Source organism: Gordionus sp. m RMFG-2023, chromosome 2, assembly GCF_954871325.1.
Source record: "Gordionus sp. m RMFG-2023 chromosome 2, tfGorSpeb1-WG-v2, whole genome shotgun sequence".
NCBI lineage: Eukaryota > Metazoa > Nematomorpha > Gordioida > Chordodea > Parachordodidae > Gordionus > Gordionus sp. m RMFG-2023.
Genome location: NC_088776.1, coordinates 24,431,816 through 24,503,904, shown reverse-complemented (window position 1 = coordinate 24,503,904; position 72,089 = coordinate 24,431,816). Strand labels below are relative to the sequence as shown.

General features: G+C 26.7%; 2 protein-coding genes across 4 annotated transcripts in view; both read left to right on the top strand.

Moving 5' to 3' along the window:
- Positions 1–30,368: 30,368 nt before the first annotated feature.
- LOC135924857 (uncharacterized) lies at positions 30,369–37,462 on the top strand. The gene is made up of 5 exons (XM_065459982.1): positions 30,369–30,399; positions 33,081–33,288; positions 35,815–36,018; positions 36,186–36,700; positions 36,871–37,462. Exons 2-5 carry the CDS (start codon positions 33,096–33,098, stop codon positions 37,444–37,446), a joined length of 1,488 nt encoding a protein of 495 aa, XP_065316054.1. The 5' UTR covers positions 30,369–30,399; positions 33,081–33,095; the 3' UTR covers positions 37,447–37,462.
- Positions 37,463–55,961: 18,499 nt separating this feature from the next.
- Positions 55,962–72,089, top strand: part of LOC135923556 (choline transporter-like protein 2) — a 23,379-nt gene continuing 7,251 nt past the window's right edge. Inside the window, exons 1-16 of one of the 3 annotated variants that reach the window (XM_065458366.1) lie at positions 55,962–56,032; positions 56,095–56,152; positions 56,984–57,010; positions 60,576–60,624; positions 60,677–60,750; positions 64,054–64,132; positions 64,280–64,364; positions 64,634–64,741; positions 64,800–64,863; positions 65,453–65,561; positions 65,730–65,813; positions 66,792–66,904; positions 68,038–68,190; positions 68,700–68,799; positions 68,879–69,128; positions 72,033–72,089. The exon at positions 72,033–72,089 is cut by the window's right edge and continues 29 nt beyond it. In XM_065458366.1, the coding sequence (XP_065314438.1) occupies positions 56,101–56,152; positions 56,984–57,010; positions 60,576–60,624; positions 60,677–60,750; positions 64,054–64,132; positions 64,280–64,364; positions 64,634–64,741; positions 64,800–64,863; positions 65,453–65,561; positions 65,730–65,813; positions 66,792–66,904; positions 68,038–68,190; positions 68,700–68,799; positions 68,879–69,128; positions 72,033–72,089 (1,404 nt within the window). In that variant the 5' untranslated portion in view covers positions 55,962–56,032; positions 56,095–56,100. Of the gene's footprint in view, positions 56,033–56,094; positions 56,153–56,405; positions 56,526–56,983; positions 57,011–60,575; positions 60,625–60,676; positions 60,751–64,053; positions 64,133–64,279; positions 64,365–64,633; positions 64,742–64,799; positions 64,864–65,452; positions 65,562–65,729; positions 65,814–66,791; positions 66,905–68,037; positions 68,191–68,699; positions 68,800–68,878; positions 69,129–72,032 lie in introns of those variants that run through there. The other 2 variants (XM_065458365.1, XM_065458367.1) reach the window with 2 other exon arrangements.

Genomic DNA, 72,089 nt, shown 5'->3' with positions numbered 1-72,089 from the left:
AGTCAGTGAAAAAATATGGACAGACCTTTCATCCAGATTAATAGACACTGCAAAATCGACGCTAGGCTTGACAAGAGGAGGCAACAAATCACACAAAGAACTATGGTGGTGGAATCAAGAGGTACAAACCACTATACAGGAGAAAAAAGCCCTTTATAAAATATGGTACAAATCCAAAAATGCAGATGACAAGTCAAGATACAAAAAATCCAAGAGATTAGCTACAAAGGCGGTGGCTAGGGCCAAATCTATGGCATACGATGACATGTACGAAGATCTACATACCAAAGAAGGGCAAAATAAAATATACAGATTAGCCAAACAGCGAGAAAAGAACTCTAGGGATATAAACGGAGCTCCGAAAGTAATCAAAAATAAAGATGGGAAATTGATAATAAAGGAAAAAGAAATAATGAATAGATGGAAAGAATATTTTCAGGAGCTTCTCAACTTTAATTCCCACATATTGCATCTCGACGAACACTCCCCTTGTCAAAACCTTGTACAACCTATAACAGAACAAGAAATAATCACATGCCTCAAGCATATGAAAAACAACAAAGCTAGGGGCCCAGACGATATTCCAATAGAAAGCCTTAAAGCACTAGGAGATGATGGAATACATCTCCTCACAAATCTGTACAATAAAATACTTGGAAATGAAGAGGTTCCCCAAAAATGGAGGCAGAGCTATCTAGTTCCTATCTTCAAAAATAAAGGGGATCCACACAATTGTCAAAATTACAGGGGCATAAAACTAATGCCACACTGTCTAAAACTATACGAAAAAATAATAGAAAAAAGATTAAGAGATATAATCGAAATAGGAGAGACACAGTTTGGCTTTATGCCTGGAAGATCAACAACCGATGCTATCCATGCAATTAGGCAAATGAGTGAAAAATACAGAGAAAAGAACAAAAAGCTACACATGGTCTTTCTCGATCTAGAAAAGGCCTTCGATAGAATCCCAAGAAAACTTATCTGGTGGGCGCTACGCCACAAAAAAGTTCCCGAAAAATATATAAGAATAATAGAGGATATGTATATGGGACATACAACAATGGTCCGTAGCACAACAGGTACTTCAGCAGGCTTCACAATAGCCGAAGGAGTTCATCAAGGGTCGGCTCTCAGCCCACTTCTCTTCATTACAGTAATAGATGTATTAGCACAGTCTATACCTCAAACAGTCCCGTGGAATATGATATTTGCAGATGATATTGTGATACTTGCCGAATCCAAGGATGAAATGAAAGAAAGGTTAGTGAATTGGATAAATATCCTAGAAACGCACGGATTAAAAGTAAATAGAGAAAAGACGGAGTATATGGTGATAGGAGGAGATGAAACGGAGAGTATTGATATAAATGATTGGCAGATATCCCCAATTGAAAGCTGCAAATATTTGGGCTCCACTATACAAACAAACGGCACAATAGAAAAAGAGATAAAGAATAAGATTAATCAAGGGTGGTTAAAGTGGAGATCTTTATCTGGAGTGCTATTTGACAAAAGAATCCCACACAAATTAAAGGGAAAAATTTACAGTTCCATAGTACAACCAACTATTCTATATAGTTCGGAAACATGGCCAACCAAAGAATCAGACGAGAGAAGTCTACAAACTATGGAGATGAGAATGCTGAGGATGATTGCTGGGGTAACAAGAAAGGATAAGGTGCGCAGTACAAGAATACTAAATAGTTTAAAGGTAGTGCCCATTAAGACTAAGTTAATGGTAAACAGACTTAGGTGGTATGGGCACACAATGAGAAGGCCTATGAACTACATAGGAAATAAAGTTGAAAGATTGGAAGTGATGGGCAAACGTAAAAGAGGAAGGCCAAAACTTCAATGGGGCCATAAAGTTAGAGCCAATATAAAGAAGTATAAAATAGATAAAAGAGATTGTACGAATAACATAAAGTGGAGAGAGATGTTGAAGGAGCTTACCACCAGAAAAGGTGAAAGCTAAAGAGAAAAAAAAAAAAAAAATTTTAAAGGAATAGAAACCTATTTACAAATCAATATCTGATAGCTCCGTACTTATATATTTTGCCTTAAAGAAAATATTCGAAATAAGCTTGATCAACAATTACAGGAAGGCAATACTTTATTATATATAATATAATATTTTATTATCACTCGATATTAGGGCGTTACCTTATCCAAGTTTAAAATCTTAAGATTATATCAAAGTATTGTAATATGAATTCTATGCAACCATTAAAATTTTTAATTTATTTTTTACAAATTCAGTAAAGTTTAAAATATTAGACATCTAAATCTTATCCACATTTATAAAAATACAGAAAGGGAGATTGTCGTCAATTTAAGTGGCGTCTAACTCGACGCGACAACAACCTTAGATGAAAAAGAGAAAAATCATAGCCGCCGATTTACATTTCGGCGTACATATCTATATCTACTTAAATATAATAAATAATATTTTTTTTTTAAATTTCTAGCATTCTATTTTCGTCACTATTATCATGATATGCGAAGTTACTTTAATTATAATATTCGTGGCCAATAAATTAAAGGTAAAAAAAACTTACATTATTTGCAATTTTTTATAAAAGAAACATTTGATATTTATACCTCGTACTAGTTCGATTAAATTAGTTACGAATGTAGAACAAACTTTATCATTAATTTTATCAAATGTATATGTTCGAGATACCATATTAAAGTTAATAACCATTTTAATTAACTAAATTTCGGAATAATATGTTATTAAAACATATGGGGGATAAAGATTGTTTCAAATTTTTTAAAATATAATTTTAAAAAAAATTAAAACAATAGGGGGATTAAAACGAGATTCGAATTTTTAAAAAAAATTCTTCTACTTGCATAGTTTCAACATTGAATTTTCAGATTAGTGTGGCATACTTGGACAAACCAACACTAAACTCGTAATTTATTTAGTCGAGCTGGGACGAGGTATTAATTTATCTATTTTTTTTCTCACTTTCATATTTTCTTATTCCTTCTACCTTTTCTTTTGAACCTTCTACAATACGGGATCATCACAACCACGAGATTTAAAGATATCCCTTTAAGAATTCAATTATTTAAAAGGTAAGAAAGAATAGAGGATAAACACGTTTTACCCGTATAATTGGGAACTTATTTTAAAAGGGCTCTCGCGTTTCCCTTTATTTATTTTTAATTTTATTATTTATTTATTTTCAAAGTTATTTTTTCTTGGCCTTATGCTAATTAAAAAAAATATATATTCGATGGGAGGTGAACCATTCCCTCTTATTGGTTTAGTCTAATCTAAGCTTTATGGGGTCAGGATATTTTTATCAACAAAAAATATTGATATGAATATCAAGAAAGCTAATTGAAATATTTTTTGACTGAAATAGTAGTATTTATTCACTCTTAGTCTCAAGAGTAGGATTTAGTGCGAGGGGAGGTATTTATGGGGGGGGGGGAGCGGGGCAATTACATTTGTTTTTTATATGTTGTGTTTTACTATAATGTTATTTATCACTTTTGGGTGGATTCGAATTTTTTTAATAACCAAAAAATTGAATTTAGGTATTAAATAAAAGCTAATTAAAATATCTATTAGGTAAAATGAGAGTAATAATTTTGGTTTTGTTGGATAGGGCTTAGTCTAGGGAGGTGGTGATTAATAAATCAAATTTGTTTTATTAAGTTTTCATTCGATGCCCCAATCAAATAATTTATCATGCCTCTGGAAAAAAATAATCAGCCTAGAACCATCTACTTAAAGTAATTGTTATCAAAATATATTTAATTGGCTCTTAATTGATGCCCTTGTAATTTTCTTATTTTATAAAAGTTTTAAAAAATTAATGACCTCCCTCCTCCCAAAGATAGACCTGCCAACTTAGAGTGATAATTAACATAGTAATCAAATGATATTTTAATTACCTTTTATCTGTTACCCATATCATATTTTTATGTTTTAATCTCCCCCCCCCCAATCTTTATCCCAGAACGTCTCACTCATTAAGACTAAGAGTGTTTATATTAACTGGGTCAAACAAATAGCTCTCACTTAATATCTCTATTCAATTTTTATGTTATAAACTTTTTTTTTAATCTGACCATCCAAGACCTACACCCGCCCATTTAGAGTAATAAATAACATAATGATCAAAATATTTTTTATTTATCTTTAACTTGATATCCATGTTGAATATTAATTTCATAAAAAAAATTTAAATTCCTTACCACTCAAGACTTAGTAGTGGTAATTATTATTTCAGTCATAAGTTATTTTAATTAGCCAACCTATATTTCATACCTGTATCGATATTTTGTATTGATAAAAGTATTCCTAACTTTCTAAGGCCTAAACTCACCCATTTAGAGGAAGTGGTTGATCTCCAATTGTATAATTCTTTTGATTAGTTATCGATTGATACCTATATTAGCCGAGAAATAACAACTTTGAAAATAAATAATAATAAAATTAAAAATAAATGAGGTGAAACGCGCTTAAAACGCTTTTTAAAATAAGGTTCCCCATTATCAGGTTGAAAACGTATAACATTCTATTATCATTTCTTAGATAAGAATTCTAATGTTTAATGTACCTTTTTAAACTTCGGGATAGTTATGATTCCTTTAAAAATTACGACATACTATATCTAAATATATATTTAGGATACTATTTTAGATTATTTTTCATTGCAAGGTTGGCTCATCATTATATTATATTTCTATTTTTTATAAAAATTATGTTAAAAGTTAACAAAAATGTTTCAAACATACACCAGTGATACCCATTGCTTAGAAGTAAATATTATTTTAAAATTTCAAAAACATTCGTTAGCAAAATATTTTTATGCTACATTTAATTTATATTATGAATTTCATTTCAAATCAAATAAAATTCAATCCGTCTCCCTCAGACTTATTTTTATATAATGCTTGAATAATTAAATAAGAAAAAATAATATTTTATTTTCCAACTTTAAATATTCCGGAGATATGGGCTTTTAAAACTCCAAATTGAAAAAATTTTATAACTCTGGATATATAGGCTAAAGAAATTATTTGAATTTTATTATATATGGCTTAATAAAATTCCTTTATTTATCATGACATGAATATAGTAAAAATTAGTTTAGATAACCAATTAATTTTCCTTTTTTAAGTATGACTTGGGGTCGAATTTCATGCGACACGAATAATAAATATGAAAATATTTAAGATCGAATTTGTTTTAGCTTATTAAGATCTTAAATTACCAGGATTTATCCTGAATATTCATATACCATATTATTAAGGTGAGTAGATTGGGTTTATTTAAATCGATATTCATCGCTTGACCGATTAAACTCAACGATGATATTTTAGAAGTTTAGACCGAAGAATTTACCATCAGACAGACAGATTTAAATATAAAATATAGATAAAATCATTAAAAAATCAAACGAGTTATTTAAAAAAAACCAACTTAATTTTATGCAGATTTGATAAAATAAACATAATATTATCCAATTCTAAATGAATTGCATATTGGACTGGAGCAGAGTTGTTATATTTCAATTTGTATTATGAACCTAAATCACCTATTACTAACTTAAAATGTCATCTCACCTATGGATATCCAAATCGTTGAAAGTGATTCCGACAATGATATTAATGAAATGAAAAATACCAGGGAGGAAAATGTTCTTAATAGCTATAACACAAATTTCCCATTCCCTAGATTTGAAAATTTTTTTAAAATAAATATAAAAACTAAAACTGGCTCAAATTTATTTGTTTAAAATGTAAAAAAATATTTCCTCAAATCAATCCAGTTATAACCTCAAGAAACACCTAAAGGTAAATTGTCATTTTTACATTCTAATAGTATTTATTTTATAAGACTGTTCATGCCAATAGTTTTAAGGAAATGGAGAAACATCTTAATAATTTTGGTATAGGCAACTCTACATCCAAAAAGACTAATTCATTTCAAACCAAATTAATTAATAATACAAATGCAAATATTTCTCAGAAATTGGCTGATAAAGTTATTGTTGATTTTATAATTGAAACAGTTCAGCCAATGTCCTTGGTTGATAATCCATTCTTTACCATGATGATTAAAACTATCCCCTGGTACAACAATTTTATGTCGCCAGACACTAATGAATAAAATAGCAGATAACTTTAAAGTATGAAAGATGCTCTTATAGTAGAGTTATCAGAGATATCATATATATGTACCACGGCAGATAGTTGGACACATAACACAAGGTAAAAACTTATAAAATGCAACAAATTACCATTTTTATTACATAAATTCTTTTATAATCAAAACTAACTTTATTTTAATATTTTTAAATGTTTTTTTTTAAAATAATATATTTTTATTCGATATAGTTTTCTCACATCAAATATAAAATAAAATAAAATAAAACAATATTATATAAAAACGGAGGTGGGACTACAAGTTCCCAAAAAACATGCGTAATTATATTTTAAAATTGTGATTTGAAGGTTTTGTTTTAAAAAATAAAATTCTTTAGGTTCTGATATAAGGGCTCTTGTCTTATCCCCTATATTTTTTAAAAACTTTAAAGTTCCGCTTGGCATATGTCCAAGGGAAGAGATAACAATCGGTGTAAAAATATAATTTGTGAATTTGGAATATTTCATTGTTTTTTTTTCTCGGCTATATCAACCGGATTAGAATTTAAATTTTTTGGGAAAGAAGATACGTATGTGAAGTCCTAAATTAAGGATTTCCTTAAAGACCAAGGCATGGAAGTTAAGCCATCTGGTCTTAACCATCATCTAACGATAAATTTGTAGGCTCCACGATGTTTGGTATTCGAGCCCTGGTAAGAGAACGGCTAATAGCTAAATTAATTGCTGCATGCCTTGACTATATATACAATTTAGACCATGTCTCCCTTTGGAGTCAACTAATATTTTACATTTGATGCATGTATGTGGTTGAACAATGTTACATCCAAGTCGATGGCCTATGGCAACTCTTAATTGTTCATCTGATAAGAGGTTACCTAGGTTACGACTTGGTAATGCTTCCAAGTCAGCATTCTGTAATAGTTGAATATACTCCAAAGGGGGGTTTGATGAGATTATTTTAAAAATTTTTTTAATTAAAGGTTCGAAAATAGATTGGTGTGTTAAGATCGTGGGTAAGACAGCTTCAGGTGGAGCTAAAGATACCCAGGCTGTCAAGGCTGAGTTTAAAAGGTTATCTTTAGGAGAGATAAAAGAAGATATCATGGCGTTATTCATCAAACGCGATGCCAAAAATGAGGAAAGAGATATAAGATTTAAAGGATATAAATCTAATCCACCCATTTTCGAGGGTAATTGTGAGAAACCCCAATTAAAATTTTCCAATTTAATATTTAAAATATTTTCTAATAAACTTCTTAAAAATTCATGAACACGATTAATAATTTCATTATTTAAAAAAAAGGAAGAAGATCTAAAAATATGTACAATCTTTGGTAAAAATAAATATTTTTTTAAAAGAAAAAAGCTCTGGTGTGAAGGAATTTCGTTTAAAATAGTTTCAAGTCCTGATTTAAATGTTGATTTTTATATATTTACTATAATAACATTATAAGCAAAAAATAAAACAAATTTGTTTTCAAATTTTTTTTATAAAAAGTAGCTTAAAAAGTTGCTAAAGCTACTTTTAAAAATAGTAGCTAATAGCGCGCTAATTTTTTTGACAAATAGCGATAGCGGTAGCGCGTTACTTTTAAACTTTTAAAAGTAGCGATTAACAACTCTGGACTGGAGGGACATATAATTAAATAGAGCGATTGGATATTCGTTATCGTTCTAGACGGGGCTGACACAACAGATATTTTATTGCCCATGTATAATATCCCACTAAAAGATAAATAAAGAACGAATAACGATAGCTTTCTATTTAAGAATTACAAAATATTCTTTAAATTTAATCTTATAATTGTATAAAGAAAAGTAAATAAGAGCTTGTAGAACAAATTATGCCTAAGGATATCATGATCTTTATATGATTATCATTTACTTATGATATGCATATTCTTAGTCTGATCTTTAAGGCAATATTAAGGCAATATTAAGGCAAAAAAATAATTCCATTTAGGATATTTTTTAAAATTTACCAAGAGTATGATTCTAAATTAAATAATACAATGACTATTAAATATGTAACCCAATTTAGTATTGAAAATATATTTTGACAAATAGCGAAAATTTTAGGCCCGGTCCGGATATTTAAAAAAATAATTTTTTTGGGCTCGGCCCGGATTTTTTTAAAAAATATTTTAGGCCAGGCTCGGAATTTTATAAAATTATATTCGACCATATACAAAAAATTTACCTATTTGGTATTTTATCATATTTTTAGGCGAGTATTATCATTTAATAAGCAAGCATATTAGCTAATGTTGTTAAACGGCTCGTTTTGAGCCGATTTTTAAAAACGGCTCGAAATTTAGATACTATATGTTTAGACCTTTGCTCCTTCTATGAGCCAAATTTTCAGGCTTGCATAATATTCTGGATAAAAAACTGAGTTAGCAGTTTTTAAAAATTGGCTCAAAACGAGCCGTTTAAAAACAAAAATATTTTATTTATTTTTATTCTAAACAGATATTTAGTATACTACAAATTGATACAATAAAAAATTTGTGTAAATAATATTTTGAGAATATACTATATTAATTGTGTTTATAAAATAAATAAAACTGGTATTTTAATTAATAAAAAATATAACATATATTATATAATAATGTATTTAATCCTTTGCGTATTTATTCCATGGCAGGAAAACTATAATTATATTATGTAATAGATACTATGAGTGTTAGCTAGTGTTAACTTTCACCAAACATTATATTAATCATAACTATGTATAATCATTATAACCATATCTAATTGACGAATATAATAATTAATGTTGTATAAATTTTTTTTAAAAATACGGCCCAGCTTGGGGTATTTTTTTAAAAAAATTTTCAAGCCCGGCCCGGATATATTTTAAAAATTTAAAATACGGCCCGGCCCTGGTACTCGGGCCGGGCTTAGGACCGGGCCTGCAGGTCTCTGGATATGTGAGAATATAAATTTCAACATTTATAACTTTAAAACTAGATGAAGCTAAATATTTAAATTAATAGCACTTATTAAATTTGATCATAAAATTAATTGGATTAAATACTATTCTTTTACAATTAGCATGTATAAAAATAAAGTAAAATGTGGTATCGTTTTTTTTACCTCAATTCTCAGTCTGTATGTTATAAGTCTATGATAACAATAAAGAATTAATAACTCGTAATTAAATCAAATAAGATTTTTTTTTATAATATACATAAAATTAAAAATATTTTACTATTTGTCATTTTTATATGAATATTTTATATAAGATACAATCTATTTATTATTCTATATCAATTAAACAAACATTTTGTGCCTTAAAATAAAGAAATAAATAGATTAATCTCTCATAGGAGACTTAATACATCACTTGATTTATCTAATCCCAAAGAAAAATTTAATATACTCTGGGTTGGGGTTTATTAATTTTAAAGCTCACTTTTACTAAAACAGATTTTTAATAATATATATTTAAAAAATTTGTCAATCTATAATTATAGGTAACATTTATATTGGTGTTTGGTGAATTGATACATTCATTTTATAACCTACAAAGATTTAAACAAAAAGTATAATGACTAGCCCCAGGCTTCTTTATACTGTTTATATTAAAAATATGGTATATATAAAATACGACCAGAAAATTACTTAATTTACGGAATTGTGTAACCATCATAAATTTTTTAATTAATTTGCCGATCTCTAAATATGCCCTATGCTTAATTATCTGGTAGTATTAAATTTAAAATTGAACTTAACACATACTATATATATTTAGTTCAATGCATTTACTAGTAAATATAATTTTGAGACACTACATAAAATTGACTTTTTTTAGGACTGCACAAGATTTAATGGTTCATCGATATCTGTTTTCTTTTCTTATACTATGCCGATTATAAGCATCATCTCAGTAGTCATCTTAGCGCAAGTTACAAAAATTTACTTTACTTATATTATTAAAAACAGTTTTATGGTTTGGTGGCTTGAACGATTGGAGTGCTCTATTTGACGTTTAAAAAAATTAGCTATGGATTGTATGCAATCGGTGTTAATTGTTATGTTTTGAGTATCTTATTTAATAAATAATTAATATAAAATTTAACACAATAACATAATTTAAGGTTTCCTTATTCATAATTATTAATTATACAGTAAAAACATTATAAAATTAAAAATAACAAATAATAAAAGAAAACGAAAACTAAAAAAATTAAAAAGTAAAAATTAAAAGTAACGTCCTTTCTTTCTATATAAAATCCCATTATATAGTATAAAACTGGGATTTTGGATGATATTTCTTCCATTTTAGCGATTTTTTTAAAATTTTCAATTTAAATACAAGTATTTAATCCCCTAGTATCTATTAATATTAATTTCAAATTTACTTTAAAAATTTTCTAGGAGATATAAGCCATGTTCCCAATTTTTAGCGATTTTTGTTTTAGCGATTTAGAACCTATCCCTATATAATAACACTCGTCGGATTATTAACCATTATATAATACATAATAATACTCCTTATTCAAATTTAAATGAATTCTAAATATTCAACTTTATATAAAAAAAAACTATTTTCAAATACATGTATATAAAAAAAATATACTACAGACTAAATATTTATAAATTAATTATTCAAATTTATCATCACAATCACAACAATCGGCAATGTGCATAATCAATATGTAGAAAATCTTATAAAATAGTCTAATAATGGTAAGTATTTTACACATGTTGGAATATATTTCTGGCAAAACTCAGATTTATTAATTTAAAAAAGGCGCTAAATAAATGTTTTAACTATGGAAATGGTAAAATAATTTGCTGAGCGCGTTTAATTTGAAGATCTGATTTAGCCAAAATTGTGTTCCAATATGTGTAAAATATTTATCTTATAAATTTCAGGAAATTTGGTCAGTAATGGCTGATTACGCATATTGCCAGTAATGTGTTATTTTGATTTTTAAATAATTTACTTCGTTTTATTAATTTTTTTTTTATTGAATAATATAATTCTTAAATGGTAATATACAAATTTTAGATTAAAATAGTGATTGTATATTGACATAATTAAAACGATTTTAATTTTGCTTTATCTTCATAAAATTCATATATTTTTAAAATTTTATAGTTAATTTTTTATTAAAAACTTAAGTAGAACACCTCAATAATCAGGTGGCAATAATATATTTCTTATACATTGTTAATATCTAGAATAGAACTCTCAATATAAGCCCTAAACTATTTCTATCTTAAAATAAATATTTGAGAATATTGTCTTTTAATTAAATTATTTAAAAAATCAATTCAAATCAACATCTAGAGATTTTAAAAAAATGTTTTAATATATTATTTCTAATAATAACCATATATAACACTTATGTATAAAAAAATATTTAGTTATTTCAATTGATATGCGCGATAAAATTAGGCCAGTTTATACGGATACCCAAGACCATGATAGATTTAAATAATATGACCAAAATATCTAATCATAACAATTTAAACAATAATACTACACATTCAACCAGTTATGTAAATAATGATAATTACAATAACGTCTACAATGCTACCAACAGAGGAGAAAGCATCAACTTATCGAGGCAATTAGAAATGAGTCAAATCAGTAGTCAAAACGAAAAATAACATTGCTCAATATCGAATTTTAGATTATATTTTTTAAATTTATTTATATAAATAAGAATATAAATATTTTAAGTATATTTATAATATTATATTGAAAACTAATTGAAACAAGGAATATACAAAAATAATAATTTTGACTAGTGCCGTGCTGAAAATTTTAGCGGACCAGAGCAAAAATTAATTCTGCAGACCTTTTAAAAACAATAATTTAGTTTAGCTTATTTGATAATTTTTTCGCAATCTGACAAAAAGTAAAAGTATATAATATGATGAAATTTATTGAATTTTTCACAATATGATTTACACATATTATAAAAATTAATGTCATGCATGTGCTATGTTTATAATCACAAGCTAATTATAATAATATTAAAAACTAAAATATAGTAATATACATATTTATTTTCATCTTATTTATAAAAGAGAAGATTATATCAGTAAAAATCATTTAGGTGGTCTTGCTATAGAAATTTAAACAAGTATTAATTAGCTTAACTTTGGGGAGACTGGGGTTAGGTAAACCCCGGGGCTTGGCAAACCACTTAATCTCATTTTAAAATTAAATACATCAGAAGGTTAAAATTTTATCCTAATATATTTTTTATTTTATTTCAATAGACAAAAAATCTTTTGAAATATTTAATCATTAAAAATTTTATTTGATGAAATTTTCAAAAGATTTTTACATGACAGAATTTTAATTTTTATTAAAATATATAATCATTTATATGTAAATGAAATTTTATAGCAAAGTTTAAACACTCATCTATAATTTGGGAAAGTTTTATAAATATTTATTATATCTAGATATTATTTCAATCATAATTTATCAATTTAGAGCTAGTGGGGCTTGCCAAATCATACACGTCAATTATGGCAGTTAATGAAAAAAATTTCAAAATCTTGAAAAGGCAATTTCATGGCTGTTTTATGATTGGTATTTAGGATTTATGCTAAGAAATCATAATCTATCCTTAAGATCCTTATTTTTTTATGTCCAAAATGTTTATTAAATTAACCAAAATTAAGTTTCAATTTTCATATAAAATTAGCTTCAATTTATAAGTATTATGATATTTTGAACAATAAAATTATTCCTTACGTATCATTATTAATAAATAAATATGCTTTCAATTTATTATGACCTAAAAAACCAATGGTTTTGGAAGCCCCTTGAAGTGATTTGCCTAACACCGCTATTGGGCTTGTTGGACAAAATTTTTACTTTTACAAAAAGTAAAATATAATATAAATAATTATATTCGTTTTAGTTCAAAATCCTTTATTTTCAATTTTCAAATAATAAATAATATAAAGTATTAAAAAAAACGAAAATATATTTTATGTTTTAATATATTTAAAAATGTTTGAAAAACGGAGATGGTGTGACGCAGGGAAACAAAAATGAAAAAGGGACGTAAGTGTTGTCTAGGATATCTTTGGCTAGAAGACTACCATTGAAACTGATATAATTAGCTTTGATCGCTATGGATAATCGTTGACGAAGAAAAAAACCCTCTCGAGGTTCCTGAGAGTTTGCTGATTTGTGATCCTAAGTTTTTGAAAAATGCTAAGGCGAGTTTGCCGAAGGTGCCAAGAGTGGTTGATATGATTGGGATGAAGCAATGATCGTTCGATTGGGATGAAGCAATGATCGTTCATTATTTCTGTGTATTTAGAAGTTTTAAGTTGTTCCTTCTGGTCAAGGATGTTGATGGCGTGATTGGATGGGGCCAAGGGGTCAATACAGGAATAGTCCCATACCAAAAGTTGGCCTCTCCTCCATGGGATTTGAGAGATCCCGTCAGGACGTTTACCATCAGATCTAAAAAGACCCTGTGGTTCTAGAGTGGAAGGAATTTGGGCGGATTTTAGTGCATGTTGGATGATTGTATTACATTGCTTGTGTCTGATGAATCGTCCATTGCAGGAGCGACAATGTAAACTATGTCTACCCTTCGAGTCAACTGGCGAGTCGCACCCTGAGTAGATGTGAGGGTGAGTGATGGAACAATTTAGAAGAATGCCGATGGCGTGGGTAAATTCATTGTTGGATAGTTGAAGCTGAAGATTGGTAGATGGGATGGCCTCAAGAAACTCATGTCCCGTACCATTGAGCAGGGAAGATAATAGGGTGCGGTCGGTAGATTTCATGCTAGATAAGAGAGTTTCAACGCAGCGAGCAACCACTGGTGCATCCCAGTCTTTCTGTCTGGGTTGTGGGGGGATGAGAATCAGCATTGATCCTTGTTTTCCAAATATCCATAGCCACGATTAAGGAAAGGTCTTCTTTAGAATTATGGGCGGTGGTTATTGGCTTTGTCAAGAGACTACTTGATATGAAAGTAGTTATTGCTAAGTCATGTGGAGATCTGATGCCGAGACCACCAAATTTGGTTGGAAGAGTTGCTTGGGCCCAAGCGGTTTCGTTGAATCTGATATTTACTATTTTTTCGGTTAAGTCCTTTATTCCTTTTTCGTAAGTTTGGAGAGGAATGGGATATTTAAAAATTGGTGTTGACCGAAGTGCGTAAAGAATCCTTGGTATAAAAAAGAAATTTTTTAGCAAAAAAAAGGACTTGTGTGATGGAAGAAGTGTAAAGATGTCCTCCAGTTTAAGGAGTATGTCAAGTGTGGAATGAAGAAAGGTGCTTATTGCCTCGTCCTCCTACAAGCGATCCTAGATGTGTTAATTCAACGCTTGATGGGAATTTGAAATCGTGAGTGTTGGGAGCATTAGAATTTAAATGTGAGAATTCAGATTTGCTCTGGTTACGAAAGTCCAATGGCTGTGCCCATTTCTTTAATTATGTTGACTGCTTTGGCAATTTCACTACAGGGACCACTCAAGATTCCATCATCAATATACCAAGCGTGGAGCGATAGAGTACATGAAGAGTTTATTGATTTTATCATGTCATTGATTCCAAGACCAAAGAGAAGGGATCCGAGAGGGTCACCCTGTTGGATACCCTCGACAGAAAGTATCTTTTCTTTGTTGAATTGTAAGATTGTTGGTGATTGGTAGCAAGAGAAAAGAAATTTGGTGTAAGCGGGTAAATGGAAGCAAGTTGAATGTAGGAACGTGTTGCGCGAAAGAGTGTTGTAGGCGTTAGAGAAGTCAATTTTTACTAGGGATTCGTTTTTTGGGTTATTTTCAAGGTGAATTCTTGTTAAGTGCACAGCAGCTTCACACCCACCAGGTATCCCTACACCAAGTTGGTAGGGGCTTAGAATGTGTGCGGCATCGTGTTTGATTCTAGATGCGATTAATTTAGCGACCAATCTACGGTAAGTTGAACCAATGGCGATGGGCCGAATGTCCTTGTTTGGTTTTTGGAGTGCGATGAGTCTGGCACCGAAGAGTAAGGGGGTAATAAAGCTGGGTACGTCTCCATTTAGGATTTTGTTGACTAAGTTTGTGATTTTAGTGAGAATTGAAACCTGTGTACAGATCACAGGAGAGGTAATGTCCTGTAAAAAAATTGGTCTAATCCCATCTAGACCATGAGCCGAATCCCGATAAAAAGATAGGATTGCTTTCCTTACTTCTTCCTGTGTGAAGTCTGCTGCACAATGGGAGTCGGGTTGGGGCAATATTGGCATAAATGTTGTTGTGGTGGGATGCTTTGATCGAAGCTTAATTAAGGTATCTAAATTGGATTCCGCCAGAGTGTCATTGGTTGAAATGAGTTTGAGGGACCCTTTGATATTAAGACTGTCAATTTTCTTCGAAATCAATGAGGCTTTTTGTTGAAGTGGGGTTATTTTTTTTGTTTTTGGGATGTCTGGAGATTTGGGATTCATGAAGATGAGTGTTGATGTTTAAACAGGCATCTTTTGTTTGTTGAGTTAAGGATTTTTGGAGTGATATGTCAGGTATTTTGAAAGTATTGTACTCGAAGTTTAGAAATTTTAACCATTCTTCTTCTTTGTTAAAATTTTGCAAAAGAGAAGATATGCAGTTGCTGAGAGATTTAGCTACTTGTATTCTCGCTCCTTTGGGTATTCTCGTTATGATACTTGGTTTTGTGGAGTTAAGAAAAATATCTGAGAATGAGGTACCAATTACTTCGTTTAGGGGGGGGGGATCTATGAGAGGGAGGGGAAGCGAGTAAGTGATCTGAGAAAGAGGCGGGTGTTTTGAATGCGGACACCTGTTAGAGATTGGTCCATGAACAAAAAATTCTCCATCATTTGTTAAATGTATTGGTTTCAGGCAGGATGGGCAGATTTTGCGTTCATGGGGGATGGCCATAGGTATAAAAAAAAATGCTCCCAATAATAAAGCAAAAGCGCCTGTGAGAGGTCTGTTGATTGATGAGCAAAAATAGCGAAGGAATGATGAATATGTATGTCAGAAAAATCGAGCAACGTGCGAGAAAGATGCTCAATATGAGAGGTTTCAAATAAAAAAAGGATTAATTATTAAAATAATATATTTAGAAAAACAATTAATTTTTTTTAAAGTTCAAAAAGTTGTAAGGAACCTTTACAGGTAACTAATCACATTATTTTTTATATTATCCAAAAAATCAGGAGCTATAGCCAATTTTGTAAAAATCGGTTCGACTAATGGCAGTCTCCCCTACTTTAAGAAGTTACATTTACCAATGCTATATTAAATAAAAATCCAAAATGATCCTTGAAAAGTTTTAATTGCTAAAAATCTTCCAACGAAATTATCGCTTGATCAATTAAAAATTCAATCCAATATTTTTTTGAGGATCGGTCATTGCCTTTTCAACTTTTCATCTTCGAATTGATGTTAAAGAAAAGAAGCATTGCTTTTCAAAACTCATTCCCAATTTCTTCACACGCATCTTTGATGATCTGAAAGCCATTTTCTTCTAAACTGTTGTAATTTCTTAGCCAATGAACTTTCTTCCATGCCGTATTTAGAATCACTAGTTTTTTCTGATACTTTTAAAGGTACATCATAAATTTAATCAAATTATGGCCTTACAATCCCATCTTGTTTAAGATGATGGTTTTTGTCGCAGATGTTAAATTAAAGATGGAGAAAAATGTTTATTTTTTTAAAAAAAATGTCAATCAATATTAATTTTATTTATGTGGATTTAATTTGTTAAAGATTCATTATGTGCATTTTTCTTCATTTTGTGAATTTTAATAATGCCTGAAATAATTGAGATTAAAATATTTTAAACAGATTTACATTAGTGTTTGGACAGATCTACGTTGGTTTTAATTAATAATTTACACGATCCTTCAAAATTTCCATCATTGTTACAAAATAAAATAATACTGAAACTAAAATTTTTTAAATTTAATTAGTGTTGTTAATGTAACTAGTTAGAGTTAGGAAATATCATCTTGCAAAAAGATCAATATAACTAGCTGCTTTTAATAAAATGTAATTAGTTGTATTTTTTGCAGTATAACGACAGTAATTCGCTATTTTTTAAGTTAAAATATATTAATATTTCATACATCTTTATATGATATCCCAAATTAAAATTATCCTTTATTGTATAATATCTCATTTATATCTATCATGTAAATTTATTTATAAAGAAATATTTTAAAGAAAATGAGCATACTGAACTTACGCTGATTTTGATTGGCTAAACGTAACCCGATTTTTATTGGCTAAGCGTAAGCCAATTTTATATACATAGGCTATGCGTATGCCTAAACCTTTTTTATTGGCTAAGCTTAAGCCGATTTTGATTAGCCCAAGTTAAGCCTAAGCCGATTTTGATTGGCTCAAGCTAAGCCTTAGCCGAATTTTATTCACTCAATATCAATTTATTAGGCATAAATATTTAATGAATGAATTATTGATGTTTTTTAAATTTATTTTTAAGAATGAAAGATTTCTCTCATTCTTATTTTTCTTTTGAAAGATGAGTAGATCATAATCATCATTTTAAAACCTTCCCAGTGTATATTGCAGAAAGGTAGAGGTGAATATTTTAAATCTGTTTTAGTATAAATTCAATAATAATGTAATTAAGAAGGGTGACATTGTCATTCGTCATTTTAAAAATTTTCCCAATGTTTATTAATAAAATGGGTAAATTGATATTCAGAATGTTTTACTTAGACAATGTCATGAATTCAGTTATATGGACTAATGCAGGATTTTTTCGATTTATAATAGATATTATTATATCTACCTTTGATTCAGTTCAAAGTTATTTTTAAAAAATCTTAGTTAACGTTTAATATCGGTTCGGTTTTAACGGTTAATACCGGTTTCAGTTAGGAATTGATTTGGATCACTAGTTTAAATACTTTCTATTTTTAAATTAGCATAAAATAAATTTGAATTAAAAATATAAATATACTATTTCTAAGAAAAAAATAAATAAAAGAATTTTTAACTTATTAATCATTTGGTTAATTATTGATTGCCAATGTTTTGTAATTTATCAATCATCTAATTTCCCATAATTGTTTATTGATCCAAATCTCTTCATTTTTGTTTCATATGCGTATATTTACGTGTATAACATTATCCTAAAAAAAAATTTAAAAATATTTTGATCTGACCACTTGCCGAGCTCAAAATCGACCACTTACTAATATTCGATTGACCTAATTTGGTAGTAATATCAATTGAAAAATATTCATTTTTGTTTTATATCATCTCTATAATGACATGTAAACATTATCCCAAAAAATATTTTAAAAATATTGTGATTTGACCGATTACCGAACTCAAAACCGATTACTTACTAAATATTTGACTGACAAAAATTACTAGTAGTATAATGAAAAATGTTCTTTTTTGTTTTATATTTCTATAATGACGTGAATATATAATTACAAAATAAATTTTTTAAATATTATTGTTTGACTGTTAATCGGTTGTTTATGATATTTTTTAGAATAATGCTTAACAAGTAAATATAGGTATAAAAAAATGAAGATTTTTCTATGGATAACGCCAGCAATGCAGTATTTAGTTATAGGTTCCAAATCACGATATTTTTAAAATATTTTTGGGGATAATGTTCTACACGTCATCATAGAGATATAAAACAAAAATGAACATTTTTCAATTGATATTGCTAGCAAATTAGATCAATCAAATATTTAATAAGTGGTCGGTTTTGAGCTATTGGTCAAATCATAATTCTAAAATCTTTTTTGGATAATGTTATACACATAAATGTACGCTTATAAAACAAATATGAAGAGATTTTGGTCAATAACGCCAGCGATATATGCCTTACAAGTTTTCTATTATTTTTAGATTCTAAACTTACTTATAAATTAAATGTCAATAATAAACATATTTTTTTTAATTTTTAGGTTTTCCACATATATTTACAACCAAATATAAAAAAAGCGCTAACTAATAATCATTCTGATTTTAAAAATAAAATTTGAGTTGTAATAAGCCAGTGAAGTTGCTAGGGGGGGGGGCGCAGGGGCTCGAGCCTCCTGAAAAATTTGAATATCCCCCTGAAGCAAATTTTTTTTTTTAATGGCTCCTTAATATCCCCTTGAACTAAAAATAAATTTTTATGATTGCCCACTGAATGATTTCTTTTATAATTCCATTAAGTAATATATAGATATAATTTTATTATTTAGAAATTAATAAGACTATTTAAATTTTTATTAAATGAATATTATTTTAATTAATTAGATTAATACATATAAATTATATTTTCACTATGTCAGCTAGCAATCAAATTCTGCATTAAAAATATATAATATCAATAACTCACTAAATATTAATTTAGCTTTAACAGTTGAAGTTTAATTGACTTTTATTATTAAATTATTATTTAACCCTAATTAAATAAATATAATCATATATTATTTGAAAATTAACCATTTAATATTATAATTAACCGAGTTCAAAATGACTAATCAACTGTATATTTATTTTGAAATTTTATTATCATATGTTAAAAATATTTTCAAGGTTCAAATAAGTATAAGAGATTTTTTTATAAAAAGTAAGTAGACATATAGTTTATAATCCTCTACTATATACAGTTGTTTATATTAGATATAATGCCACTTTTGTAGACGTATTTGACAGTTATATAATATATAACAGTTAATATTATAATAAATTTTACTAATAAATGGTTTTGATAATAAATATAATAACAAATTGCATTCAAGTATTTAACGCCATCTATTTAGTTATAAATAAATTTTAAAATTAAACATTTTATTATTCATCCTGCAATAGATATAAAAAATTTGATATCTTTTCTTCTCTTTTTTTACGTGTTTTTAGGAAAGCTATTTATTTCTTTTTCGAAAAACAGTATTGAGTTAAATTTAAAATACAAGTATATTTTTGATATTATTACAAACTACTATTATTTTAAGATATAATATACCAAGGTGGTGCGACAATATAAAAAATCTTAATTGTTTCATCATATCATTCTGCTCCTTATTTTTTAGTTGGAAAATATTTCAATTCTAATATGGCATTGCCGTGTAACCAGGTTTCAATATATCTGCATAATTATTTCTTCCAAAGATTTTTAGTGTTTTTATTTTATCAATTTATATAACATAATAAATTCTGATATTAGTTTACATCGTGAGTGTCATGGCTATTACTGCCAAATTAACCAGCATCTATTATTTGTGTTGCTGTAATTTAAGATTATTGCTATACCGGCGGAGAGCATATAATTGCATATTTTAGATAAACAATTGTTGAAGTTATTAAAAAAAAAGATATATTTTTTTTATGTTATGATTTGAATATTTAAATGATAGATGAATATTTAAGTTATCTGTAATGAACTTACATTTTTGTTAAATTTTGCATAAACAAATTTTTTTATTTGAACATAAAAACCCATGATTATTAACGAACGTCTATGTACGAATAATATTATAGATTATTGTTATTTTGCATAGAAAATGTTTTGTTTTTTGCATAGCAAATTTTTTATATATAAACTCGCAATTTTTTATAAAATACAATTAATCGGATATTGGAAAATAAACTACTTAAGGGTATTATTAAATTGATAGTGAATATAATCTTACTATTATTTATATCGAAAAATCAACAAATTCGACATTGGTCCGAAGAGTATAATTACTTAGGGACCTCAGATTTTTTCAGTCTAGAATATAGACTATACAATAAAATTTAGAAGAAGTAAATAGTGATTACAAGTCAATTCGTGTATATATCAGCGTAATTAAGGTAAAAAAAATTATATTCATGATATATTTATTTTACTTTTTAATTATAATATTAATAATTGTTTTATATTTAATTAATTTTGGTAGGATTTTTAAATTATTTTTAATTAGATTTTTATTAAGCACGTTATAATGTTTATTAATCAGATGAGTATTTGGAATTTAGTTTTAGAAAATATAATTTTAATAGTTTTTGTGATTATGATTTTTGTTTTTACTTTAGGTGTAATCATAGGGAGAAGTACAGCTTATATTAAGATAGAGATTATTGAATTAGAAAAGGTTAAGAATATATTGAGAGATGTAGAGAAGAAGATAAATATAGATAATTTAAGTCGGACAGATAATTATAGACAAATAATTTGTTTTAGTTGCGGTCAGCCGGGTCACATGTCGCGACAATGTGATTTAACGAAAGATTTAAAGTGCGCGAGATGTGGCAAGAATGGCCATGTAGCTATTAGATGCAGATTAGACAATGTGATATTAAGATGTAATACGTGTGGTCAAGATGGACACACACAAGAGAGATGTAAGAAATGACTAGTAGAAAGAAGGGTGAATTTTAATGATAATTTGAATGATAATTTTAAGGATAATTTGATTGATAATTTTAATTATAATTTTAATGATAATTTGAATGATAATTTTAAGGATAATTTTATTGATAATTTTAATTATAATTTGAATGATAATTTTAGGGATAATTTTAATTATAAGTTTAAGGATATTTTTAAGGATAATTTTATTGATAATTTTATTGATAATTTTATTGATAATTTTATTGATAATTTTATTGATAATTTTATTGATAATTTTATTGATAATTTTATTGATAATTTTATTGATAATTTTATTGATAATTTTATTGATAATTTTATTGATAATTTTATTGATAATTTTATTGATAATTCTAATGAAGATTTTAATGATAATTTATATGATAATTTTAGGGATGATTTTATTGATAATTTGAAGGATAATTTTAGTGATAATTTTGATGATAATTTGAATGATAATGTTAAGGATAATTTTATTGATGATGTTAATGAGAATTCGAATGATAATTTTAATGGTAATTTAGTTAATGATAAATCAAGTATTAATAGAAGTAGAAATAAAATGAGAGACATAACGATAGAAAGGAGAAATTTTGATATATATAAGTCGAAGGATGCAACGTTAGTAGACGTACGAAGAGTTGAATTAGAGGATTTTTGAATGAAAAATAGATGTCCGAGAATAAGAATAAAGATTGAGGAAGCTGAAATATGTTTTTTATTAGATACAGGAGCAGAAATTAGTTTGATGAGTATAAAGGATTTTAATAAATTTTGGCCAGGAAAAGAGTTTGTTATAAAAAAAATAAGAGCCAAACAATTAGATGGCAGCGTAGTGAAAATTTTAGGTTATTACAGAACAAGATTACCTGGAATTAATAGAGGTATAACTTTATGGATAACTACGTTGAATATTGAGCCAATTTTAGGTTGGGGAGATATAAAAATATTAGATCCGGTCTGTATTGAAAATATCTTGAGAATGAATGATGAAAATAAGGAAACGATAGAGAGTGATTTCGATAAACTTAAGTTGCCTAATATAGTAGATAAACAAGATGTAGTTCTCGATAAACTTAGAAATCGAACTCCAGAGTTTTTAATTGAATATAGAGACAAAGAGAATAAGAGTTCAAGAGATATAAAGTCTTTAGAGGTAACACCCGTCGAAATCAACAAACAGATAATTAATAAGACAGTAGAACAGGAAGATATTATCCAAAATAAATACAGCCATGAAATAAGTATGATTATAGATCAATACGTGGAGGTTTTTAAAGAAGAGTAAAGATGTTGAAGTAAATATTAAATTATTAGAGAATTACCAGCCTAAATTTTGTGGAGCAAGGAGATTGCCTTTTTCTTGGTTAAAGGAAGTCGATAAGGAATTGAATAAATGGTTAGAGGAAGGCATAATACGACCTATAGTGCATAGCGAGTGGGCGACACCGTTAGTCCCCATTAGAAAAGCAGATAATAGCTTAAGATTATGCATAGATTATAGAGTTTCGTTAAATCCATGGATTAGCACGGTTAGTTATCCATTACCGAGGATAGAACAATTATTAGCAAATCTAGAAGGAGCAACATTTTTTTCGAAGATTGATTTTTCTAACGCTTATTTACAAATTAAAGTAAACGAAAATACGAGTAAGATGTTGACAATTACGACGCATAGAGGATTATTTGCATTTTATCGCTTACCATTTGGTTTGAAAGTTTCGGCTGCGATATTTCAGAGAACTATGACTTCGTTATTTCAAGGGTTAAAAGGAATTATGTATTATTTAGATGATGTTTTAATATCAGGTAGAACCGAAGAAGAACATAATGCTAGATTAATTAAGGTGTTAGATATAATACTAGCGAATGGTTTAAAAGCTAATATGAAGAAAAGCGTTTTCGGAGTGAGAGAAATAAAGTACTTAGGACATTTTATAAAGGGAAACGTAATTACTCCTATGGCCAAAAATATAGACAAGATAGTAAACATGAGAGCGCCAAATAATAAGTCTGAATTACAGTCATTTTTACGAGCTACAAATTATTACCATCGGTTTATTCAAGATTTTGCGGAAATTGCTACACCATTATATAGCCTATTAAAGAAAAATAAAAGGTTCGAGTGGGGAACAGCACAGGAAGAAAGTTTTAAAAGATTGAAGATAAAGATGGTAGAGAAACCTATGTTGATGTGCTTTAATGAGGAGTTAGATATTGTTTTAGCAGTGGACGCATCTAATGAGGGTATAGGAGGAGCTTTATCATAGGTAGTTGATGATGTAGAAAGACCGATTTTATTTGTGTCTAGACAGTTTAATAAGGCTGAAAGAAATTATTCAACTATAGAAAGGGAAGCCTTAGCAGTCAGGTTTGGTTTGACCAAATGTAGAGAGTATTTGTTAGGCCGGAGATTTGTATTATATACAGACCACAAACCGCTGGTAGGGCTTTTTAAAAGAGTTAATAATGAGTTGATGATGTCTCCAAGGTTACAGAAATGGTTGATGTTGTTAGGGAATTTCGATTTCGAAATAAGATTCAGAGCAGGCAAACAAAATTGTTTACCAGATATATTATTGAAATTATGGGATAAGGACTTAGAGGAGGACAAGGAAATAGAGCCAATGATAAATATTTTAGAATATAAGGAAGAAGATGAACTAAATTGTAATGTGATAAGAGCTTTAAGGATAGACACAAGAGAAAGACCGATAACTTTAGAGCTTGTAGACAAGATTTCTCAGCAGGATGAAGAATTAATGAGAATTAGAGCCTGTTTGAAGGAAGATAAAGAATGGGAAGATAGAGACCAGGCCTTTAAGAACAGTTGAGGTGAATTGAATATAGAAGTCAATTGTTTAATGAGAGGATATCGTTTAGTGATACCAAGTAGGTTAAGGAAAGACATGTTAGCAGCCGTACATACAGGACATCAGGGCATAGAAAGAATGAAGAATAAAGCGAGGGAATACATTTGGTGGCCCAGAATGAATAATGAAATTGAAGAATTATCTAAGAGTTGTGAAACATGTAATAAGTGTGCGAATGTACCTGCAAAAGTTAGGGGAGATAAATGGCCAGAAACAGACGTACCCTGTGAAAGAATACACGTAGATTTTTTAGAATATGAAAGGAAGAAATATTTTATAATGGTAGATGCAGGTTCGAAATGGATAGATTGTCAGCCGGTATCGAGTCTGACGACGAAAGTAGCTTTGAACAAGGTAAGAGACTTCGTAAGTAAATATGGATTAATGAAGACCTTAGTATCAGATGATGGTCCAGCATTTATAAGCAGAGATTTTGACAAATTTTGTGATAGATGGAAGATTAAGCATTTATTAGCACCACCACATTACCCGAGAAGTAATGGACAAGCGGAGAGAATGGTAGCGCTAGTTAAGAGTTGGTTAAAAAAGGAAAAATATGGAGAAGGAAAATGGTGGTTATTACTATTAGCGTACAACAATACCAAGAGAAGCAAAGGATACTCACCAGCAGAGATATTTTTAGGTAGAAAAACGAGAACTGAATTAGATTTTCTGAAAGAAAGAATAGAACAGAAAGAAGTTATAATTAATGACAGATTTAAGATCGGAAGCCTAGTTTGGATACTACTTTTTGATGGCCCAGTTAAATGGGGGAAAGGTATAGTGAAGAAGAATATAGGGAGCAAGAAGGTAGAAGTAGAAATTGAAGGAAGAATAGGAGTAGTTTCGAGGCATATTAAGCAATTAAGACCTAGGTGTCTAGATTAGTGATAAATGGCGTTGTAAATCGATTAAATTACTGAAATGTTGAGAATGCTGATAGACATAATTGATTTGTTTTGAACAAGTCTGCGAGAATTATGAGAATCACAATGTAGAAAATGCTGATAGACATAATTGATTTGTTTTGAACAAGTCTGCGAGAATTATGAGAATCAGAATGTAGAGCATGCTGATAGACATAATCGATTTGTTTTGAACAAGTCTGCGAGAATTATGAGAATCAGAATGTAAAGCATGCTGATAGACATAATCGATTTGTTTTTAACAAGTCTGCGAGGATTATGAGAATCAGAATGTAGAGAATGCTGATAGGCATAATTGAATTGCTCCTTTAACAAGGCTGCGAGAATGACGATAATCAGAATGTGACATATCAAGTACACTAGGTATGAACAAGTTGATAAAAAAGAATGAGAGAGGCATAGGTAATACGAGAATGATTAAGAGTATTGAGAATTAGGAAGCGGTTGAATTATAAGAGATAAATACATGATAAATATAGTATATTTTCAGCTTTAGTCCGTGATAGATGGCGTCATACGTGCGAGTGGGAAACTATATTTTGAAGATCGAAATTAGAGTGGTTGACGGATCCGCTGAATCGAGAAGATGGATCGATGCCGCCAGAGAGGAGGCCCAGATCAGGTATGGAGAGATGACGGCAGATAGACCCACAAGCAGATCGTATAATCGTAGAAGGGAACGGGAGTGGGGAGCCCGAAGAAGAATGGCTTGCTGGTTTTGTGGAGGGGATCATATTTACGAAGATGTCCCACTATTAACACCAACAATCAAATGTTAGCGGTACAGGAGGACGAACCTGTGGTAGGACAAGGGAATAGTGTATGAGGGGTAGAATTAAGTAGAAGTGCGAAGGTGTTGAAGTTATTTAAAAAAAAGATATATTTTTTTTATGTTATGATTTGAATATTTAAATGATAGATGAATATTTAAGTTATTTGTAATGAACTTACATTTTTGTTAAATTTTGCATAAACAAATTTTTTTTATTTGAACATAAAAACCCATGATTATTAACGAACGTCTATGTACGAATAATATTATAGATTATTGTTATTTTGCATAGAAAATGTTTTGTTTTTTTGCATAGCAAATTTTTTATATATAAACTCGCAATTTTTTATAAAATACAATCAATCGGATACTGGAAAATAAACTACTTAAGGGTATTATTAAATTGATAGTGAATATAATCTTACTATTATTTATATCGAAAAATCAACAAATTCGACAGTCAACTGTGTAGTCGTTTATATATCATTTAAAATGGAAGATAATCTTTTAGAAATTTAATATCTCACAATTAATAATGTCATCTAAGAGGAAGCTCTAATCACCATATAGTTTTATGATTTAAATTGGTCGTTTATACTCTCTCTTACAAAAATTGTTGATTTGGTTTAGGCTTATAAATTTTTCCTTATTAGTCGATTCTATAAAAACATTGTCTAAAACCTTTACAGAGAATTATACTAGTTTGATAACCTTTTGTCAATGTAAGTTGCAAAGAATTATATTATTGCATTATGTGATTTTTTATATGCCAGTTTATTGTATGTATAATATAATAAATGACAAAATATGAAAATCAGAATAATTGGTCAGAGTTAACAAATTTTAAAAAAGTATAATATATTCATATAAAACCTGGCCGAAGGCTGGGCAAAAGCAGGCCGAAGGCCAGGCATAAACTTTTTTTTAGTTGAGCCCCCTGAGATTGTGAAGGCTAGCGACGCCCCTGTAATAAGCTAGTAAATATATTTTTTTTTCCATTAATATTAATTAAAAATATAATTATATATTATTTAATAATATTTAATCTCAATTTTTCATTGTTTATGAAAATTATTTATAAAAGATTTATATAATAAAATTTTGATTGATTTTGATTAATTATTTTTTGGCAATGCAGTTTAGCAATGCAGTATTTAGTTATAATACCCAAAAAAATTATAAAAATTAATCGAACTATAAATAACTGCAAAAAAATATGGCTTCGTTTCATCGACGCTATATCTAGGTTAAGGGTATAAAATAAAGATTACCGATCATTGTTGTAAATAAACGTTGCCTATATATATGATGATAATTATTATAATTTAGTAATAAAATCATTTGGTCAAAATTTCTGTAATCATTATTATTATATATAGTTTTGAAGCTTGTAAAAAATCCTTTCTGCTGATCAATATAAAAATAACTCATGGATGGTGTAAGTTCCTATTATTTAGGAGGGTTCAAATTGAGCATTACCATCTAAAACAAAATAATTTAACTAATTTATTTGTAATTGTATTTATAAAGAATATAATGGTTATGTATGAATGATTTATTCGTAAGATAGAATAATATAATGGTACATGTATGAATGATTTATTCATTCTTATTTCCTCATGTGAAATTATTCTCGGAATTAGGAACAATATTTCGATATCAAATGAATTATCTATAAATAAATTTGTATCGTTATGATATTAATAATTGTTAAAATAGCAGTAAAAAACGTCAATTTTTTGAAAAATATAATTAGTTATTGAATTTTTAATATTTATTCAGAAAATTGCTTTTCTCACCCCCTCCCCTTTTTTTAATATCCTTTTTGCATATAAATAATATTTAAATTTGGGCGACACTCAAAAGTTTATCTAAAATTGGGTTTATAAAAAAAGTATTAGCCTATCGAATATTATAGTTTATGCTCATTTTTTCCCACTTTTTTCTCTAAATTTAGGAACTGATTTTCAATCTCTTATAAGTCATAAAAATATAATTGTTCAGAGCACATTATGTCAGAATGGATAGCTCTAAGTTCCTACTTACCCTTATCCCTTTTACACTCTTTAAGATGCAAAATTTTTATATACTTGGAATTTTAATTTATCACTCCAAAAAAGGTTATAAATGATAGAATAGAAACTTTTATACGATATGAAACAGTTTAATTTATTAAAATTATTAAGTTTCATCAAATTTTATAAATTTACCTCAAATATACATGTTCGAATTATATATTATGTAAAAAAATCAACCACGATAGTTTGTTATTTTAGTAATAAATTGTTGGGCCTGTTCCCATCCCGGTCATCCCTATTAGAGATTGCAACGGAATAACTTCCCACCTGCCCACTCCTGCCCATTATAAATTTTAGAGATTAAATGGACGAGCGGATTAAACAAAGTTTTTATATAAAGGATACCGGGTGGATGAATTCAAAAACAAAGCATGGGCAGACTGGCGAGCATTTTAAAATCTTGTAAAACGATGAGCGAGTTTGAAACCCCGCCCCCCTTCTCTACATAACTTACGAGAAAAATTTTTTTTTAATTTTTTTCTTTTTGCGAATAATTTTATTTAAAAAATGGTTTAAATTTATAAATAAAATTATATAAGTTATTATAATGAAATATATTTAAAAAAACAAATAAGAATTTTCAATTTTAAATGATAATATGGTTTAAAAATATATATTAAAAATTATATGTAAAATATTAAATAACAATAAAAATATTTTGTAAATTTTTTCTCGCATAGTTAAATTAGATATTTATAAATTTAATTAAAATTTATATTGTTAAACTAATTAGATAGTTTTAAAAATTTTAATTAATTTATTATAATTTTTAAATAAAAGAAAAATTCAGCCCTAACCCGATTTTCCTACTTTTGCGGATTTCTAATAAGAATTTTTTATTAATATACTCATTTGTATTGATTATATTATAATTGTTAAATTAGATTTTTTTAAATACCGCACAAAAATAACTCATATTTTATTGTATCTATTTTTTTTAAATATAGTTATTTAGAATAAAATCTGTATAAAATTTATACATTTTGAATTTTATTTTATAAATCTTAAATAAATCTATAATAAAATTCTCTGCAAAATTTTGTTATATGCAAAAATTTAATTAAAATAATTATTTTTAACATAGAAGAAGATATATTGAGTGATCATAAAAAATGGGAGGTTAATTGACTAAACATTGATAAAATTTTCAGAATAATGCTTTCAGTCGCGTATTAATTATAAATTTGGCCAAAATTTTGTTACTAATATTTTTTTCATTTATGCTGGCTACTATAGTGGTTAGACACCAATAAAGCACAAAATATTAGCAAATTTTAAAAATACGGTTTGGGTGCTAAGCCCCCCCCCCAAATTTAAATCCCCTCCCATGGATCAATCCTGGCTACGCCACTGGTTATGATTCTTATATATTATTCATAGATACTTATAATAAAAATAAATTAATTTCATCTATTGTATAAATAAACAATATTATTAACTTAAATGATGGCAAATATTATAATAAATAATATTTATAATTAAAATCATTATACGATGGATGGTGTTGCTTCAATAAAAAAAATTTAGAAAAAAATTTCTAATCGTAATGAACCTTTATGAATCTTTACAATTAGCTGAACCGAACCGAACCGAAACTTTAAAAAAATTTTCTTAAGAACCGTAACCGAACCGTAGCCATTATAATTTTTTACATATAGAACCGTAACCAAATTGAATTATTATAAATAACGTAGCATGGCAGAGCCAAGGTTTAGAAAAAGCTGAAAATTAGCCAAATTGATGTCCTCCTTAATAAAAATTATTAGGGGTCGGACAACTTGTATAAAACATATTTTACTGGCTTGCCAGGTTAAAATAAGCGATGAGATATGAATTTGGTTAATATGATAAACCTTATGTTTATTTTGAAGATGGTGACGAATGCAATAACCTTATTTTAGAATTTACAATAAAACAATTTAGCGTTATTAACGAATTATAAAATATTACAAAACAATGATCTCAAATGAATGAATGTACATGATCGTAACTTTCTGATTTTATATTTATCCATCCATCGTATTTTATTAACATTTAGAGGGGAAATCCTTTAATTTCAAGATTAATAAATTTTTTCTTATATTATAAAGTTATATTTAGGTGATCAACATTCTAATTTTGGGAGTTATATAAAAAAATAATCAAGCATATACTTCGTCGAATATATTACAAGCATGGTTTTATTAAATTAAAATTTTCTTTTTATCTTTCTTTACGACTTTCTTTTTTATTTCAAAAAATAATATTCATTCTGGAATTATAAAAGTAACTATAGAATTTTTTAATATATTTGCTACATACATATTACAAAATTAATTTTTTCAAATATTATACATAATTAATAAAGTATTTTAACGAAATGTTTCAAAACACCAAGAAAATTAAAATATATAATTTAACTTGTAAAAATGGTTAATTATAAACTGAAATCATTAATGGGTAGAGCGTATTAAATTAAAACGGAAATTATATAAATATTTTTCCGATCCGATCCGACCCAACCCAATTTTTTTTAAAAAAATAATCCCGACCATAAATAAATCTAATTCCTTATTCTCACCCATCCCGACTAAGTTCTAAAGTTTATCACATTAACTAGTAGAACTAACACAAATTTTCAAAAAGTTAGAATCTACAGCACTCAAACAGCTACCAAAATTTTGCCAAATTTTTTTAAATTTCTGATAATATAATTCAACAAAACTCCCACATTTTAATTATTTTCCCAAAATCATGCTTTTGAAATTATTTTTATGATTTTAAATTCTAAGGGTATTGGACTTATTGGCTTAAGAACATTTTATCTTGATGATTAGTTTTATAAAATAAGGTCTTTGGATTCTTTTATGATGTATTTGTGCAATTGATGCAAGCGAAATCTTTAATTAAAAATTCTGGATTTTAGTATTTACAAAATCTTATCATGATTTGATCTATTAGCTAATGTAATAGTAACAAGCCATTCTAATTTTCATTTTTAAAAAGTATCTGTAAAATAATAAAATTATTTATTTAATAAAAAAAATAAATTAGATTTCACTTTAGTTCTAATTGAAGGATGATTTATCAAAAAATGTAGTAAACCAAATAGAAGATCTGATAAATTTGATTTTAAGATTTTTAAAGCAAATATGATATCATTCGCTGAGTCCTGATGTCTCTTCTGGTTATACAGCACAGAATACTAGAAATATGTGTTGGACAAAAATAGCAAGAAGACTTGGACATAAAAGGACTGGACAAATACCCCCAATTTTTAGATATAAGTAGGCTTAAAAGAATACATTTGGGTACTTTTATCCTGGTCTTTTTTCCAGGAAATCTCATTCCAGAATTCTACAGTACAACCTACCCCTCTATTAATATTGGAGTGCACTGTTAGATTTTAGTGTTACTTTCTTTTATAAAAGAGATGAGAAGATTAAATTTATCAGCGCCAAAACAACTAGATTTAAACACATGACGACCACTCTGTCATTATTCATTTGATCGACATTTTGTTGTTCCCTTGAAGAATTTATATTTACTTCATGTTTTTTTATATTTAATTGTACAGTCATTATCGATTTGTTTTATTATATATTCCTGTAGATGACGCATTTATCCTTTATGGGCTGAATCTCTATAGGCATGCAATAAAACTGATTATATAATTTTTTGCGTTATACTTGTTTAAAAATATTTCATGCATAATCTTTAAATTCAAGTTCTGATGTAAGTAATCTTTATTAATGTCATTCCTTCTACAATGTGATTTAATCATATGATAGGATTTGATGTGTTCGAGCATCTTTCTTCAATTCTTAGCTAATTATTTTTCTGTTTGCTACTCTTATACTTATAGGAATATATAAGACTATTTATCTTTTTTCGAATAAATATATGTTTGCTGAGTTATATTTAAAGTTGACAAAATAAAAATATTTGCATACCTATACTTTTGCTCATTTTTTGCTAAAATAATAAAAATAAGTAAACTTTTGAATTTAATCCTAAATCCTTGCTTTTTCCAATGCGTCAAAAATTTTAATCAATTTTTTAAAATTTTAATCAATTTTTTTTTATACAAAATTAAAAATTTGATGCTAATATAGTGTAATATTATCAAATTATATTTTAATAAGAATAATTGATTTATTTTGATAGACAATTAATTATATAATGTGAAAAATATTATTTTTTAAAGAAATTTTATAAATATTTTTTAAAGAAATTTTATAAATATTTTTTAAAGAAATTTTATAAATATTTTTTAGTGTAGTAACAGAGCCACATTTTTAAATTATTGTTTTGTCCGAATTTATAAAGAAATTGGCATTTTAAATTTTTATTACATTTTATAAATATTGAAAAATGAATTTATAATCTTCTTTTTAAATTGGGTACAAAGGCCAGAAACAATTTTTTTTTGCAAATATCTATCGCAATAATTATTACTTGGCAATCTGAATTCGCCTCGAATCAAAAAATATATAAATATACTAAAATTTATTTATATTTTAGTGTCATAAGGAATAATCTATTATCATGATTTACTGATATCACTGAAACAGATTCAATTCATAATTATAACAAAAATATTTACACACATGACCCAACCGCTAGAAAAAATTACTGACCCGATCTAACCCGAGATAAAAAAAAATCAATTATAATAACCAGACCCAATCCATGGGTCAGGCCGGTGGGGTTGGTCTTCGTGTGGGTCGAGTTTTACAGACCTCTTATTGAAACTAAATTTAAAAGTTTTATAAATTTTAAGGTTTGGACTTTTCAAAATGATATTTTCCTCTTTTAATTACTATATGATATTAATATATTATTGTAGAAAAAGTTCAACAAAAAATTTATTTTGCAATTTATAATTTGAATTGGGATAAAAACCTTACCACGACTTACTAATTCAGATGCTGGTAAAGGAATTGTATTTTTAAAAAAAACATAAGCTCCATAGTATATAAATGATATCTTCCAATGCAAAAGAATGTATGTTCAAAATAAGGTGCATAAAGGTGGAAGAGATTGATAGGATGCCGGAGTGGATTTACAAAGAAGTGGGCTGGACTAATAATGATTCCATATTCCTCAAGATATGTTACGATATAGATCCGAAAGGCTGGTTCGTGGCTGTCACCTCTGATGAAGACATTATTGGTATCGCTTTTTTAAATCAAAATATTATGAACTAGTTTGAAAATTATTCTCTCATACCTTCCCCCTGCAACCCCTCTCTCTTCTCAAGGAATTATGTTCATTAAATCTGTAAATATATTTTGAAAAATTGAAAATGCATTCAAATAAATGTCTAATAAGTAATAATGCCCAGCCGTTGGACTCAATTCTATTTTATATATGTTATAACTAAAAGCAATATGAATAATCACGTGTTAGTTTATAAAATCGTTTGAAATTTATAGAGTAGGCATTTTACACATGCTAGAATATATTTCCGGCTTAATGCGATTTTTCAAACGCGCCAAATAATCATAAAAAGTTGGAAAATATCAAAATCATTTGTTGAGCTCCCATTTAAATTTGTAGATCTGATTTTTCTGAAAATATATTCCAATATGTGTAAAATATCTTTACTAAAATTTTTAATTTGGCCAGAAGCCATTGAGCTATTTTCAATCTATATATAAAAAATTATAGGTATTGTCTAAGATATTAATCAAGCAATACATCGCCCAATGCTGGTAAGATTTATATATAGAAATAAAATATAGTGTATAAAAATATAAAACAATGATTAAGATAAAATATAAATTATAATAATCTTTAATACAACAAATTTCTATTATATTTTAATAAATAATAATTGTTTTTCAAAAATTTTGCCTGATAAGAAAGACTGCTTTGTTTTTAAAATAAATTTTGTTACGCTAAAAAAGCTTTTCACGGTATTTGAGGATACGATTACCACCGTGTTTTAAAAATGAAATGAAATGAATAAAGATTTTATTTTAAGAAATTCATTAAGAATATTCAATATTGTGCCTTTCGTTAAAATCCACAAGTTTATTTTTGAAAAAAAAGAAATTTCAGAATTGATATTTTTAATTTCAAATTTTAGGTAGACAGAGGCTAGTCAGAATTGGAAGAGCGCTGAAAAGTATTTGAAGGAAACAGCTAAGTAAAAAAAATATTTAAAAAAATTAAAATACAAATTTAAACTTATTTTGATAAATGAACCTAAAAAACGAACGAGTTTGTCAAAAAAAATTAATGTTAAAAATTCGTCTAATTAAACCGTTTACCATATTTTTCTAACAACAATAATTTATTTACGAACGCACTTGTTTACAAGACTAATTTTTAACTATTTTCTAAAAAAAAATTGAAATGATTATGAACATTATGACAATACAATCACCGCCTTTCTGAATTAGCACTGAAAATATAAAAAAATTTAAAATATCTATTATTTCTATAATATAACCAAATAAAATTAAAATGTTTTAAAAATGACAATGACAAAATTGTCAGATTTCTAAATTACATTATCAATAAAATTATATCAAAAAATTGAAAAGTTTTAACATATTGCATCAAACAATGACGATTTACTCTATTAAAGCAGGCAATGAAATTCGCCACTTTATCAATAAAGCTAATGAATTTTCTTATAAGTGAGCCAAAAAATTAAAATTTTTAGATATCATTACAGTTGCCTCTCGAGGGCCACAAGAATTAAATTTATAATTATTTATACATTTTAATTTAGTCTCCTTTTAAAGTTTATAATTAAGAATAGTTTAAAAACAATAATTTATAAAGAATAAAATTAAATTAATTGTCACCTTTCTGAATTACATTATCAATTTAACCAAAATATCTTGATCTATTTTAAATTATTTTCTTTAAAAAAAAAATTAAAAAATTCTATCATAAAACATAATGATTTTGATGTCAAAGAAATAACCCATATTTTTTACAGGAGTAGTAAGTAAACGACTTATAACTTTGAAAGAGGGAAGAAATTAAATTTAATATTTAATTTTGGACAGCATCTGATTCATTCATTCCATATATATATATAGCAAAAATTCATAATTTAAATCAGCGCATTGATAATGAAAATGACGATAGTCATTGCATCTTTCACTTAACCCATGTTAAATGTTACCTTAAACGGGATTAAGAAAAGACATGAGAAAAGATTATTACTTAATTTCGATTATAATTCCCTTTTCTATGAGCACAATACACAAACATAAGATTGGGAGTACCGAATTCAGAGGTTGAAAAGTTACAAAATCTCGTTATTAAAGCTGTAGCACTAAAAATAAAACCACGGTGATTATACCCAATTCGAATAAACAATAGTTAGTCAATGATAACAATTATTATTCTTTTTCCTTCAACCAATTACCCTGATATAATAAATAAAAATTTTAAATATCAGTAATTTTCTAATCTCTATTTAATTTGTTTAACAAATATCTCGGGAACTATTCACAGACTGTAAATTTTTATATCTTCTTTCTACAACCTTTATAAGGAAATTTTTAGTGTATTTTGAAATTTGATGGCATTAAGTTACATAATTTAACACTTGCATTTATGATGATATCTAAAACGTAATTTAAGGACAGTCATTTTTTCAGGTATTTAAAGGTAATATAATATTTTATTTATGCTTTGTCTTCTCTCTATACCTCATACCAATAATAATTCAAGGAACATTGCTGAGTGTCAACTTAAACGATCAATATTCGTTCGCTGGCTTGTATTTGGTATCTAAGAAGCATCGATTCAAAGGGATTGGAAAGATATTACAAGACATCATGTGTAAACACGTTGCTCATAGATGTTTAGGCGTCAATTCTGTAGAAGAAAGGGTTTCTTCTAATCTCAAAATAGGAATGATCCAATCATTCAAAGGTATAGACACAAACAATTTATATATTTAATTTCTTTTACAATAATAAGAGAAAGTTTGAAAATCAGCAAAATATTGGTCAAAGTGGCAACTCACGATCATTGAATATAAATATTGATCAATAATCTACATCTAATAAAATAAAATATTTCATATATATTCTTAAAAGTTGCCATATTCAAGGGTTGCTTAATACGTAACGCTCCAATATTTCATTTCTTGTCTAAGTATAAATCCATCGATGATCACAAACCACTTAATACCGTTGCTAACGGAATGATATGCAATCAAAAAATTCAGTGCAATGCTAAAGATCAACACCAATGCAATAAGATTGAAGCCAAAAAACCCGTCACCTATCTTACCACACAAACAGATCTCAAAAATAATTCTGTGATAGACCAGGAATTAGAGAAAAAGCAAACTATTTGCGAAAAGGGTTATAACGACAACAGCCACCCTTTTTTAGATGATAAACTATCTTTGAAATATAATAGCTTGAATACTAATGACGATTTATCCAAGCATAGACATGACTCATTACAAGGGAGTGATAATATAAGCTTAATACTTAAAGATGGCATGGATATCAATTTCTCCAGCTTATGCAATTACGATGCTGCAATTCACGGAGGCATACCCAGGGAAATATTTTTGAAGGCCTTTATACAGTTATCTGCAAAGGTTTAATTTTTTTTGAATAATCAAGTTCTCAATTAGTTTTTGTATCTTAAATTGTTTTATAAAATTTTGGATATATTTTGTCAATTTATCCACCAATCCATATTTCTTTAAAAAAAATATAATGGCGCAAAAAAGTGGTTAATTTTATCTACTATATAATATATATTAAGAGTGACAATGCAATAAAATGTATAGTGGCTCTCAAAAAGTCTGAAATGATGGCAAACGATAAGCAAGCTTTATCTGATCAGATATGTGGTTACGGAATTATACGCCCTAGATGGAGATCCCTTTCAACTGAGAATGAATTGATTACTTTCCCTAACACAAAAAATTTAACTCCTCTAATATCTGAGCATCACCTGATTATAGGCCCACTGTACGCCGATAATCCAGAAATTGCTAAAATCATATTGAAGGCTCTACTAGACACGGTCCCTTACGAATGGAAGATTAATGTAGAGTTAACCGTTCCTTTCAAGATAAAAGATGAAGTCGCAGGTCCTTTGAACGATTCTACATTTAATCCAAATTTCTTATATATGACTGCTACCAAAGAGTTGGGTCTTAGCAGAGAAGGAGAGTGTTTCAGAATGTACAAAAATGATATAATGAAAACACTTAATAGGAACGAGGAGGATGAATCAATAAAAAATGTTGATAAAAAGATAGATCTAATTCCTTTTCCTAATATTTTAATGGAAAAAGTTTATTCTTTAGTGAGTTTGGATTATTTTTTAATTTGAGCCAAATGTTTAAATCTTTATTTAAAAAATATATACCTTAAAAGAGTCTATGACTGTCTCAAATAAACACAATTCCCTTTTTGCTTATATAAATGTTAATAAATTATAAGTTGGAATTATTTATCTTGCTATATATTAATATAATTATAATATTTTTTATGTATCAAGTGTAATATAAAGTATATTGAACTTATTATTAAAATTCCAACATCTATATCATAATCTTATTCAAGAATTGGGCATTGTACAAACCTACATTATATTATTATAATTCATTTTACATATTTATTTCCTGCGTAATAAAAAAAATATTCAGTAACCCTATTAATTTCTGATAATAGCTAAGAGTTAAAGGAACTAGATAGTATTAAATCAATTCCTCTTTCAGTCTTATAATCCTTTAGTCAATTTCGGAGGAGATTTATTTTTAATTCTAAATAGGAAGGTTCTTCCTTTGCTAAAGATGACCATCTTAGGATTAATTTTCACATATATAGGATTACCGATATCTATAAATTTTACAGAATCCTAAGCAACTACATTTTTTATGATTATTTGCTTGTTTTATAAATTTTCCAGAAATATTTTTATTTAAAAATACTACTAAAAAAGGAAATTAATTACCAAACTCAAATCTAAAAATAAAATCCTGTCTATATTTATCAAAGACCTGCAAGCCCGGCCCGGCCCGGCCCTGACCGGGCCGTATTTTAAATTTTTTAAATATACCCGGGCCGGGCCTAAAAAAATTTTTTTTAAACATTTTTTTAAATATATCCGGGCCGGGCCTAAGATTTTTAAACCCGGGCCGGGCCGGGCCTTAATATTTTTTATAAAAAATTTTACATTATGAGTTATTGGTTATAAGATTATATTATATTATAGTTATGATTAATATAATATTGGGTGATGGTTAACACTACCTAACACCCACAGATCGATCTAATTATTAATTTCCTGCAAGATACCGGAAAACTCCATTTTAAATTACTTAATATATTTTAATATCTAAAATTGCAGTGCTCCACTAGTCATTTTCAAATTGTGTTAGAAAACTTAGAAGTTAGACTTAGAACAGTATGTATAATTATCAAAGACCTGCAAGCCCGGCCCTAAGCCCGGCCCGGCTGTCATTTATTAAATACAATTTTAAGAAATTCATTTAACTCCAAATATTTGGAAAGTAATGCCCCATTAATAAAATCAACAATAGATAATACTAAAATATTAGTGGGGCATTTAAAACAAAGTAATAAATGCCAGCATTTAAAAGCCCTTTATCAAGATATAGAAGTCCGCTGGAACTCTAAATACAATATGATCAATTCTGTTTATTCTCAAAATGAAGAAATTAAAAAAGTTCTTCTAGAACATGGGGGATCGGAAAAGTATTATATTATAGACTTTCCGATCCTTCAGGATCTAGTCAACATTCTTGAGAATTTTAACAGAGCTATTGTTGAGTTACAGTCTGACTCTTGTACTCTTTTTAAAGTGGTAATATGGTATTATGAACTTCTTGAAGTTTGTAATACCTTTCAAAGCGAAAAAAGAGAAATAAAATTGATATTACTTAATATAAAGCATTTTTTAATTGAAAAATTTGTTTTACACAAGTATCATTTTATTTCTCTTTTTCTCTGTCCCAAATTCAAACAATTACGTATGTTGTCAGGGACAGATCGCAAGATGACGGAAAACTATATAAAAGATTATATTAAATCACAAGAGGCTCAGGAAGTAAATGAAATACCATCGACCAGTCAAATTACGACTGTTGTTAAACAAACTGAATCGTTTTATGACAAATGGGGCGATGGTAATTCTGGTAATATGTCAATACCGATGATGAATATTATAATTACATAAATAAAAAAATAGATGAAACATTTAAGGTGGATAATTTGTTAGAGTGGTGGGCTTCTCATCAAAGCGAATTCCCAGTTTTAGCAAAATTGGCAAAACGGGTATTGGCTATTCCTGCTTCAAGTGCAAGCTGTGAGCGGAATTTCCACTACTGGAAGAATTCTTGAAGAAAGAAGAAGTAATCTTCAACCTGAAAAGGTAGATATGCTTCTCTTTCTTCATGATAATTTGTGAATTTTTAATATCTTTCTTGAGTATAGGGTTTCGTCAATCATGCTGGTTTTTTACTTTGCAAACTGTCAAATATTTATTGCATTTATTATATTTTACCTTGAGTCATGAAAGTTTTTTATTATTTTTTTTTACAATATATTATATAATACAATTATCTTCTTTTGTTAAAAATTTATATTATAAAATAAATTATATTAATATTGTGCAATTTGATTATATTTTCAAAATACTATTTATTATACATGCATTTTTTTAAATAGCGATTTATTTTTACTTTATAAATTAAATAGTAAATTAAATACAATATATTATATTCTCAAAATATTTTTCATTTTTATAAATTATATATTAGTTTTATTATTTTTAAATGCAATATAAAATATAGTATATGCTCAAAATATTATTACCATTTTTATGAATATTAGTTTTATTTTTATAAATGCAATATAAAATATAGTATATGCTCAAAATATCCATTTTTATAAATAACAGTTTTATAATTTTTATAAATTTAATATAATATTCTCAAAATATTAGCTTTTTACATGTATTTTTTAAATAAAAATTAAAAATCACAAATAGAATCTTTTATATTCAAAAATATTATTTGCACAAATTTTTTATAGTATCAATTTGTAATTAAATATCTGAATAAAATATGAAATATACTTATATCCGGGCCGGGCCGTAAAAAAATTTTTAAAAAAATATCAGGGCCGGGCCTTAAATTTTTAAATCCGGGTCGGGCCGGGCCGGGCCGTAAAAAATTTTTTTTAAAAATATCCGGGCCGGGCCTAAAAATTTTAAAACCGGGCCGGGCCGGGCCGGGCCGTGCAAATGGTACCTCTGCAGGTCTCTGATATTTATATAAAAATAAATCGTTCATTATTCAATTTTATTTTATACAGTATAATTGGAGAATATATGGCAATTAACTGAAACAAAAAGTTTTTTACGGTCCACAAACATGAGTATTATAGATATTTTAATTAAATTAAATATTACTTTCACAAATTCTGTACACAATCAAGTTCAAGTTTTAAGAAAAATTTATTCTATATAAAAGTAAGTTGCGCGTAAGTGTCGTAAAGAAGCCATGGGGATTTGAAATGTCTCATTAAATCATATTTGCAAAACTGCATTTAAATAAGCCCTCTATTTTTTTTAAGGATGGATGAGAGATATCATAACGGTAATATATCAATTTCTATTAACAAAGACATATTCTATGCATTCACTAATAGGACGCATTAAATTTGCTATATTCTTAGGAAATTCCAATTATAATAAAATTAATTTTGTAGATTCTATCCTGGTCTAACAATTGTTCTATTGAATAATATCTATGTTGTTATAGTAAAATAAACTATAAATTCAATTAAATAGATAAGATAATTAAATACTTAATTTATAATCATTGGCTTGGGAAATATATGAAACTTATGCTATTACTGTCTGTTTTTTTCCGTCAAATAGTTGTTAAAGATGCCTTACCATAAATGTTCTTAAGCGAACATTGTTAGAGAAAATTGTCCTTTATCAATCTTATTTCTCATATTACTAAAATTTATTGTAATAAAACAATGAAATAACTATCCCAAATATTCCTCCTCTTGGTGACAGGGACACTCTAGAATTGGATAGATTAAGTTTTGAAAATTGATCGTATATTCTACTTATTTTCGATTAGGTTCCGATTATAGAATTTAGCTCTACTATTTCTTACGGCTAATATCCTCCGTAACCCATAACTTTCTAGTGATCATATAGTTAAGGGCACAACCGGATGTGTGATTATAGCATTATTTTTGTATGTATAACGTTTCTCACATATTTATGCATTGCGAAGAGTTTTTTTTTAAAAAAAAATATGCAAAAGTATCAGTATTTGTAGCGAAGATTAGCGCTTCGGTTTTCTCCTTTTAGACCTAGCCGTGATTTGGTCTTGAATTGGTTCCTCGGTTTAATTTTTGCATTCGGACTTAGGCTCGGTCCGGTTTAGGCCAATAGAAATTTATCATGTTTTTATAATTATCAAATAAATATACAATTCAAGAACAAGTTTTATTCATATACAAAACTAGTATTCTAGGTTTTTTAAATATTATTTGCCATTAACGAAATGAAAATTACAATGTAAGGATAAAATATTCAAATGTTTAGGAAATTTCAATGGCTAAACCATTTCAAAATCTCACCTGCCAAAAAGAATAGGCAATGTTTTAATTGTTGAAATGTTTAAAGTTAGTTATATTAACTCTTGGAATATTGGATTTAATTAATATAATAATGAATATAATATATATGATAATTTACAATAGAGAATAATTAAATGAATACTACTATTCCTACTAATGGTTATCTTATATATTTAATCCTTTACTAAAAATTATTATATGCCTGTAAATTAACTTGTAAATATTATTGAAAGGGAATAAAGAATTCAAGCAACTTCAGTTCCCTATGAACAATTATTTTCCAAATCAGTTGACTTGAAGGTAGATGAGAAATTGATTATCAAGCAAAATTATACAATTTATCATATGAATTGGGTCATGGCTCTAAATGGGATATTTTGTAGAACATTTTTAATCAAATCTTATTGAAGTTGATACTATTATCCTATAATTGCAAATAATATTTATATTGATGTATGTAATTTATCATATTTCATTCTTTCTATATTATCATATAAATAAAAATTTTCAGTTTTATAAAGATATTTTGTTTTAAATAGGCATTTAAAATAAAAGTGGCCCAGACCACGGTCCGGTTTGGATTTTATAAATGTACCTTACTATTCGGCTTAGTCTTTAGCAACAATTCCTCGGTTGTGTCTTTAAAATCGGCTTCAAACCTAACAGGTAAGAACCATGAAGTCCATTAAATATTTATTTGTAATAATAAGTGTACTAGCCAATCATATTCAACATTAAAATTTAAAAAACGATATTTATATCTCTCGGCAAAATACTGAAAAGTCAAAAGTCAAGAGTGGCAATAAATATAATATTTATTTCAGTCCCGAATTCAGATTCATTTTTCTCTTGAGCAAATTGTATATATACAACATGGATGTTGGTTTGGTTGATTATCATAATTAAAAACTCATACCAATTAAAATTACAATACATTTAGATAAGTCAATAAATTTAATTTCAGTCTAGAATTAGAATATTTAAGAAAATTATCAAGTAAATTTTAAATTAATCTTATTACATCACTATTATATTACCAACCAAGGTAACATGTAGAATAGATTTACGCGATAACGCGGTAATATTAAATCAAAAGACACTCATCCGAAAACCGGGCAAAGGCATGCTGAAGATCAGGAAGCAGATATGAGAGCGGCTTATAGAAAAAGCTTACGCTTTCGAATTCAAAACGTCTGACCCTAGTTGGAACTCTCTATATCGTAAATAAACATAATTTTATATGTGTTTTATTAATAAATCATTTTTACATCAATATAAACCAATGTATCCAAATATTTTTTTATAAATATGTAAGAAAATTAATTGTGAATAATTAAGGTTTTCGGCGATTTCCTTTTTAGATTTGCATAAAATACATTATAAATGAATGATATATCAAATCAAAGATTTTATTTTATTATATGAATAGTTCTTCATTTTTATTTTAAGAATTGTAAATAACTGTCAAATAAGATAAGTTTATAAAATAGAATATATTTATAAACTAAATCAACCGTACATAAATACCAAGTCATTTTATTCATCTCATTCCAAACTATATCAATATTCGTTTTAGTCATGATCTCTGACTTTTAACAATGTTTAATATTGATAAATATTAAATAAAAACAAATAATTATACTAATCTATTAAACATTATGAGACCGCAGTGAAACAAGTAGTATTTTGCATTTTAAAATAAAAATTAAAAGCAAAGCAGAACAAATTAAAAATCTGTCTATTCCCAATCCCTCACATACAAAATTAATACTTTAGGAGATATGATAAACTATGTGATTGTGATATTTTCGACAGGGTAAAATAACTAACCACCAGGGTAAAGTGGTTAAAATAAAATTGGATACATTGAACAAGATATTACATTTATTTATTATTTTGACATAAACTAATTAATGCAAAAAGGGAATGTATAGAAATTATCAAAATTAGTGCATTTGAAATGTTCCCATTTTGGGCATATCGTACATTTTAATTATTTTTCACTCTTGCAATGATTTTAAAATGTTTTATTGAATATAACTCATAAACTTGTTATTAATGTTCCTTTCCTAATGATTACTTTTTATATGTAGTGGTTAATATTTTCCATTTTGTTGCATATCAGATGAAAGATTTTAACCGGTTTATAACTTCGCTATCCAAAGATATATATTATATAAATCGTTACTTTTAGTTAAGCTATTAACTTACAATAACTTCTATTTTATAGCGAAAACTTTAAGGGTCCCGTTTGTAAAACTTTACAATTTATGGGTAAAAAACGGTTTTTTGGCAAAATATTACAAACCAGCAACATTTTAAAATAAAACAGATTTTCCACCTGACCAGTTATTGCCTTCCTAATCCTATCCATTTTATCAAATAATAAATATAAATTACTAAATAAAGCAATTTAAATTCATTTATTATTATGAATATAGCTCAATGTTTGGGAATTATTATCTATATAAAATATCATAAATTTAAAGGCTTAAATTCTTGGCTAAGCAAAAAATATATATTGTTCAAAGAGTATATTAAATAAAAAAATTTTTATCGACATATTTTGAAAATTTTTAAGATAAAATATTTCAATAGATAAGATGTAGAGGCGGCAGGCCAGTTCCCTGTGGCCAGATATTAACGATCCCCCTACATTATTAAGATCAAAATTTAAATAACAAAGTTAGTTAATATATTATTACATTGATTTTAATAGAAGCATAATGAAATTTAGTAAAAATAATCAATATTAATTTTTTAACATAAATTAATGTTTTATTTAATAAAAATAAATATAGTATGTAAAATAATATTGATTTTAAACATATGTTTGCTTTATTTCATTTTAGACATCTATCTTAAATAAACAATATTTAGTAAAATAATAATTATAATTTCTATAAAGGAATTCAATTTAGTCATTATTGTGAAATTGTTAAGCATATTATAATGTTATTTTAGCTTAAGGTTAATTTTACAGAATATATATTTTTTCTTTTTTAAATAATCAGTTTATTTATTTTCAAGTTTTGCAAAATTTATATTATAATATAAGATCAAATTAAAATACTTAAAACAGTGTAAAAATACTATAAAATTTAAAAAAAACTATATGTCTAAAAATTTCAATTTGAATTTTTGGCGCTTATATAAAAATTTACTGGCCTCGTTTGTAAAAAGCAGTATATTGCCTAGAAAATTCTCCAAAATTTGATCTAACAAAGTTATTATCGGTCTTATCTATTTAATTTCTTTCAACCTGAAAGTCATGTATTTATTTTGACACTTTTTTTAAAATATGAGGCTTCAGGCTTTTTCGCCGAAATGTCATTAGCTAATGCAGAATCATAAGAAATTTTTAAAATTGATCCTGATAATACCATTAACTAAAGAAACCATTTAATTCATACATACAATAAATATTCAGATTATGCAAATTTTATTTTTCATAGTTACTTCGAACCCCCTTTAATATTCTATAATAAGATTATACTTTCTTGTGATGGTATACGAAAAAAACGGTTACACGATATTTTACTTAGATGTTCAAACAATAATAGATTCTATTCAAGTTTTAAGCCATTTATTAAACACTTGATAATGAGAATTTTGCCAACAAAACTGCGAGAAAAAGTCGATTTTTGAGGCCAATCAGAAAAAATGGAAAAAAAAGCCAGATTAGAAAAAAAATATTTTTAAATATAAGTTATAATCATGTTCTTCATATATTATTTGTTTCATATTTCTTTTTTTAGCATAGAATATCATATCAATACATTTCTTGAGGATCATTTAAATATTGCTAATTAGTTTCTATTAATTATCATATTTATAGATATTTAATAATTCATTATATAAATCAGAGACCTGCGTATTTTAATTTATACCCGGGCGGGGGCATATATTTTAAAACCAGATTTTAAATCGCCATTATTAACTATAAAAATTAAAAACAAATAAAATATATTTTTAAAAAATTATGGGCCGGGCTTAAAAATATAAAATCTGGGCAAGGCAGAGCAGAAAAAACCTAGGGAAATTTTTTTTTGAAAAATCCAAGCCAGGCCGTGCAAATGGTATCTCTGCAGGTCTCTGATATAAATATAATTCAATTGCTTTAAAATAATAAATGAAAATTATCAACAGATTCACACTAATTTTATAGAAGAACAGACTACAACACTTAGCCTTGTTTAGGTTCGACTTATTACTTCACAGCCGGCTGTTTAGCCGGTTATTTAGATTCTAAGCAGCCTAAAAAGTAATAGAAACAAAAGAAATAAAAAATATATAAACGAAGAAAAAATACCAAATATAACATGGCTACCAAACAATATAGACAAACCAAAATAGAATTCCCTGGTTTGAAAGCTGTTTAGCCTAGGCTAGACAGCAATAATTATGAAAAATAGGTTGAACTAGGACACGGCTTTAACAGAAATTGAAATCTAAACTATGGAAATTTCCTTAAGGTGATATGATTTTAAAAAAAGATAAAATACTTACCAGTTAGAGATAGGCTATTTTCAGGAGAAAACGTAAAAAAGGAAAGCTGAATTCTGAGAAATCCAAATCGGAGGGTAGAAGTTTTCTATGACAATGGCAACCTAATAAAGTTAGTTATAGTTAAAATTAGGAATTTAATTACAAAAATAATTTATCTCGCCAAAGATGCGAAGGCTTCTGTATATAAAAGAAACAAAGTGGTGTCGGCACTTGAAAAAGCCCTTAGATGGTTATATGGTGAAGAGTGCTTACTCCTGACAGCTATAATATATAATTAATAAAAAATCGTTTGAAATGAAAATTTCATCAATAGCTAAATCATTGAGTGAGATAATATTAGATTATTTAAATCTTAAAAAATAGGATATTTTAAAATTTGGAGGTTACCTTTTGTGATAAATTTATTATGATACCGAAATTGATGATTGTTTTAGAGATATAAAGTTTTTTTATAAGGAAGTTAATGTTGCCCTTAAAATGGACTACGAATATAAACTATTTGAGTGAAATAATTATTATTTTATAAATTTGAAAAATGTAGTTTACTACTCTAGTCCCAGCGGCATCGACAGAAATAATGTTTTCATAAAAAGAATTAAGCAAGCTCAAATTATAAGAAGTTAGCGATGTCTCGTTTTACTTTACTTACCAAAATATTTTAGCAAACTTTCATAAGGCTACTTATTTTATTACCTTACAATTTTTAACATTTCCGCCATCGACAATTATTTAATCATATTTATGTCGTGGAGATATGGAATTCGAAAATTCTCAATTGTAAATCATTAATTTATTAGGATTTTAAAATTTAAAAAAATCTGATTTAATCAAAAATATATACCAGCTTATGTTGAGTACCTACACTATGCATTTAAATAATTTTTTCCATAAACTTTTGTATGTTTCTAATTTATTTGAAAAATCCATATAAAGATTAATAGTTCAAAATTATGGGCAAAATTGTCTGAAATTCAAATTGAAGACTTTTACTTTACACTTTCAATCAAATTTTTCAAATTAAAAATCTCCCGTTAATGATTAAAGATAGAGAGATTCAATCCCTGATTAGCATATCTTGATACATTTATATAATTATGTCATTTATTTTTCTCTTTAATTAATATTAGCATTGAAGATTTTTTTTCATGTGCAACCTCTACTTAAAAAAGTTTATAATATAAAATTATATTATAAATTGATTGAAATTGTATGTACAATAGAATCTCAAATATTAGAGAGAAATTTGATATCAATACAATATTAGTATAACTATATATTATATAAAATGTTAATTATTATCAGTTTACTTTTTAAAATATTTTTATATTTTAAAAAAAAAACAACACTCGAATGAAAAATAATAAAAACAAATTAATTTGTGTGTGGGGAGGGGGGGGGGTATGGGAATGGAATAGGAATGTGAATGAATATATAGGAACACGTGAAGGATTCACATAATTCTTTTTTTAATATTATTTTTATTATCTGCATTTATCTATCGTAAAAAGAAGATTTAATCTTGTAAAATTTTTATAAATTTGTGTAAAAAAACAAGGAATATAAAAATTTAGTAAAAATGTGAATTTTAAAGTTAGTCATTATTATATTCAATAAGAAAAAATATTTTCCTTATATTATTTTTTTACTATTCCAATTCCAACAGACTTCGAGGTAAAATCATTTAATATAAATATAATATTTTTTTTAATAAATACACCACGTATTTTTAAATTATTTTAATTTTTTTTATAATTGTTCTATTTAAATTCAAAAATAACCATAATTGAAAATAATAAACTCTATGGTCAACTCTTATTTTTAATCACATAACCTGTCAGATTCGTTCTTAATATATCTTACCCCTTAACCTATATATCTCAAGCCTTTAATTAACCCTAACCAATATCTTTCTAACCTTTAATCCCAACCCTATTTCAATTATAATTAAATTCACCTTAAATATAAATATATATTATATGTACGCACACTGGCGAATTGGAGACGTTTCTGCCTTGTGGGCAAATTTTACTAGCGAACTAATTTTTATGGAGAACTTCCCCCCCCTTAATCCCCATGTCGGTTTTTGCCTAGCTTTTGCTCGGTTGCGACGGGTTTCCATTAATGCCGATTCTTATTACTTGGTTTTTATCTATTTTATATTTTTTGACAAAAATGCTCAGACAATAGATTAAATTATTATTTCAACCATTGCATTTAATAAAGAGTATTTGCACAGATCACAAATTTTGATATTTTAAAAATTGCACCTATAAAATCATATTTATTCAATTTATATTATAATAATACTTATCGAACATATAAAATTACGTGCAAAGGGTGACTGGATTATTTTGATTTCGTTGTTTGAATTTAGTTTTGATTTGGGTTTACTTTGATTAGGGCCTAAGTAAATTGTAGTTTTTAAAGGACCTTTAATTATTTTATTAAAGTTGCAAGGTTTGTTAGTATCATTGAAAGAAAAGTCAATAATTATACAACGGATTGGCCTATCACATACAGGGTTTCGAACCGAACCGCCATGCCGGAATGAACCGTTATGATTTTCTGAATCGTAACCTTAACCGAACCGTTATAAAGAAAATATAAAAAGAGCGAACCGAAACGTTATAAATATTTTGAACCGGTTAATAAATAATTTGAAATTACTAACCTAAATTTGAAATTTTAATTTTCCTTGGTGGAATTTTTTAAATTGGTGATTTCTTTTCAAATTAAATATTTTTATATTATCAACATATCAACATTATATATCAATTGATACCAAGTTTATTGTTTTTTTCTTTAAATACTTATTTTATTAGAGATTAGGCAAATTATCTGTTAATTAGATAAGATATCTTAAAATCACACATAATTATTCTTGGCTAAATTAACAGTTTATATATATAAGTTATTAATAAGCTTTTATAATAATACTTGCTAATAATTTAGGGAAAAATTAAATAAATCTACTATTAATAACTAACAACTAATAGAAATCAAGTACTTTTTTATTTTTATATTATATGGTTTATTTTTTATCTCATTTGGATCATAGAATTTAAATGACAATAAATAAAATGGTCAGCAATATTTTAATGATATGATAATTTTTTTTTAAATTCAGAATTCTAATATTCATTTAAGTCATTATAAATTATTTATTATTAAAATAATATTTTTAACATTTGAAGGAAGAGAGATCGCCAGAAAACATCTTTGTAAAACTTGGAACTTGATACAAAGTCTAAATAATCAGAATATTGAAATTCTAAATACTATACCTACGTGTTCGCATTCGAAAGATAATTTAGATGATGATTTTGAAGATTTATTAAAGTCGCATGAATGTCTTAATAAGAATAATTCTCAGGGCATAGAAAATTATAATAAATGTATAATTCGGTCATTTGATAATATAGAGAGAGATTAAAAAAAGATACCAATCTTTTGAATTATTGAGAAAATGTAAAGAATAGTATGCCAGAACTTTATAAGTTAGCTATAACTGTGCTAGCAGTTCCATCTACGCAGGTATCCGTAGAAAGAGCATTTTCTAGCCTTAAGTTTATACTCTCTGCACAGAGAACTAAATTAAATCCTGAAATATTAGAAAATATTTTAGTTATCCGTTCTAATTCTCTTTTAAACATAAATAGTATACATTTTATTATATATATGTGTTATTTTATTCATCATTGTATTTACGCATGTTTGTTTTTATCTTATTTATTTATGAAATAAAAAAATTCATTTGTCTAATTTATATTTACTAAGTTTAATAAAAATATCTATTAGATTATCATGGTTAAATTAAATAAGAAATTATAAATTATAAATAAAGATTTTTCTCTAAAATTAATATATACATGGTTAATGATTAATTTTTTTAAAAATCAAATTTATAAAACCGGAAAAAACCGAAAAGAACCGTTATAAATTATAAACCGAACCGATATGAAATTTAAAAAACCGAAATGGAACAAAACTTTTATAAAATTTTAAACTAAAAACAGGAACAAACCGAACCGTTTGATTCACATAACATAATTATTATAAAAACTGTTGTCATATTCACAATATGTTATTGTGTTTTATTAGTTCGTAAACAGGTCAGCCATGTTAAATTTAATATCATTTTGGTAAACATAGATTTAACTTATTTGCTTAGTTATTAACAACAACAAAAGAATGTGTAACTAAAGATTCCTTAAAACATCCAAAATACTAATTCTCTGGTTCAAGGCAAGGGAATTTTTTTATGAGGGAAGGGGCTGGCTCCAAATGATTTCCTTGTTATGGTCCCTATAATATAAAGCCTAGTCATGGTTTTGTTTAAACCCATGTTTAAAAAATAGATACCTTTAAAATATTTTTCATCCAACACAATACCCATATAAAAAATAAATAAGGCATGTCTAGCTGATGCACATTTCCTATTCCCATACTAAATTGGCAAATAAACAACCCCAGGTCGCTCAAACACATTAACCAAAAATGATATATAAAAAACAACGGTTTATATGCTACTATAATTATGATATATTAAGAATATATCTAACATTTTCCATATGTTTCTTAATGTACACCACTCACACATATTACATTATCAATACATAATATAACTTTATTATTAAAAAATTACAAATACAAAACCGCCCAAAAATTGTTTATTATACTATTGATATATAACTGAGACACAAAATGAAATACACTATATATATATTTTCGCAAAAATAAAATACCCACTATTTTTATTAACTCGCCATCTTATATATTTTTAATCCAACAATTCTAGGTCCTAACCAAAATAGCATCTCAAATATTATGCCCTGTTAGACTATATGCCAACGAGACTTGCTCTCTGAAACAGAGTGAGAGCGCAAACGTAGCGCAGCGGAGTAGAACGTCGAGGGTTCTATTTATTTTTTATTTGAAAAATTATTTAGGTGTTGTCTTCTCTTTTGTCCCAAGATATTAAAAATTGTTTCAAAATATATCAAACGGCAAAATTGCACATTGTTGGAATTTATTATTAAATATAGAGTGTGATGATCAGGGGTGTATTGGTAGATGTGCTACGGAAGGGTAAGCCCCCCCCCCTCCCCCCCACCCAATTTCTTTTTTGTTTTTTAGCCCTTTCTAAATTTTGAGGAGTGGTTTAACCACCCTCCTCCAGAAATTTTAAATTTTTTTAAAACTGTTAAATTTGAATCCCCTTTTCCTTATTATTATTATAAAAATTAAAATTATATAGTCAAACATTGTTGTCATATTATTTTTATAACCACATAGAAGATAGAGAAGGAAAAGGTATAGAAATTCTTATAATTTGCTGCCATTTCTGCTTTATTTAAAGTATAGAATGAGGTTCATCACCAGCAAGTAGTGGTGTAGCTGCATTTTAAACAGGAGTCAACTTAGGTTAAATCAAATTTTAACGAAAACTATTATCTTAGCCTCTATCGAGGTTTAAACTTAAGGGATAGCTCAATCTTGAAAAAATATACTCGTCTTAAGTCTTTGTCAATTTCCTCGACTGTTAGCATTTAGCTGGTTTAACAACACTACTGGCAAAAAGAATATTTAACAATATCTTTTAAATGTTTAAAAGGAATTTCAATTTTTTTCGGTGTCCTTTTGCCAATTAACCATTTTTTTTTTATACTGATATTTTAGAAAATCATTAGGAACATGTTAACAATATTAAAATATTATATAGGGAGCATCTACATGACAAATATTCATTAGAAGCACACCCCCTCTAAAATCTACTTCTACCCCTCTAAAAAATTTGAATTAAACTCTTTCAGGTCTCATTATTATTTAGGCCAGGAATAAAAATAATTATTAGATGGTGATAATCAACTAGTTGTTACTAACCGTATTCTAAATATTAGTCACGAGCGTGTAACTTTAAACTGTACTAAATTGTTTATGAATGAATGAGAAATAAAGATTTATTAATAAATTTTAAAAAAAATTTATGTTATTTTTATCTTTAATCTATAAATATTGTTTATTTTTACTTTACTCTACCACCCTTCACAAAAATTAGATAATTCGCACCTGCCCTACCCTTCCACCTAGGTAAATATTTAAATATGTAGCTCGATTCAGAAATTCCACTTTTATTTTAAAAACATAACTAGTAACATTAGAAATAGGCCAATTAATAATTTCTCTTTGCGATCCCGTCTGGGTAACTTTGAAAACTAGGGTAAAATGACTTGAATAAAATTATTTTTTTATTTTAGGAATGCTTTCTGAAATATTCAAAAAGAAATTGGCCTAAAAACCTAGATGCGTGATTAGGCGAAATGCAAATAAAAAAATTGTAATTAAAGTTTATGTATCGACGAAGATATTCCTAAAATTTGAAAAATTCCTTAACTTTGTGGAGACTTTATTCTACTGCCGAGTTTGGAAAAGGCTTTCTTCTTAGATTTTGATCATAGTTTATGAGTAAATAATTTTTTAAATATGAATGTATATAAATATCAATGGACCTTCGATATCGGAATGGATTTCAGATCCATGTATCAAAATATGGAAAAAGAATCATCGCGGGTGAATAAATTTTTTTTAAAAAAAATACAGCCCAAAGAAAATGAAGAAATGAAAGATTCTGGGAATTTTTTTAATTCATATTAATATATTTTTTAATTTTAGATATATGTATCAAATTACATTATTTTTAAAATAAACGAATTTATTCATATTCGTAATTAAATAAAACCGATTTTATATATATCATATTTTTTGATAATATATAAAAAAAAATTGTAGCCACTTCCCCCCCCCCCACACCAAGTTTTTAAACAATACACCGCTGATGATTGTTAAGGTGAAGTATCCATTGCCTAAAATTGAGGAGATTTTAGCCAATTTGAAAGGTGGAAAATATTCTTCCAAAGTTGATTTTTCATCGGCATATTTACAATTACCTTTAAAAGAGGAGATTCTTTAATTATTCGCGATAACTACTTCCTAAAGTTTATTTGCCTTTTGCAGGTTACCTTTTGGACTTAGTGTGTAGCGCCGTACGATGGCATCTTAACCCCCTAAACGATTTCTCTATAATTCTATTACTTAATATATAGATTTAATTTTATTATTTAAAAATTAATAAGACTATCTAAATTTTTATTAAATGAATACTATTTTAATTATTAGATAAATAAAAATTATTTCACTATGTCAGCTTGAAATCAAATTCTGTGTTAAAAATATATCAATATCACTAATTTAGCATTAACAGTTGAAGCTTAATATCATTTAAATTATTAGTATAACCCTAATTATATAAATACAATTATTTTTTAAAATTAACAAATTTTATATAATCAACTATATTATTCATTTTTAAATTTAATTATCATGCCTCTTCCTAAAAAAATTTTCCAAGGTCCAAATAAGTATAGGAGATTTTTTTTATAAAAAAGTAGACACATAAGGTTTATAATCCCCAATTATATATAATTGGTTATAAAATATTAGGTAAAATGCCACTTTTACAGACGTATTTGACAGTTATATAATATATTACAGTTAAAATTTTAATAAATTTTACTAATAAATGCTTTTGATAATAAATATAAGTAACAATTTGCATTCAATTCTTTACATCCATTGTGGGATGAATAATAAGATATTTAATTTTTAATAATATTTTTGAATAAATAGATGACAAAGACAATTACATATCTTTTCTTCTCTTTTTTTACGAGTTTTTAGGAAAGCTATTTTTTTTCTTATTTAAAAAACAGTTTCGAGTTAAATTTTTAATACGAATATATTTTTGATATTATTGCAAACTACTATTATTTTAAGATATAATATACCAACTCGAGGTGGTGCGACAATAATATATAAAATCTTAATTGCTTTCATTATATCATTCTAGTTAAAATGTTTCATCTTTAATATGGCTTCTTTTTCGTGTAAATAACTTAAGGCTTCAATATATTTATATAATTTCTTCCAAAGATTTATAGTGTTTTTGTTTTATCAATTTATCTATCATAATAAATTCTGATAAGAGTTAACATAGTGAGTGTCATGGTTATGATTGAAAATTAGCCAGTATCTATTATTTGTGTGGCAATATAAGTTAGGATTATTACTACAGCGGCTGAGAGCATATGATTACATATTATAAATAAGCAATAATGGTTAACGGTGTAGTCGTTTATATAATATTAAAAATGGAAGATAATCTTTTAAAAACTTAATATCTCACAATAATTTTCTCGATTATGTATCTAGCTTCCATCATATCATCTAAGAAGAAGCTCTAACCACCCTAATAGTTTTATGATTTGGATTGGTCGTTTATAATCTCTCAAGAATTGTTGATTTGGTTAGGCCAATTTTTCCTTAATAGTTCATTCTATAAAACATTGTTTAAAATGAGAGAGAATTATATTAGTTTCATGACCTTTTGTCAATGTAAGTTGCTAAGAATTATATTATATTATGTGGTTTTAAAAACCATTATCAATTGAGGCATAAATAGCAAACTACTCTACTACTATATATTAATAAATTTTAAATATTTTTTTAAAAAAATTAGGTTTATTTTTTTGTTAATGTAGTTAATTTCATATATGTCCGCTACAACCTGTTTTTTCCGGTGATGCATTATTTTTTCAATTTTATATCAATTTTTAAATACGTTTTTCAAAAATGATTTTGCAGGAAATGTATTCCAGTTTAGAGTACCTATCCTATGGATTGTAGACAATTTCGTCATTAATTTTTGAGTTATTTATATTTATATAAAAAATCTATGCAAAAACAAATATAAATTGTATTCGGTTGGTGTGTAAATTTAATGAGGGTACTACATTTTTGGATAAAATATGGTTAAAATTATTGATGTAAAAATATAATACTTCAATTATAGACTTATTATAATATATATAAATTGCTAAATATCGACTAAGCTTTATGTATTACATACATTTGTAGTCATTAAAAATAAAAGGTTATCCCCTAAATATGTAAATATATTCTTATTCATTAGTAACATTTATATCTTAATACCTCAAACTAGTTTTAGTACAATACATATTACTTTCTAAACATTAAAATAATGTATTATTTGCATCGAAACGAAAATCATAGTAATAATAAATCTTCCGTCATGAAAACCCTATAATAGTATTTATTGTTGAATAGATATTTATTTTATTATTAATTTATAATATATATATTTTGAAAATCGGTCTAGTTTGTAAAATTGAATTCACTTAATATATGTCAACTTTATTTGGGTAATGAAGAATACTGCTAAGTCAACTTATAGCAATTATCTAAATAACAATTTAATTTCCTAAATACATAATATTTATTAAAATATTTTAGAATCCCTTATTATATAGGTAAATAATAATGCGAAAAACGGCAGAAGGAGGGGGAGGCATATAAAATTTTTATAAAAACATTTTGTCAAGGAGACTAGATTTTCAATGTATAAACATAATCCATTCTTTATATTATATTAAAATTGACAATTTGATTTGCAAAAAATGCAAGAAGTTTGATAAACTATACTATCTACCTAAATTATAATACGTAACTTGAATTATTTTCGCATTTGTAATGTTTCACTTCAAATTTAAATTTGACTTTGCAAAATTAACCAATCAAAAGATATTTAGTATCCAGATTAACCAATGAATAGTAATCTGACTATGTAGCTTCTATTCATTACGCGCTTATCATATGCTTTCATTGAGATGTAATGAAAATTTTCACATCAACACACTTTGAAGGTTTATAAGGATTTATATACAATTATTTATGCTGGTTAATATTTATTATATTCATACACCAGACATTTATGTTATATACAGAAAATGATGATGATTCTCTGGCACCACCAATGGATGATGGTAAAAACTTTAATATTTGAAGTTTTTTAGTCTAAAATTATTCATATAAATGTGTATTTGTTTTTTTAATATAGAATATTATTTAATATCAAAAGCACATTTATATTTTATATACTTGTTATTTGTGAAAATAAATAAAAACTTGTACAAACAAATACAAAAAAAAATCTTATACAAATAAAAATAAAAACTTAAAAGAATTATACAAATAAAAATTTGGATAATTTATTTTATTTTTTTTATCAGTTTGGTCTTAAAAATTATATAAAATTATTCATTAAATTTCTTATCACTCTGAATCTGGTTAAACTATGAATTTGGGAAGTTTATACAACATTCATGGATGAATATAATTAGGGATAGATGTTTAAAAGTTTGAATTATTTTTTTTATTAATTTTAGAATAATTAATATATCCAATCAAATTTTTTATTTGCACCAATAATATTGCCTCTATCTTTTAAATTAAATTTATATTATTTTGCTTGCCCTTGGGCCATATTTATTTTTTTTATAAAATAAGTAATACAAAATATATAATTTATCAATAAATTATGTTATTTATAATTTCTATAATAAATTAGAATTAAATTATATTTGTTTTTTTTAATATAACTATTGTTTGTGGTATAATTTACAAAGGGAAATAGATTTAACTTTTAATGGCTTGAGCAGGCCATAAATTTAAGAACTTTTTTTTCATAAAATTATATAGTTAGCAGTTTTGTTATGAGAATAAATTTTGAAAATGCATGTGTTAAATAATCTAATTTATTTATTTATTAAAATTAATCGTTTACTTTCGAATTTGAATGAAAATCCGTGGTAAAGAACGCTATGTACTTCCAGCAGGACATGGTAATCAATATTTTATGAATATATTTTATTAACACTGACCCTTAATTCTAAAATATATTTATTAGCATAATATTTTTAATGAGATTATAAAAGTGGTTTAAATATCCGCATTAAGTTGTATTCTCAGTATCTAATTTAAATTTATAAACTAAAATGATTTTGATTGTCGGATGCCAATTTTAACTTTCATGATTTTGATAATTATGTAAAAGTAAAAGATTGTTATTTATATTCTATGAATGAATTTTGTTGGATATATACATTTCCACGAGTTATTAAAAGTTTTAACCTCTTTTTATAGCATAACTCTTATTATATAGACGCTTCTATAAATAGATAATAGTAATAAAAATATAACAAATAATCTCTTTAAATAAAATTACCTGATTGATTTGAATTAAATTGCCTTAATATACCAATGCGATATAACAAAACATGATTAAGAAAAAATAATTTCATTATAGATAAACTCTAATGTAAACAAAAAGGTATTGGGGTGTAAAAATATTTTTAAAAAAGTTTGTTTTTTATTATAACGCCTAGCTTATTGAAATTAGTTAAGAATTTTCTCGCCATATTTACGATTTAAGTAATCAAATTTGCCTGTCCAAAATGCATTATTAAAGTTAGTATAATCACTTTGCTTAAATAACATAAATTCGCAAATTCGGTAAGAAAATCCAAAGCTATTTTAAGTGACTTAGGGCGGAGTATATGTAAATTTTTAGTTCCGAAATCGATTACTAGAAAAAATTCATTAATGTCGAGATCTAAAATAAATTTCACTTAAAAATAACAGGTAGTCACTCACTTTCTATTTGAATATTCAAAATATTAAAATATTTTTATTTCGTTTTTGTAAATTCAAAAATCTCCAAATTTTTTGTTTGCTTTTGTTTTCTATCCCTATATTAAATTAAGTCAAAATATCAGATGAATGAATCATCCGAATTTATTCCTTTTATACTTTGATCTTTTTCTATTTAAAATAAAATAATACTCCAATATGTTTTTAATTTTCGGGTAATAATATTTACCGTTTGAACATAAATATTTTTTTTTAAATGTGTTTTATAAAAATATTAGATAACAACGTAAATTATACTAATATTAGAGCTTGGACGGACTCTGAGTCTAAATCCAACTCGTACCCGATCGTACTCCGATTGGTCGGACTCTAACATACATTCTCTCGGCCTTAGTCGGATTCGGACCGACCTTATATTAAAATTTATTCAGAATCGAATCTCGACAAATAAACTTATTTTGTTTTCCTAATGTTAGAAAAATAGTCCAATTAAATTAAATTCGAGCTCAGATCTTTGAAGATTATTCTGTTAAAAAAGGTAGGACAATTTTTTTTCTCTAGATAGGGTTGGAACTGAAAAATAGGCCTGATACAGGAGGTTTCTACCTTATATACAAAAAAGGCGTCCGTAAAAAATAATCGAAAAGTTATTAGCTAACTTTTAAAGGGTTGAATAATTTGGTATTGGCAAAGAATAAAAAGTATCCTGCTGATATTTTAGTATTGGCCCAATACTTGATATTGGTGCATTTCTGATAATTATAAATGTTTTGCCTCGCAATTATTTGTAATTAATTTCAGTTTAACATTTATTTGTAACTTATAATCATAATTTATGCTATATAAGAGTATAGTTAAGAAAAATTAGTTTTATAAATCCTACATATTTGGTAATATTTTTGCATAGTTTAAAGCACTCAATATCTATCACTGAAATATTTTATCAATTGAGGAAAAATGATTGATTCACTCCTTGCCGAGAATGTAAGCTCAGGCTTGATTTCATAATTTCAATTCAGTGATAAGCACAAGAATTTTAAAGCGGCTATCTATCTTCCTTTAAAAGAGTGTAAGAAATTTTAGTGGTTGCAAGAAGCAATATAATTTGAATTCGTAATTTGGTAATGGCGAAATATCGGCTAATTCGACTTAATTTACAGGCGCATACCCGAAAAAATCCATTATCATCGAGGGTTTGAATATATATATATATATGTGTTTCATTCAAATTTGAGCCGCCATATTTTTAAGAAAACCCGAGTCCAAAGTGATAGTTTTTGACTTAAAACTCGGTTTATTCGATTTTTTAGCCCACTAATAATTAACTTAAACGATTAAAAATATAGTAATTGCCCAACTATAGTCTAACTAATTTATATATAATCCCTGCGTCATCCCCATAAAAAATATCCTGTTCAAATACCTTCGTTTTCGTTCGCTTGAATAATTAAATTTAAAGCATACTTTTGTAACTGAATTCATTTATCAAAATAATATACACTCCATCGATCCAGACTAATTATTTTTATAACAGATCCACTATGATTGTATTTTTCAATTACTGAAAGATATCTAATATTCACATCCGTTTAGTGCTATCGTTTTTTTTACACGATTGAGATTATAGACAGACTTATTTAGTCATACCAAAATACTTTAAAGGGGGGATTAAAGAAAGAAAATATGTCATTTTATCAGAACAAGTAAATTTCACCTATTAAGCGATTATCTTTAAAAATTGACTAACTTTAATCTCCCTCCCCTCCCCCCATTTTCCTGAATTTCTTTTAATTATGTAAAACTACGAATCAATTGACTGTTGCTTTATTTAAAAAAATCTAATCGTTTCAGGAGGTCCTAGTTGGCACCAATTTTTTTTTCCATATTTAACATGACATTGAGAGAATGTTATGCTAATTTTTGAGGCACTTCAAAGTAAGAACGCCCATCATAATCATATTATAAATGACTTAATAAACCACTTTCAACTGTCCCCTTACGTACCCATTTGGAATTTGCTCAGTCATATACTTTTTACTAAAATTGATTTTAATAAGAAAAAAAATAATAAACTTGTTTTTCCTTGTGCTTGATTTTAAAATAAATAAAATAAAGTTTCTTTCTAAGGGTTATAATAGAGCTCTGCGGACCTAATTTTCAGGATCAAACCTATTCGAACTTTTAAGATATTTTATCCGACCTACTCAAGCCGAGTATGTTTGTTCAATTATTTTAGAAATAGATCCGATTGAAATTTATATTAGACTGTTGAAAATGTACTATATTTTGACAAAAGCTAAAAAAATCTAAGCACTCAAAGTAAATAAGAAAGTTATGTTATACTTTATGAGAATATTTATTAAAACATTAGGAAAACTAAATATTTTATAATTTTGTCAAGGTCCGACCTGTACACACATGTAAATCATTTTTAAGAATAATTTAACTAGTCGCTGTTACAAATTACAAGTCGTTAATATTTTTTCTAAATCAGGATTATCACTAACTAAAAATTTTTACTCTTTTTAAATATTACAAAATAACAGTTTTTGTTTAAAAAATGTAAATTTAATTGCCTAGTATAATCCCTGTCCGTTCGCGCAATATATTTAATAACAATTATAATAAATGTACTTCAATGGAACTTAAGGCAGAAAAAAATTATTTAAAATAGGAAAATAATAGAAATAAAATTTATGTCTATTCTACAATGTCATTATCATAAATACAAATGATTTTAAAAAATAAAATATTCAGGTTCGCCATATTCCTACGACCCAACCTTTCATGGACCAATAGCTAGGAGGTTTTATTTAATACGTTTATTTAAATTTTTAATATTTCTCATACTTTTTTAGGAGATTTACAGATGTGATATGCCTGATATTATTTTTAGTGTTCATACTGTTTTGGGTTGTTTTGGGCATTTTTGGTAATTTTCTATATTTTTTTTCATTATATTATTTTATTTTACGATTTTGAGGAGTTAAAAATTTTGCCTTATTTTTAAAAACTTTCAACAACATATTAAACAATTTGAAAAATTTTATTAACCGTAAAAACATGTATTCTTAATAGCAAAAACTATTGTATTTTTATAGCAAAAAAAGATAAATGTAAAGATAACTTGTTTTTTAGGGTTTTGAAAAGTTTTTTTAAGGTTTTTTCTTTATTATTGAATGAAAACATTTAGGCAAATCATATAATAATAAATAAGGAATTGTTTGGTACCAAAAATATTGTTACTAGCCGCATCTTATATTATCAAGGTATTACTGGGAAACATACGGTAATGGGCATAATCCCATATGATAAAGGTATGCGACTAGATCTTAAGAGCAAGATACGCTTACCTATAATTAGGCTCGATTTATAATATTCTATTTTTAGGCTCCGCAAAGAAATAGCTAGGCTAAAAGTTGGAAATAAACAGAAGTGGGCATCCTTAAAATAGAACAATGTGATTGTCGAAGACCTAAAGGATGATTTGATGAATAATAAAAAGGGATGAAGAATAGGAATAACGTAGCCGAACTTAAGGCTGTCGTTCCCATATTTAATGTTTAAAAAAATCAGCCGATATTTAAAATTATCCGATCCGATATTATTGTTTTTGGTTGTTTTATGATTATATATATGATTATATCTTAATCATAATTTCTTATTAAAAAATGAATAGAAACAAAATTCTAATTTATTTGTAATTGTACTTTTTAAAAAAGTCGAAATATTCTTAAAGAAAAGGTTTCTAAAACATGAGATGTTATTTTTTGTTTTGTTTTTGCATTGCAACAAGAAAAATATTTAACAAGTCACAAAATCAACAATACACTTAATAATTTGTCATAGTATATAACATATTTTTGGAAATATGGAAAATTTAAAATTGTTTTCATTTTTGCATATAGTTTACAATTACTTTTTACCTTAGAAAATATCCTTATGACATTGGTTATCGGTTTTATATAAATATAGGAACGGTGAAAAATTTATGGATCGGCACTGCCCTAGCCGAAAAATATTTAACCATTCATATAGATGATGTTAGATAAGATTATTAATTACCTGCTTTGCAAATAATTTTAAAACGATAATTTTTTTAGAGCATAAATTTAAATAAAATCATACGGTGTTATTGAACAAAAATATTCTTGCATTTGCCATTTTATTTTGGACATTTATACCTATTTTTTTAAAAATCTTATTAAGAATCAAGGTATTAAATTAATATTGAATCCTAGTTATATACGCGAAATATGTAAAATACCGAATAACGCTTTATTGTTTGGAAATTAACGTTAATTTTCTTAAAAGTCAGATTTTTTTTTCCTGAAATTGGACTTGGTGTAATATATCATATCAAGAGGATCTAAATTAACTTCCTAACGAAATCCCCAAGCTCAGACATTATTTTAAAAGATAACCTTAAAAATATCATTTTAAAATGAAATATAATATATTTTAATTTATATTTTTAATTTTGACACCTAGCAACTTATCGTATTTTAAAATCAATAAATCGATTATTTTATATTATCTTATAAAAGATTAAATATTTGCATATAGCCCTTCAAGAATGATGGGTGAATCAAAATTTTTGATAGATTAATCCAAAATATACCTATCTTATGGGCTGTTTCAAAAATTACCTTTATTTTGACGAGAGATGATTATGAAATTTCCCATTATTTTTATAAAATATGTTAATGAAGTATATATTCAGTGAAATGCTTGAACAAACTTTAAAAAATGGCCTTTTTTTATCAATTTGCAACCTTTCCCTTTAAACTTGATCTTTTTGTAAACTGGCAATAAATTATTTCTTTGGGTTCAAAAATTTAATCTTTGTTTTGTTAGTGAAAATTCAAAAAAAAACTTCATTTTCCCCCAGCCCTTATTATATATTTGGGTTGGACTGTGAATCCTCCTTCTAAAAAAAGGGCTTGTGTTCAGTGAAAAATATCTGAACCCAGTTCGGGTTCGGTATTTCGAAAAATTTAAATTTACATAAAATGGATACACTAATATAAAAAATGATTCCACGAAGAATGATTTTAATATTGAAAAAAAACAATTGTTTTAAATATTTAATATGTTTTTTATATGTTATATTTTAATACTATTTAAATTTTTTATAATTGAAAAATATATAATTAAATAAAGAAAGTATATTTAAAAAAAATTTTTTTTTTTTAAAAAGTATTGAACCTTGAACCTATTTTAAAAAAGTTGTGGTTCTGGGTGCGGATTCACAACCCTGTTTGTCTTATCAGGGATGACAACCGCATCTAGGAATTTGCCATCGTAACCGTTATTCAACACTAACTATAGACCCAAAGTCTTTTAGTTTTTTTTTCTAATCCTAGATGTATATTTATTTTAATAACCTGCCAAGGTATTCCCATAATTTTAAAGTGTTAAGGATAACATAAGCGAGAACATCCTTAATATTTAATGAAATACCATTTTTAATTTTTTCCCGGTTACTTCTTCACATGTGTTAAAGACTCCAAACTAAAGTAATGCCACTTATTTTCCTTCTACCAACCTAATCTAAATTATCGACACAACTTGTTAAATCATTGCTGAACATTCATCTTTGAGAGATATTGTATATTATTTTAAAAAATTAATATTCATTTATGCTTTCTTTCCTGAAATAATCTTTTATACGCACCTCTAAAATAATTGAAGTGGAATAGTTTTATATTCTTACTAATCAAATAATTGTTTATTATTCGTATTTGTTATACAAATAACTAAATTATTTAAACACAATAACTGAATATTTTGTGGGATGGATTTTATGAGTATAGTTATATGGTATAATATTTATGAATAATAACTCATAAACTTAGTTATCAGGTTTATAAGAACGAAAAAATTGCCTAACATGCAGTAAATTATATATATATAAATCTTGTGATGGAACTTCCTTCCTGAAACGATGTTAATGTTTTACAATTACGTGTGTTTTCGAGTATTTTTCATTTCATGGCATGCTTAATAGATAAATAAATTTTTGGGCCAAAAATTTCATATTTGACTTTAGGAGAAAGAGGGAAAGAAGAGGGTCGGGAAAATAGGATTAATTTATTCGGGTTGAGTCGGGTCTGGAATTTTTATTTTTTTTGCTTCGAGTGGGAGAAATCATTTTTTTTAACCCACATGTTGGATTTACTTTAAAAAAATACAAGTCTATTAACTAATCAAATATATATTTTTTTTTGTAAAGGTTTCTTAAATGGACATCCCAAAAGATTATTGCATCCAGCTGATTATACTGGCAAAGAATGCGGAATAGAGGAATTAAGGTAAAAAATTGATGATTTAATTAATTATTATATATGTCATGTAATACACCCTCAATCATTTATATTCGATAGATAATTTATTAAGCTACTATAATATGTCGAAAATATATTATATTACTGATATTTTTTAAAAATTATTATAATAAGTGATAAGAAGTTTCTTTACTATTTCGATATCATACAATGCGCTAAATTGGGTATCTCAATAATCAAGGGATGTCCTACTACACAAGTTTGAATATATATATTTAAGAAAATCGATATTTGAATTTACGATGGGGATATGAGAATCTACTTAACTCATTATTTTTAATTTTTAACTGAAATATGCCATCACCATATGTTTAGTTTTTCTTTGAATAAAATTTTCCTATAAGGTTAACATTCAATAGCGTACTATTTACTTGTCTTTCTGGAATAATCACTTTTTTAAAAAAATCGAGACTTCAAACGAGGATTTTATTGATCGATACATCAAGTATATGATATTATTTGAAATAGGTCTGCGTAGAAAGATGTCCGAATGTGACGAAAGTTGTAACTATTTTTACTCAGGATAAGAGCTGGTTGGTGTGCAAACCCGATTTAGATATCAATATAAAACAGAGGGTATTTTTTAAAAAAATCGTCTAAAATGATAATAAATACATTTATTTATTTTATTAAGAATACCCCAATATATTTAGTTCGAATGGGATATTGTGCCCCATATGTCATTTCGAGTATTCCCTGTAAGTACATTTTAAACAACATTATATTGCTATTCAGTTTAATATAATTTAGAAATTTCCAAGAGGTATACCAAACCGACCTAACCCAGTTGTAGAGTCTTGCCTTGTCGGGCCTGCTGTAACAAAATATCTGGCCTGTGGCCTGAATAATATTAATGTTATATTTCCTTCCTATTTTTCCTTTTTTGCCTGATATTTATAATATTGAATTTAAAAAATAAAAAAAGTGTAAACAATTCATAATAAAATAAATATTTTGAGTTTGTAGCTTTTTTCCTATAAATTTTTAAAAAATTTAGCCACAACAGACCTGACCTAGATCTGGAATTTGCCACTGGGCTGAAAAAAAATTAATTTTGCTAGTCCCCTCTCGGATGGGTTAAAAAAAACTCTTTTCCTGTTCTTCCATAGATAGTTTTTTTGAATAAATTTTTTTTTACCTAGGCATGATCTAGGCCTGCAGGTTTCTAATAAAATTGGTAAAGATGGGAACAATTTAAATATTACTGTATATTCACAATAGGATTATTTTTTGAATCACATTCACACCTCTACTATATGGTTTTTAATATGATAAATATTCAATTAGTATTAGGAAGATGCATACCCACAGTGGACAAGGATTTAATCAACGTTTTAATCCCGCAAGCCAATGCTTTCACCAATTATACACAAAAGGATTTCGTGAATAGCACCAGGTAATTAGATATTTTTTAGAAGTATTCTTGCTTGGAGGGGGAAATAGAATGATTAAAGCGAGAGTTTTTAATATTTTATAGTCTACTTGGGCATGAAAGTTTTAATTACTTTAAAAAATTTGAAATCTATTAGAAACATATTATATGTGAAATTTTTTTTACATTTAGACAACTAGCCAAATATTTAAAGGTCTACAATATAGGGCAGCAAATATTTCAAGACTTTATGCAGTTCTGGTGGATGTATATCTTGTAAAAATTAATTTATCATAAATTCAATTTTTAATTCGCCAAATAATATTCCGGTGGGAGAGTAAAAAGCAAGAAATTGGCTATATCGAAATTCAAAATCAAAACTCTTGATGTGTTAAACAGCGGCAGTGTCTAGAGAGGTAGTCTTCATAATTGTAAAGGGAGGTAAGCTTTTAAAGGCAAACAAGCGGTAGGTGGTAGGTACTTATTGCCTCAAAATTATTTGCTCTCATGTAGACACTATATGGCCAAACTTTATCGGCTGGTTGTAATTATTATTATTTTATATAAGTTTCATATTATTGAAAATTTTGAAATCTCCATATTTCGCCTTTTTTTTATAGTTTATTTTTTTTTCTCATTCTACGCACGTGAATTGTTTTTTATAATGACACCACTAATGACTTTTATAATGTATGCTTAACTTGATTTCAAAGTGGATTTGACTCCTGAGTCGATTTATTTTTTAAAATAATTAGTTTATTTGTCTATTTTTTCGATTTATTACAAAATTTCAATGTAATATCTGATATAAGAAAAGAATAAGAAATTTATTAAATTAAATTGCATTTTTTGATATAAAATTTAATAAAGAATTTGGATTTAGACGCGATTTTCTTATAGTTAAATATGAGTATTTAACTCATTTCCTGCTGAATAAATCATGGCAAATTATTTTTCTACTTCTTGCCAATCGGCTCCACCTAATTTAAATTCATTTTTAATCGTGATATTCAAGAAAAATGTGAGTTTTATAACGGCTAAATTAAGTTAACTTAGCTGCTGCTAGGGCCACTCAAGTAGAATGACATAAATATTTACTTTTTAAAGTTTAAAAATAAATGAGTAAGCTATATCCTTTTTACCACAATCCGTGTCTGGCCTGGTCCAAATAAAAATTTTAAATCAAGATCCGGCCCGACCAACTGATTAATATATATACTGTATTTTATAAACATTGTTATAAAAATTGTATAGCGGCTTATTTTTTTCCATGGCCGTAGCCTTGGTCTGGATTATTTTAATGCGTTGGTTAGCTGGATTTATGGTGACCCTCAACTTTTTTATCGTTGTCGGACTGTTGTCATTTGGTAATTATTTTAATACTCTTGGATTCTATATGCTTATGTAATTAGTGTATCCAGATTGCTCCTTTTATCGTTAAGATTTTAAAGAATAAATTTTAAACTATATTCTGATGATTTATTTCTTTATAACTAGGTATAATATTTTCCACCTTGACAAGAATATAGATATATAAAAATATCTTTTATATAACAACACAAAATACGAACTCAATTTGGTAGTACCTTAAGTTTTTAAAATTTCATTTTTTTTTCATCTCAAAAATCCAGTTTTTTTATTACGTTTAAATATATTGATGTAAAAAGTTTTTTGACTTCTTTTATATTAACTTAATTCGTGCTGTATTCGAAAAATTTACCCAATATTACAATTAATATTTGCGACCTTTTATAATATTTTCTGCATAAGTAAGATTTCTGGTTTTAAGAGATAGGCAATTTAACCTTTTTACAAACTTGGCTACAACAAATTAGCGATTTTTTGTAATTATTTTAAATATTATTTACTATCCTTTTAAAATATTATGCTTGTTTTTGAACCAAAAAGGTTGATATCCCTTTTGGAGATCCTTGTTTGTTGTAAGAAATGTAATTAGTTAACAATAAGTTAGTTATTACCAGCCCCATCAATTGTTTTTAGCCAATTCAAATTGAATACGAATAATAATATTAGATTCATGTCTTTTTAGGTTTATCACTCTACATTTTAAACTATCATACCACTAAGTTTATAGGCATACCCAGGATTTTGCTAAGAGGGGATGACACTATTAGGTGGGGTTTTATACATAATTTTTATTAGAAGTCTTTAGATCCACTTAATGTAGGCCTTTGTCTATTTAGATTTTTATGAAAATAATTTTGGGTTTTCATATTTTTTCTTTTAAAGTTGTCTTTTCCGAAAAAGTTTAAATTATAGCCCTTATTTAAAAAAAATTAATAACTTTTACTAATTTTTCTTTCAAATTTTTATAGTGATACATTGCATACACCCCCCTCCCCCTTTGGGTAGCTCCTGATTTGGTTATTGTTGCATTTCTTTGCAAAGTAAAGCGTGGTCACTTTTTTAAATATTAATTTCCATAATTATATTTTTTTATAACATTTAAATTGTGTCTTAAAACATAAATATATTCTAGGAATTTACTTTTGCTTTGATTCGTGGTATCGGATTAAGTACCCTAATAATGCAAAGCACATAAATATTTTACCTTTAAATATGCAACCCGACGACATATTCGCCGATATTATTAAAGATAAGAAAGATATTGAAAAGACTTGGCTCATATTTGGTATAATTGATATTTATCTCCATCACTGTAGAACATTTAACCTAACAAAATTTATGCTATTTATTATCATATCAATACAAATAGTATATTAAAATGTCAAATCTTGAATTAAAAAAGTGTTGAAATAATAATAATTCCTCGAATGCTTATTCAATGAAAATTAAAATTATTTATGTTTAAAAGTTATCCATATAAATATATTTAAACTCTTAGCATTTAATATAATTAACAAAATACTCAAAATATAAGGTTAATAACCCGTAGAAAAGATAAAACTAAAACTTTGTATACTAGGTTAAGAAATATATCACGGATAGGTAAAGTTGATATTTTGTATCATCTCCACAAAATCATATATTAGAGGTGATCGGTTCCTTTTAGATCAATTTTATTGATTTATATTTTTCGAGGATTAAACAAATTTAACGATCGCTTCAATAAGGGGATGAGTTTTCTTGTACTAATATAAATATAATCAACAATATTTAATGCTGCTATGTTACATACAGGTATTATACTTTCCAGCTTTTTAGTCTTAGTGATCATTCTAACTTTGATATTTTTAACTCGGCTGAGGATAGCTATAGCCCTGATTCGAGAAGCCAGCAAGTTATTAAAAAATAAATAAATTTATATTTAAAAAAAATATTTCTTATCCTAAATTTAAATGATTTTTTTATAAGTGTAGAGCCATAGCAGTTATGCTCACGACGCTCTTTTGGCCATTGATCCCTTTCCTCTTACAAATTTGCATAATCATATTTTGGGCTGCTCTTTGCATCTGCTTAGCTTCGACTGGTTTCGCTTATTATCAAACTGTCAATATACCAGACTCCTGGAATAGAACCTTGTACGCATCCAATCCCAGATTACAGGATATATATGGACAAAATAATGGAGTTATCTATACAGCTAATTTTACCCAATGTGATCCTCAGGTGGTATTTCTGTAAAATATTTAAGATTTATTTAAAAAAATATTAATTTTACGATTTATTTAAAAAAATATTAATTTTAAGATTTATTTAAAAAAATATTTTTATATTTTAAAGGTTAATAATTAATTTAGTTTTTCTTCAAATGATCTTTAATTTAATAAACAATGTATTTCTGACAAGTTATTTTGTAAATAGGGCTTTTATTCTTCTAAGTATTAACATTGTCAGATCTAAATCAGCCCTGTTTAAAAAAAATAAAGATGTGAATCAATATTTTTAACCTATTATTTTATTTATTAAATATATCAAAGTTTAGTAATCAATATTGGATAAAAATAATTTATTATGATTTATTTTTTAATATAGATTTTATGAAAATTATTATAAATAATAAGTGAATATTTTTAAAATTTTGAATTAAAATTATTTACCAAAATTGATAAGATGTGTTTGTAAAAATTTGACATGTTCTATACCCTCGCTTTTATTATTTATTTATTTCAAATTTTAAAATCTAAAGTTGTATATTGTCAATGAAATATTTATTTTTAATCGCGATTTAAATCGTCAAAAAAACCCACTAATTTTCCTCTAGATATTATCCTTAGCTGAGATTAAAAGTGAAGATTAATTGATGAAAAACAATAAATAACACTTCATATACTAATCCAAAATATAAAAAAATACCATTCGCAAACTTTTGAAATTTCCTCCTGAATTTTTTTTCCATGTTTATAAAATTTACTAAAGACCTAATAATAAAAGCATATTTTATTTAATGGATATACACCCATCTTTATAAGATATAGACAAATTAGTATTTTATAATTATAATATTGTCCCTATTCATTATTTGATGTTACTCATATAGCCTCCATAAATTCTTAAACAAGATAAAAATGGTGATGTTCAAATTGTTACTAGGAAAAAAATACCCCCATAAAATAACCCATGTATTTCTTATTTTTGGAAAAATTATTTGCTATTGTAATAAATACAATATCCATTCACTATTACGATATTAAGTAGACCAAATTTTATAATAAGATATAATTATTTTATTGGTAAATCACCATTATGTATATACAAATTTAAGTTAGAATAATAATTAAATAGGTTGACATCAAATATTGCAAGAAATCGATCTTATAAAATATACGCTTCGGACCTATCACGAATTTCTGGGTATTATAACTGCTATTTAGTAACCATCTACCTACACGCCAACTTCAAGTTTGGTTTCATTGGTAGCCTCTTCGCATTTTATTTTTTAAAATTAATATCCAGATTGATGGGTGTTTATTTCCAAACAGATTAGAAAAACGATGATTCCATTCTTCACATTGATCATTTGTGCGTTTTTCGTCAGATAGATTGCTCTTATTTACTTTCCAGGTTTCCGGAGGAAATCAAGGCTCAATTTGACGTGCCTCGGGCTGAGAATTACCTCTTACAACCTCCCTTGATACTACATTTATATAATTGTTATCGAAATAATCAAGGATATCTTCATTGTTCTAAGTAACCGATCTCAGGAATGTCATTGCATTGGCTAGATCACATAAGGGAACAAATGCTAAGCCGTTCATCATGCCACAAAAGAAGCTTAGAGTTTATCGGTACTGTGTTTCCAGGCATAGCTTCTAATTTTTCTATGGGTAGTTTGACACAAATGGTAAAGCATCCTCTGATTATGATGTGATCCCCCTAATTAAAAAATAAATAAAATTTTAAAGACATGGCGAAATTTCCATTAATATCATGCTGTCGTATTTGCTATTAAATTTAGGATTCATCCGTTGCAAACATGATCATACTTTCTTCAGTATGTGGCCCATTGTCACTACAAATCTTTTTGAGTTCTGGGAACCACAATTTGCCTAATCACTTATAATATTTAAATTTTTATGAAAATAAAAATAATAAAAATAACCATATAATATAAAATCTTCAGAAAAAAAGCAATTTTATAAAAAATAGTGAAAACCTAAATATAATAGAGCCAAAAGACTACACTAAGTGGGCCAAAAGATTTCCACTGAAACTTATGAGGAAAAACGCACCTAATAATGCCCCCCCCCAGCAAAATCCTGACTTCGCCTTTGATTCGGAAAAGGAAGATTTACAGTGGTGAATGCAAAAATAAACTTCTGTAGGCCTTGCAAATTTTTAAGATTTGAAGCGTTGTGCTTTGCCTTATGATTACTTAGAATTCTTATTATTGATTCTTCCGATAACATGTGAGAAGATCTCGTGAAAGATATCCTATCTTATGCGAGAAAATTTCAAAAGTGTTATTTTTAAGTGTCACATTTGCTAGAAATGATATGAAATTTTTAAGGGAGGAGGTTATTTTCGGGGGTTTTTTTTCCTATTACCAAAAAAATATATATATGCTTCTTTTAATATAAAAATAAAAACATGCCCAAAATATAATTCTAGAAAATTTCAAAAATTTAACGTGCCATTTCATTAAAATTTTAAAACTTCTGTGGGCTTAGCCTAAATACCAAATTGTTTTAATTTTTTTTCTTGTGGAAATAGAAATTAAAATGAAATATGCCAAAGCAAATTGCAAATTTAACGTAAATTGGAAAAATATAAAGTTTACAATTATTATTATTAAACTTTTAAAAGGGAATAAATAAATTAGGTTTTATTAAAGGTGAGCAATATTTTTTTTGACATTCGATATTTTCTTTTGTCATTTATTTATCGACCCTTCTTCTCTTATTTACTTAGTAGATACCATTTTTTTCTCTTGAAATTATCGATTGTTTCTTAATTTAAGGTTTAATCGTTTGCATTCATGCGGTATCAAAAACTTATTATATTGAAAATATTAATATAAATAAACAGAAACACCATAATTATATTTTTTTTCTCGTTTCTATTTTCCGAAAGTTATTTAAAAAACAACTCGACAAAATGGGTATTGATCCGACCAAAACTTTAGCAGCC

What these genes read in the sequence shown, in the direction of transcription:
- LOC135924857 (XM_065459982.1), top strand. Translation starts at nt 33,096, where the DNA reads ATGATATCTTCCAATGCAAAAGAATGTATGTTCAAAATAAGGTGCATA. An exon ending in CTCTGATGAAGACATTATTG is followed by an intron (nt 33,289 to 35,814) that starts GTATCGCTTTTT and finishes TAATAATTCAAG; the next exon opens with GAACATTGCTGAGTGTCAAC. An exon ending in TTATACAGTTATCTGCAAAG is followed by an intron (nt 36,701 to 36,870) that starts GTTTAATTTTTT and finishes ATATATATTAAG; the next exon opens with AGTGACAATGCAATAAAATG.